Source organism: Musa acuminata, chromosome BXJ3-5 (assembly GCF_036884655.1).
Source record: "Musa acuminata AAA Group cultivar baxijiao chromosome BXJ3-5, Cavendish_Baxijiao_AAA, whole genome shotgun sequence".
Classification (NCBI taxonomy): Eukaryota; Viridiplantae; Streptophyta; class Magnoliopsida; order Zingiberales; family Musaceae; genus Musa; species Musa acuminata.
Window position 1 is genome coordinate 26965660 of NC_088353.1, and position 72089 is coordinate 27037748.

Below are 72089 nucleotides of genomic sequence, written 5' to 3' on the forward strand. Positions count from 1 at the left end.
ACTAATGGTAAAAATAATGATTTCTACATCTTTATCCTAACGAATTTTGTCATGCTTGATCTATGGAAAATGTTGAAGCTGCCAGAATTGCAATCCAAAGGATATTTGACATGATATATCATGTTGATTTTTCACAACAATGGCTGCCTTTCAGTATCATACTGTGATGATCAGATGATGCTTGAGGAACACCAGTTACTTGCAAAACAATTCAATAAAATGAGTGTCTTGGATCCTTGAAATGAGACTGGCATCAGAAACAAAAGGGAAACAGAGCATAAAATAAAACGATGGAGAAGAGATTACCACATTGCCAATTTAATGCAAAGCCTTAGTTAATAAGGATGTACAGAAGAATAAGTTTAAAAGAAGGCAAATGGAAATCTTTCAGCAAAGTGATTGATGCAATGAAGCAAAATCAATGAAAAATGGTTCTATATCAAAATAATAAACTTGAAAGGAGCAAGACTATAAGAATATGTATAAGTTTGATAGATATATAGTGTGGTAGGAAGTTTCAGATGGAATTCCTAAAGCCAGAATAGCACCAAGTCAACTTTCCCTTAAGTCCTAAAATGGATGCATAAGACATGCATATGCAAAAATGTCATAACTAGGAGGTCCAAAAGCCGACACCCCATATGTAGGGGAGGTTGCCCACAGCAACATTCCACATGATCTCCCAGTTGTTAAAGCACAAGACACAGGAAAAAGATTCTCATAGTAATTCTGCTCATATTGAATACAAAAGTACTTCTGCAACTAATTAGATTGATATATTTTAAAGGCTATGGATTTTATATAATATTTATTTTCCGGTGACTAAACATGACAAAAGAGAGAAAGAAAAGATTTCCACAAAGCATCTAAGAAGAATTTTTTTCTAACATGACCGCAAAATCACTGATTTTTCTGTCAGATATGGCTGAAAAAGAATAATATGAGAAGTATGAATGGGTAAAATAGAAACTGGTTCACCTTCTTTGTAACTTGTGAGAATCAGGATTGGCTAGAGGATTATAATCATCTTCCATTCCGTGTTGCTTGCTTGTAACAGAGGTGCTTGGATAATCCACAGTTAGATACTGCAGTGGGTTGCTAGGAACATTTTCCAGCAGCGCAGTCACTATTGAGCTCTCAGAGTCGGTCAATTTGCTCCTTTGTCTAGGGGAGTTAGGGCCAAAGACCCAGCTCCCAGCCTCAAACCCACCATCAACTTCGCTGGCTCCCGCAGCCTCCAGCGACTCATGGAGAAGACTGTCAGACAAAGCATCTTCCTCATTGGCCGGAGATATTGGGCCTTGGAAACTTGTAGCCACCTCCAGGAGTGATACTGGATCACTGGAGGATCTCCGCAGAGAGATCCCTCTATGACCACTTGCCGGTTCTGCCAAGAGATCATCTACCCATGATGGTGGTTCATCCATGAGGTTCTGTGCATACGATCCAGTGTCGTTCTGTGGGGTTTGAGGTGCAGAATCGGATGCTCGGCGAGGCACCCCCTTGCTCTGAAATGGGCAGCGAGGAGGAAGGGGGGCTGGCCAAGACATGGTGAGATAAACTACATAAATCCTTTCCTCTATTGCCTAACAATCACCCATCCAAATTGCTCCATGTTTTTTTCTTCTGGAAAGAAAACACGCACTATGAACATGCATGTTCATTCATAGGGCAAGAAACTTGATTAAAAAAAAAAAAAAGTTCCCAGAAGAACGCATTGAAAGGAACCTTCAAGAACGAGAAGTCAAACAGAGCAATGTGATTGATTCCATCACAGCAATCCTATTCGTCAAAAGAACACACCGAAGAACAAGTAAATCCGTTCAGATCAATAAAAAAGACGCTTCTGATCTCTCCATTTACTCATTAACAGCCATTGCCATTCCAAAGGGTGGAGATAAAAAACCCTGGCGATCGCCAACGAAACGCGCTGCAGAACAAGGCGAAGCTCCAAGAAGTACAACCCTAAAGGACAAGACTGGACGAGGCCAAAACACGGCCAATGAAACAGTGACCCTAAACTCGCATCAGCTGTGACCAAAACACCAAAATGGCGACCGTGCCAGCAAAACGAAACGAAGCAAAACACCACAATACGACGGAGAGATCGCGAAACAAAAGGCAACAGCTGAGAGGAAACAACATGAGAAAACCTGGAAACGGATTCGAACTCACGGCCGATCCATCGGCACCGAGTTGGGAGAGAGAAGTCGTCTTGTGTTTCGGGAGAGGTAGAGAGGATTCGGTTCTCGTCTCGGCGTTCACTGGCCATACCCATTAACTCTTTGGGGTTTTTTGTGGGTCCCAGCCCGCTTGTTGTATCCAGCATCAACTTGAAGCGCCGCTTTGGCTGGCCGCGTGAAGAAAGAAAAAGAAAAGGCAATATATATATATATATATATATATATATATATATATATATATATATATATATATATATATATGATCAATTATCCCCAAAAAACAAAAAAAAAATTTACTATTAGGCTTTTACCGAATAGTAACCTCTCCCTTCTTAACATTGATGCAGTCGGTTGGTCATTGTCAAATGCAGTTGTCATTCCATTGGTTTAATTTATTGTATGGCTTAGACAAATCAGCTGCTACGGGAAGTGATGGGCATAACATTGGTCTTATGTTGTAAACGCAGTGCAATCTCAAAATGGGTTTACTTCATGTATTGTTTTCGAAATCCACCGTAACCTCTTAGCCACTGACAATAAACAAAGTCAACCATGTAGGTATTAGTTTGGGCACCAGCAACATCCTCCTATATGGTTATATTTTATTTAGAACGGAGAGAAGGCATATATATATCATGTGCTTCTGCCGTTAAGTAGCTCTACATGCAAAAGTTAGATCATTTCTTTTCTGATTCGCTACCTCTTTCTACTTCTGAAACTTCTGTTTTGTTAATAATCAATCCTTCATGGTTGCTTGCTACTCATGGAAATCGCAATCAGTTCTCTTAGGTTAACCACATTCCGTATCTTATTTCTTCGATAAGACAGTTTAAATACACCCTTCCAGCACATTTCATCATAACCATCAGATAATTAAATCACAATTTTATTAGAGTGGAATATTGTGATTGCTAATCCATCTATTACACTGCTGACCGAATGAAAATGAACTTGGTGACTCTTGTTTTTTTTTCTTTTTATAATTTCATGGGGAGGCTTGATCTAAGGAAAATAATGGAAAGTTAGATAGCCAACCATTAAAAGACCACAACACAACAATTCGAATAGAAGCATCGATACATTGGGAGGATAGAGAAAGTTTCAAGACATTACTGTGGATCAGGATGGAGCATATACCTCTTTTTTTTTAACCTCATCAGATGTAGTTTAAATGTGTCGCTTGATGCTTAAGCCTATTTTAGTTGATCTCCTTTTCTAGTAATTATTTGTTTTTATGGAAAGTATTGTTTATTTGTTTGACTGGTTTCGTTATGATTTGTCCTTTTAGCAACACAACACTCAGCAACGTTACAGCTATGAGAAAGAAGACACTTGGTTATTAATTGCGTCTTTGATGTCCGAAACAAAACGTGCTAACATATCAATGTGTCCTCCTAAACTTTGATTCTTATACCAAAGACACCATTAGATGTGAAAAAATTTGATGCATGCCTAACAGATTCTTTTATAATCGATTCTTTTAGGTTCAGATAGAGTCGCTTGAAATTTTAATATCATTCAATATTATCGTTAAACATCTATTTATAATCGATTCTTTTATAATTATTAGGTAATTTAACAAATCCTCAAATACCATTCTAGTCTATCGATTTTAATCTTTTAAAATCTTTTTTTTCTATTGAAAAAAATTATTATAACGAAATAATTTTTTTTTATATATCAAAATGGTTCCTTATCAAAATATCAATTTGTTATCAAAAGTAAATATTAACCAAAGTAGTATAAATAGTAGAATAATAAATCAGTCACAAGGTGAGATACTAAAATTTTTAGGTAAAAAACCTAATGCGGAAAAAATTATGGGACTGTGATCCATTTCAAACTTCCACTATCACCAATAATGATAACATGTTTATAGTAAATCTTCTCTATAATAACCAAAGGATCACAATAATATCAAGAACACGGATCTTGGCTCAATATTAACATATCATCATCATCAAAGATGGATTTTATAAAAATAAAATTTTAGATCTCACAAAGTGGGTGTGGCTCAATGCTCAAATCATCTAGTATAAACCTATATATAAGCTGGACTCAACAATTCTCCCCATCCAGCTCATATGGTAGGTTGTACTAAGCTCGCTCTTCGCCTACATGCTTCAAGCTTTTCTTTAGGTAAAGATTTTATCAACATATCTGATTCATTCTCATTGGCATGCATATTTTTCTAGTGTAATTCTTTTATCTCAAGCACATCACGAATCTAATGATATCTAACATCAATATGCTTAGATCTAGAATAGTATGTTGAATTCTTGGAGAGATGAATAATACTCTGATTGTCACATTAAACAGTCCTTTCTGTTTCAAGCTCAATTCTTATAGAAATTTTTTCATCCACAAAGCTTCCTTGTAGCTTCAATAATTAATATATATTCTGTTTCTGTTGTTAATAGAGTAACACAATTCTGCAACTTAAACTGTCAAGAGACTTCTCCCCTTGTAAATGTCATCAAGAATCTCGAATTGGACTACTTAGAATCAATATCACCTATCATGTTTGCATCTGTGTATCTCTCTAGCACAAGTTTATCACTGCTAAAACATAAACACAACTTAGAAGTATCTCTTAGTTATCTTAATATTTATTTCATTGCTACCCAATATTCCTTATCAGGATTAGAGAGAAATCGACTAATAACTCCAATTGCATGAGCTATATTTGGCATAGTATAAACTATAGCATACATCAAACTACCTACTGCAAATGAGTAAGGCACTCTGGACATTTCTTCTTTTTCTTTCTCACTTGAAGATATTGTTTTAAACTAAGCTTGAAATGACCTGCAAGTGGAGAACAAACTGTTTTAGTTTTTCTCATGTTGAATCTTTCAAGAACTTTTTCAATGTAGGTCTCTTGAGATAGCCAAATTTTCTCTTTCTTTCTATCACGAAAAATCTTTATGTCAAGTATTTAATTTACCGATCACAAGTCTTTCATGGCAAAAGACTTAGCTCTCTTTTAAGCTTTCCAATTTTATCAGCATCATGGCCAACAATCAGTATATCATTAATATATAGTAGGAGAATAATGAAATCATCATCTAAAAATTTCTTTATAAATACACAATGATCAGATGTGGTTCTATTATACCCTTGGCTCATCATAAAGGAATTAAACTTCTTGTACCATTATCTAGGTGCTTGTTTAATTCCATATAAGTTTTTCCTAAGCTTACATACCAGATTTTTTTTTTCCCTTGACTTTGAAACTTTTTGGTTGCACCATGTAAATTTTTTACTAAGTCATAGATATGGTTCTCAACAAAGATTTTATTTCTTCTTGCATGGTTTTAACTCACTTATTCTTATGCTCATATAGAATAGCTTCTTAGTATATTTCTAGCTCTCCCCCGTCAGTAAGTATAGCATACTCATATGAAGGATATCTGGTAGATGATTATCGCTCTTTTGTGGATCTTCTCAATAGAATCTAAATTGGTGGTGGAGGTGCTTGTTCAGTTGGTTCAATATCATCAACTATAGGAGTATCATTATTGACATTCTCACCACAATCTTCTTGTTCATCTCCCTATGATCATTATGAACTATAGGTGAAGGAATTGGACCCAAACTCTAAGGAATATAAACAAAGATTTTGGCTTCTCAACATTATCAGTATCATCAAACAATTGGTCTTCAAGAAACACAACATCTCTATTTCTAATAATCTTCTTGTTTACTGGATCTCATAATCTGTGCCCAAACTCTTCATGACCATACCTCAAGAAGATATATACTTTTGCCTTATTATCAAGCTTAGACCTCTCATCTTTCGGAATATGAACAAATACTTTACACCTAAAGACTCTCAAGTGATTATAAGATATATTTTTTCCTTTCCATACTCTTTTTGGAACATCACCTTTTAGAGGAACTTATAGAGAAAGATTTATCAGGTCAATTGTAGTTCTCATAGCCTTCCCCTAAAGTGACTTAGGTAACTTGGCATGGGAAAGTATGCACCTAATCATTTCTTCAATGGTTTTGTTCATCCTTTCTACCATACCGTTCCGCTAATGAGTTTTATGAACTATTTTCTTAAGTCTAATACCATGGAACTTGCAATAATTTTCAAAATTACCCTTGTACTCGCCACCATTATCTACTCGAACACATTTTAGCTTTCTGCCAATTTCTCTTTTAACACTGACATGAAACTCTTTGAAAATATCGAGTACCTACTCTTTAGATTTCGAAACAAAAGCTCAAACGTTTCTAGAATGGTCATTAATGAAAGTAACAAAATAAAGAGTACATCTAGGAGTTCTAGTTTACATAATACATATATCAGTATGAATTAAATCAATAACATTTGATCTTCTAGATGATGGATATGTATAAAAGGCAACTCTATGTGATTTTTTAACTAAGCAATGATCACAAGATTTAAGAGATTACCTTCTAAGTCTGGTAATAACTACTTTCTAGCAAGAGTTTGAAGTCCCTTCTTGTTGATATGACTAAGCCTCTTGTACCAAAGATTGATACTTTCACCTTTCTAAATTACATTAATCTATCCTTTATGTAGCTTAACTTCCATGACATAAAAAGAGTTTAGTTTATTTCCTCTCACCATAATTAGAGAATATTTAGTGAGTTTCTATTTACTTTCACCAAAATAATGTGTAAATCTCTCATCATCAAGTCTACATATAGATATCAAGTTAAGACGAATATCTGAAACATGTTTAACATCTTTGAGTATCAATTTGCTCCTAATACTAGTCTCCAAGTAAATATCTCCAATACCCACAATCTTAGATATACCACTGTTTCCCATTTTGACATTACTAAAATCACTAGTAGTGTCAGATTTAAAAAATCACTATGAGAAGTAACATCAAATAAAGCACCAAAGTTAATTATTCAGTTATTGCCCTGAGCTACAAGACTAACATAATCATCATCCCAAACAATAATGATATCACCTTCAACAGTAACTGAATTGGTTTCTTTCTTATTTTTCTTTCTTTCATTCTATTCTCGCTTCTAAAACCTACACTCTTTCTTCATGTGACCTAGCCTATTATAGTAGAAACATTTTATATCTTTTCTAGACATGAATCTTCCTTTATAATCATCTGGATTTCTACTATGATGTCTTCTATGTCTTTCTTGTTTTTCAATAACAAATGCACTAGAAAAAGATTCTCCCTATTCCTTCCTTCTGGCATCTTTATTTAGCAAATTATCTTTAATCATATCTATAGTTAGAGTCCCCTTTAACGTTGAGTTACAAATTATCACCATATATGTTTCCCAACTTTTTGGTAAAGAGCTGAGAAGTAATAATCTTTGCATATCATCATCTATATTTATTTTTATAGCAACCAACTTATTTGCAAGACTCTAAAATAGACTTATGTGCTCGACAATATTACCATCATTTTTATACTTCAAATTTACAAGCCTTCTGAGGAGAGATATTTTAATTTTCACTATTTTTTCGCAAAGAGGTGTTCTATCTTTTTCCAAACAACTTCAGCTCTGGTTTCATCAGAAATATGCTCATGCAAATTTATATTCATCCATCTTCTAATATAGGTAATAGTTTTTCTACGTTGAACCTCTCATTCCTCATCTTCCGTAGTAGAAGGTTTATCTTTAACTTTAATGGGCTTATACAAATCTTTATAATAGAGCAAATCTTCTATCATATGCCTCCAAGTAGAATAATTTGACGAGTTCAATTTAATCATACCATTTGACTTTTCCATTTCAATCACACAAGAAAAAAAACTAGCACCAAAAAACCTGGCTTTAATATCACTTATTGGGAAAAACTATAATAGCAGAATAATTCTTTCCCCTCTTTGTGTATCAAAATGGGTTCCTCATCAAAATATCAACTTGTTATCAAAAATAAATATTAACCAAAGCAGCATAAATAGTAGAACAATAAATAGTCACAAAGTGAGATACTGAAATTTTTACATGAAAAACCTAATACGAGAAAAACCGCGGAACCGTAGTCCACATCAAACTTCCACTATCACAAATAATGATAATATGTTTATGATAAATCTTATTTAGAATAACAAGAGGATAAATCATCATTATCAAAGATGAATTTCATAAAATCAAAATTTTAAGTCTCACAAAGTGGGTATAGCAAGAAAATACCTTAGAGAGGATAAACTACATATCGATACCGTTAAGATTATAGAGCTTGTTGTAAAGATTCTTCACATAAAATTTGAGTCAAAACGAAATTTAGTTGCTCGATTATCTAGCAAAAGCCTCAAAAACCTTAACTTTTTCTCTCCCTTTCTCTCTCTCTCTTTCTCCGCCACTATTCGCTGCACACACCTTCTCTACCCTCCTCACGTCATGCAGCCACTTTTTTCTTATTTTCTTTTTTTAACAAATCAGATTTGGGCTCAATGCCTAAATCATCTAGTCCAAACCCACATATGGGTTGGACTCGACACTTTCAGCGTATTAAATCAAAATTTAAAATCATTACTTTTCATGTCTTATAAAACTGATAAGAGGTTCTTTTTATTTCTATATCATAATTTAATTCTTATAGATATATCATATAACAATTAGAAATGACACAACTTCTTTCTTTTAAGATATTTTCAAAATTATCAATTACAATTATTCTATAAGCTCATCAATAACGATATTAATATTATATGAGAGTTTATCAATTTTATCTTGTTATTCAGCTTTATCAATTCTTTGAGTGATGTGAGGAACAATAATCTCTTGAATATAATATAATAAAGAATATTAACCTATATTTTCTTAATATAAAAATTAAATTCTGAGATTTTCACTCACTAATTTGCTATTTTCTAGGAATCCTACATTATTAGATATAACTATCCTTATATTATAATTAGGGTAATAAAATATATATGTCTTTGAATTTTTTTAGATAAATAACAAAAACTCATAAATAATCCTTGAATCTAAATTCCTTTCATATGAATAGAAGACTCTTTCTTTAAAATAATTCTAAATATGTAAATGTCTCAAGTTAGGTTTCTTATCGGTCCATAACTCAAAAGAAATTTATAGAATTAACTTAGTAGGAACTTATTTAAGATAATTCAAGTATAAAATAATTTATCATGCTTCTAACCATATATATATACACATATATATATATATATATATATATATATATATATATATGTATATATATATATATGTATATATATATATATATATATATATATATATATATATATATATATATATATATATATATGTATGTATGTATATATATATATATATACATATATTTATATATATATATATATATATATATATATACATACATACATATATATATATATATATATATATATATATATATACATATATATATATATATATACATATATATATATATATATACATATATATATATATATATATATATATATATATATATACATACATATATATATATATATACATACATATATATATATATATATATATATACATACATATATATATATATATATATATGTATGTATATATACATATATATATATATATATATATATATATATATATATATATATATACATATATATATATATATGTATGTCTTCTATGATGTCTTCTATGTCTTTCTTGTTTTTCAATAACAAATGCACTAGAAAAAGATTCTCCCTATTCTTTCCTTCTGGCATCTTTATTTAGCAAATTATCTTTAATCATATCTATAGTTAGAGTCCCCTTTAACGTTGAGTTACAAATTATCACCATATATGTTTCCCAACTTTTTGGTAAAGAGCTGAGAAGTAATAATCTTTGCATATCATAATCTATATTTATTTTTATAGCAACCAACTTATTTGCAAGACTCTAAAATAGACTTATGTGCTCGATAATATTACCATCATTTTTATACTTCAAATTTACAAGCCTTCTGAGGAGTGATATTTTAATTTTCACTATTTTTTCGCAAAGAGGTTTTCTATCTTTTTCCAAACAACTTCAGCTCTGGTTTCATCAGAAATATGCTCATGCAAATTTATATTCATCCATCTTCTAATATAGGTAATAGTTTTTCTACGTTGAACCTCTCATTCCTCGTCTTCCGTAGTAGAAGGTTTATCTTTAACTTTAATGGGCTTATACAAATCTTTATAATAGAACAAATCTTCTATCATATGCCTCCAAGTAGAATAATTTGACGAGTTCAATTTAATCATACCATTTGACTTTTCCATTTCAATCACACAAGAAAAAAAACTAGCACCAAAAAACCTGGCTTTAATATCACTTATTGGGAAAAACTATAATAGCAGAATAATTCTTTCCCCTCTTTGTGTATCAAAATGGGTTCCTCATCAAAATATCAACTTGTTATCAAAAATAAATATTAACCAAAGCAGCATAAATAGTAGAACAATAAATAGTCACAAAGTGAGATACTGAATTTTTTACATGAAAAACCTAATACGAGAAAAACCGCGGAACCGTAGTCCACATCAAACTTCCACTATCACAAATAATGATAATATGTTTATGATAAATCTTATTTAGAATAACAAGAGGATAAATCATCATTATCAAAGATGAATTTCATGAAATCAAAATTTTAAGTCTCACAAAGTGGGTATAGCAAGAAAATACCTTAGAGAGGATAAACTACATATCGATACCGTTAAGATTATAGAGCTTGTTGTAAAGATTCTTCACATAAAATTTGAATCAAAACGAAATTTAGTTGCTCGATTATCTAGCAAAAGCCTCAAAAACCTTAACTTTTTCTCTCCCTTTCTCTCTCTCTCTATTTCTCCGCCACTATTCGCTGCACACACACCTTCTCTACCCTCCTCACGTCATGCAGCCACTTTTTTCTTATTTTCTTTTTTTAACAAATCAGATTTGGGCTCAATGCCTAAATCATCTAGTCCAAACCCACATATGGGTTGGACTCGACACTTTCAGCGTATTAAATCAAAATTTAAAATCATTACTTTTCATGTCTTATAAAACTGATAAGAGGTTCTTTTTATTTCTATATCATAATTTAATTCTTATAGATATATCATATAACAATTAGAAATGACACAACTTCTTTCTCTTTAAGATATTTTCAAAATTATCAATTACAATTATTCTATAAGCTCATCAATAACGATATTAATATTATATGAGAGTTTATCAATTTTATCTTGTTATTCAGCTTTATCAATTCTTTGAGTGATGTGAGGAACAATAATCTCTTGAATGTAATATAATAAAGAATATTAACCTATATTTTCTTAATATAAAAATTAAATTCTGAGATTTTCACTCACTAATTTGCTATTTTCTAGGAATCCTACATTATTAGATATAACTATCCTTATATTATAATTAGGGTAATAAAATATATATGTCTTTGAATTTTTTTAGATAAATAACAAAAACTCATAAATAATCCTTGAATCTAAATTCCTTTCATATGAATAGAAGACTCTTTCTTTAAAATAATTCTAAATATGTAAATGTCTCAAGTTAGGTTTCTTATCGGTCCATAACTCAAAAGAAATTTATAGAATTAACTTAGTAGGAACTTATTTAAGATAATTCAAGTATAAAATAATTTATCATGCTTCTAACCATATATATATACATATATATATATATATATATATATATATATATATATATGTATGTATGTATATATACATATATATACATATATATATATATATATATATATATATATATATACATATATATATATATATATATATATATATATATATACATATATATATATATATATATATATATATATATATACATATATATATATATATATATATATATACATATATATATATATATATATATATATACATATATATATATATATATATATATATATATACATACATATATATATATATATATATATATATATATATATATATACATACATATATATATATATATATATATATATATATATATATATATATACATACATACATATATATATATATATACATACATATATATATATATATATATGTATATATATATACATATGTATATATATATATATATATACATATATATATATATATATACATATTTATATATATATACATATATATATATATATACATATATACATATATACATATATATATATATATATACATATATATATATATATATAAGTATGATTTTATTTTTCAGTAATCTCATTATGTCATAACACATTTGGCAAAACATTCTAAGTATAAATACTTTGCTTTTCTATAAATCAAAGCAAAAGAATCAAAATTATGATCATGTTTATTATAACTATCATAAAATTTAGATATAATAATTTTGATTTTTCTATCTAAGTGTCTTTTGACTTCATTTATATACACCTAAATGTATTAACAAAATTAGACCTTACATGAATTAGATAGTCATACCTCAATATGTTTTCTATAAAGATGATAAAATATCTCTCTAATATTTATGTTTCACTCTAATATTTATTTACATGATCGTTGTAAACTCAAGATTAATATTAATTTTATATAAACTATCGTATAAAATTTAAAAATTAACTTTCATTGAATTATAAATATATTGAGTTTACAATCAGTACAAGAAAAATAATATCCTAACAATTCTAGGTAAATAAATTAAATTTCGAAATTTATAAAAATATAGCATACATCTTTAATATCCATCAAATAAATCTTCTCTAGACATAGACAATAAGTACTTATTGAATCTCGAATTTTAATGATGAAATTAATTGATAAATTATTGATCTAATCCATATGTTGAGATAAGTGTTACAAGATTAACTATGATAATGAATAAGGCATAAAGCAAATATTGGGCTGGAGTGAAAGATTGGATGATATGACAAAAATTCAAACAATGTGCCGGAAGCGTATCAAGAGTTCGTCGAGAGTTCCTCGAAAGCTCGTCAAGAAGTCATCGGGAGTTCACTAAGAATTTGTTGGGAGTTGGCCAAGAATTCGTCGAGAGTTTGCCAAAAGCTCGTTGAGAGTTCATCAGGAGCTCGGTGAGAGTTCATTAGGAGTTCACCAAAAGTGTGTCGAAAGTTCACTAAAAGTTCGTCGAGACTTCGCCGGAAGAATGATTGACATACTGGACAAAGATTACTTAGTTAATGCTTTAATCATCATAGTTAGAACTTAGATTGAGTTAGAATTGAGAAGTAATCCCACTAACTCAATTATGGGCCAACTGGGCCCAAAATAGGACTGAGTTGGGCCGGATGGAAGGCCCACTCGGCCACTTGGAGCCTTGCCAAGCGGTGGCACCGCCTAGGGTAGGCGGTGGAACCGCCTAAGGCTCAACCTTCCAGGTGGACTGGGCGGTGGTACTGCTAGAGCCCAGTCTCCGAGACTTTGTTAAGAAGTAGTACCGTCAGACTAGGTGGTGGTATTGCCCAATTTAGAGTATCAAGCGGTGGTACCGTCAGTACCATAGAAATCCAGGATGATACACTTTTTGGCTCCAATTCTGAAACCTTTGGGGTCACTCCTTTCTATATTAAAAGGGCAACAAAAGAGCAACAAAATATGAAAAAATCGTTAAGTGTTGAGGTATAAAAGTATTATAAAAGTGCTAAGAGTCCTCCTCCTCTTTCTTCAGCTTTGTAATCATTCGAGAAGAGGTGTAAGGCTTATAAGAGTTGTCTCCTAAACCCGTGAAAAGGAAAAAGCTTTGTAAGAAGGTAGTTAGTCTTTGCCTATTGAATGAAGACCATTAGTGGACGCTGGTAACCTTAATGGAGAAGGAATCGGGAGTGGATATAGGTCACAATGACCGAACTACTATAAATCCAATATGTTCTTTCCTTACTGCTTTCTTTCATTACTTAGCTACACTTTACACTTTACATTTACTATAAGTCATTACTTTCATCACTTTTCGATACGGGCTTTACTATAATTCACCTCTCCTCATAGTGTTGTGTTGATCTTAATAATTGGTATCAAAGCAAGGTTACTCTTGATTTGGTTTAAAACCCAAGAGAGATAGTTTTTGTTGGTAATCATGAGGGTCATTCTTTCATACGTCCTCCTATATTCAATAGAATGGACTACACTTACTGAAAAATTAGAATAAGAATTTTCTTGATTTCTATAGATTTTAAGTTATGAAATATCATTGAAAATAGATTTTAAAAGTCTTCTCTTCCAATGAATGATTAGAATGATTTGGAGAAGAAGATTTTCTCTTTGAACACCAAAGCTATGAATGTTTTATTTTGTACTTTGGATAAAAATGAATTCAATCAAATTTCTATTTGCGAAAAGGCTTATGACATTTCGCATACACTTGAAATCACATGCGAAGGTACGAGTAGAGTTGAGGAGTCAAAAATCAATCTTTTAGTTCATAGTTATGAATTATTTTGCATGAAGCCAAGTGAGACCTATGGAGACATATACACCTGATTTACGGATGTTGTCAATAGTCTAAAAGCACTTGGTAAATTTTTTTCTAATTTTGAACTTGTTAATAAGATATTAAGATCCCTTCCAAAGAGTTGGGATCCTAAAGTAATCGTAATTTAAGAAGCCAAGGACTTGAATAACTTTCCACTCGAAGAACTTATCGGGTCTTTGATAACCTATAAAATGGCATGCAATGCACATGAAGAACTTGAGAACAACCTTCCAAAGAACAGGAATGATTTGACACTTAGAACTTAAGAAGACCACTTGAGAGAAAACCAAGTGATGATGATGATGATGATAACTTGACACTTCTAACAAGAAAAATTAAAAAAATCATAAAAAGGAACAAAACTAAACATGACATTAAATATAAAAATGAACCTAGAAAGAACCAAGTGATTTGCTATGAATGCAAGAAGCTGGGGCACTTTAAAAGTGAATGTCTCCAAGTGAAGAAGAAGCGACCGAAAAAAAAGAAAGTACTAAAAGCTACTTGGGACGATTTAAGCACATTCGAATACGAGGAGCCACACAACAAGGAAGTTGCTAACTACGCTTTAATGGCACTTAGCAACGAGGTAAGTAACTTGATCGAAGCCCATTTATCCTTTACTGAATTGTTGAATATTTTTTTATGATTTATTTGATGAATGTAAAATAGTTAGTAAAAAGTATAAATTATTAAAAAATAAGCATATAACTCTTGTTAGTGAATTCAATAGTTTAAATATTAAGCATGATAATGAAATATTGCCTCCTCGTATAACATGTGAAGAATTAGAGATACTTAAAAAGAAAATTTTGCTACTATATAAAACCTTAGAAAAATTTGAAATAGGAAGTAAATCCTTAAATATGATTCTAGCAAAAAAGGATCATGTTCATAGAAGAGATGGAATCGATTTTATGAGTAACACTCATCAAAAGCCAACTATCTTTGTTAAAGGCCCAACTTTGCATGTTTCACCCTAAAACAAATGTAACTTTTGTTACAAAATTGGATATTATGCTCATAAATATATATCCATTTAAGAGGTATAGTCCACATAAGTTAATTTGGGTCCCTATAGTAATCATAAATGACTTAATACAAAATGATTAAGACACCTAAGGTTAAATGAGAACCTAAAAGAAAACCACATTTCTTGTAGTTATGTCTATAATCGCAAGCTAAGAGCAAGAGATGGTACCTTGATGATCAAGGCACATAATCAAAAATCCAATTCATCTTTCAAGCTCACTAGCTAAAACAACAATAATAAGGAAAGATTATTTGAACCAAAATGATTTAAACTTGAGGATTCTTGATAAACCTTTTGATTAAAGATGGTCTATATAGTGTTTTTCGATCTTTAATAATGATGCATTATTTTTTGTATGAAATACTAGAATATATTAAAGCAAAAGAACCTTAGCTATATTTAATCTTATAGGAAACTATCTACATTACTTTCATTTGATTTCTCAAAAAGTGATGATAACTTTGGATTTTATTAGATGATATGTCGGTATTTATGACTTGAATTAATTTTCTTGACTCTCGATGATATTTATCTAAACAAATCTTGATCCTTTCACCTCATTTATCTTTAAGTTTTTCGTTAACTATTCTCCTACGATTCTCTCTACATTGACTAAGGAAAGGAGTTATCTAAATAAACTATGATATATAACTAGATTCCTTGATGTCTATGACTTGAATTGAATTATAAAGTTTCTTGTATTTATGATTTATGTGTCTTATATTATGTACATGGATAGAAAATTATTGGCCTGCATATTTCAAAAGTACTATGAAGCTTGCACTTTCATTAAGCACAAAGTGATGACTTGAATGCTAAATATAGGATTAGTATCATTCGCTTAAACATTAGCTTGAATATCATTGAATATTGACTTAAATATTAAATAGCACTAATAGAATGCTAAATATGGTTGCTAGGTTGAAAGTTGAAGCTTAAATAGTTGAAAGATAGAATTGTAGCTTGAAAATAGGCTGAAGGGAGTGCACCAGCGGTAGCATCACTAGACTGGTGGTGGCACCATTAGAGCACACTGCCCATAGGTGGTAGCACTGCTCAACTAGTGGTACCACCACACGAAACTTGCCCTATAAAAGGGCTTTTAGGGCTGATGGTAGAACTGCCTCAAAACCATCCTCCACCTCTCCTCCACACCTCTAAACCCTTCTCCACTTCTCATTCTCCTTGCTCTTCCTCTAAAAACCCAAGAAAATCCTTCTCTTTTACAAATCTAAGGATCAATCTCAACTCTCCAATAGATCACTATAAGAGTAATCCTCAAAACCTTTCTCTCAATTCATTAATATATCTTGCTTCTTATGTGTAGTTTTCTCATTGATAATATATGTAGTCTCATGGCATTTAGAAGATTCTCAAGAGATAAAGGAAAGAGGAGATTAGATGAAACATATGATTCCATACTGTTTGATTCCCCTTAACATGCTCTTAAATTCTCAACATTTGAATATAGAAGTGTATATAAGGAAAAATATGTAGATCTAGAATAATTGAGTAATTTAGAATAAATTTAATGATTTACTAACTTAGATGTCCTTCCAATCCTTCAAATAAGTAAACCCATTTATTCTAGATTTGTTCATTTGTTTTACAACAACTTGCATGTGGATGAAAACGATAGGGTGTCCATTTATCTCTTAGGGCATCACATCTCATTTTGGATAGTGTAATTTACAATCTTATAGGAATTCCTGAAAAAAGAAGATGTTGCTACTGGATAATGAAACATTGAATCACTTGGGGTATATTCTGAGTCATTAGACACTATCTTTGGTAATCCAAATTTGTCTATCGTTCCAAAAAGTTATGAATATTTGCTACCCTTCAGTACAAAATTACTTCTTCATATCATGATAAGTATCATACTTTCAAAACAATACTATTATGATGAAGTTAGTCAAATAGAATTAGGAACAATATATTGGATTATGGTAGGACACGATAACTGTATTGGATATCTGATACAACAAAATATGATTGAACTCTCAACAAAAGATATGATGCTTCCATATGACAATTTAATTATTAGACTAATACATGCACATAACATAGTTATTCCACCCTATGAACAAATCTTAAAACTAGATCGATTCAATGTCATCAATAGAAGCTTATTAAAGAGATTAAGATGCATCGTAAGAAATAAAATTTTGACTAGATTACTCAGGAGGACTGAACCTCCCCCACCTAAACTAGAACCAGAAATACCAATATATAGGGAAAGTCAATCTCCTCATACTAGTCTCTTTAAGCATCATTTTCAATAGAGCTAGCACCCTCCTCATCCGATGATTCCATAATGACTTGACTAGATTGAATTGAACTACGTCAATATCAAATCTTAACCGAGATGTAGCAAATTCATCGATAACTTGACATTCTGTTTAGGTATTTTAATTTACCACCAACTGAATAGCTTGTATATTTCTCCTCTCTTTTTGATTAATGAAAGAGAAAACTTAATAGTACCTTTTGATGTTATGTGCTTTTCAATATTATGATGCACTTCTTGATGATGTTATAATGCATGCAACGCTCTAAGAATTAAGCATGTTAAATCTTTTGAATGCATGAATTCATTGATACATTTTTTAGATTTTTCAGTTTTTGATAACTTGAAATTTTCTTTTAAATCAAGATCGTCTCATATGAATCATTCCTCTTCCAATTTGTAAGATAAGAGCCTTAATTTATGGATTTTTTATCATTCATTTAATGATCTTTCCCTATGAATTCTTCTTCACTCTACTCACGAAAGAATAATTTTTATCCATGGACTTTTAGTATGTGATGATCATTTGCAAGAATAAGGATTTGATTTTTTTTTTTTTTGGTATGGACATCTTGATCCTTTATGATGAATCCTCTCTCTTTGCTATAGTAGAAACTTGATTCAATGAAACTTAACTTTCATGAATTTGGTTTTTGATTTTTCATGGAGAATGAATTCCTCCCTTACTCTTTTTCCCATTATTTTTATTTTTATGACAAAGAAGAAAGAAACTTACACATCTCGAGAAGAACCAAAAAGTTCTTGCACATCTAAAGCAAAAATACTACCTTGCCCATTTCAAAAAGCAAAAGCAGTTATCAAGCAAAGTTTTTGCTTAACTTCTCATTTTTACTAGCTTGGATAAATTGATGTAAAACTTACTTGAATAGTTTAAAACGCTTGCATTGTTGAATGATTCTCCTTTTTGTTGATAACAAAGGGTGAGAAATGATGAATGTTTGGTATCATAATCAAAATATTGATTTAATGCATGAAGTAATAAATGCTTAAAAATTTTAATGTCTTAGTATCATGAATGTTATACCCAAAATGATGTATCATGAATGCTTTAGTAACATATATGATATGCCCACAGTGATGATTAATTTATTTTTTGTATCATGCATGAAGTGAGAATGAAATATAAGGTTTTAAAATTGTGTATGTTTTAATTTGAAACTATACTGATACACAAACATATGAAATTTTGATTTGATATATTACATTCGATCCTTGTGATCAAAATTGTTTCACTTGAATTCAAAGATCATGATTCCTATTGAATTCAAGTTTGCTTATCTTAATATGGCATATAGATAGGGGGAGTTAAGGTTAACTCCGTTATCAATTGGTTGTCATCATCAAAAAGTGAGAAATTATTGAATCTCAGATTTTGATGATGAAATCAATTAATAAATTATTAATATAATCCATATATTGAGATAAGTGTTATAAGATTAACTATGATAATGAATAAGGTATAAAGCAGATGTTGGGTCGGAATCAAAGATCGGATGATGTGATAAAGATTCGAACGATATGCCGGAAGCTCATCGAGAGTTTGTCGGGAGCTCGCTGAGAAGTCATCAAGAGTTTGCCAAGAATTCATTAGGAGTTCACCAAGAATTCATCGGGAGTTCGCCAAAAGCTCGCCGAGAGTTCATCGGGAGTTCATCAAGAGTTCGTTAGGAGTTCGCTAAGAGTTCATCAGGAGTTCGTCAAAAGCGATTGAAAGTTCATTGAAAGTTCGTCGAGACTTTGCCGGAACAACGATTGACATACCAAACAAAGATTGCTTAGTTAATACCTTAATTATCATAGTTAGAACTTAGATTGAGTTATGATTGAGAGATAATCCCACTAACTCAGTTAAGGGCCAATCAGGCGGTGGCACCGCCCAGAGTGGGAGGTGGAACTACTTGAGGCTCAGCCTTCTAAGTGGTCTGGGTGGTGGTACCGCCCTATCAAGCAGTGGTACCATCAGAACTTGGTCTCCAAGGCTCTGTTAGGCAATAGTATCACTAGACTAGGTGGTGGTACCCCCAAGTATCAGAGTGTTAAGCTGTGGTACCGCCTAGTACTAGTGGTGGTACCATCAGTACCTTGAAAATCCAAGATGAGATAATTTTTAGCCCCAATTAAACCTTTGGGGCCTATAAATACCCCACTTCTTTTTTGCATGAAAAGGGCAATAAAAGAGCAACAAAGTATGAAAAAATCATTAAATGTTGAGGTGTAAAAGTATTATAAAAGTGCTAAGAGTCCTCCTCTTTCTTTAGCTTTGTAATAATTCGAGAAGAGGTGTGAGGCTTGTAAGGGTTGTCTCCTAAACCCATGAAAAATAGAAAGCTTTGTAAGAAGTGGTTGGTCTTCGCCTATTGAAGGAAAACCATTAGTGGACGCCGGTGACCTTGATAGAGGAGGAATCGGGAGTAGACATAGGTCACAATGACCAAACCACTATAAATTTAGTATGTTCTTTCCTTACTATTTTCTTTCATTATTTAGTTGCACTCTATACTTTAAATTTACTCTAAGTCATTACTTTTATCACTTTCTGATACGGGCTTTGTCGAAACGATTTTGTTGAACGAAATCTTCCAAATCAAAATAATGTTTATCGCTACACTAATTCAAACCCCTCCCTCTTAGTGTCGTATTGATCTTAACAATATTAACTATTATTACTTTCACTTCAAAATTATTCCTTGGATGATGAATGTTTCATGCTAGAAAAGAACTTCTATAATATTTGATTTAAAATATATATAAGTCAAATTTATATATTTCTCTTCAAACCAAACTATAGAGTCTTTCTCTATATGACTTTTCTTATCGTAGAAGTAGTACTTTATTGCAAAGATTTTTTCTTTTATGAGTTTATATAGTATTTATAAACTTAAGTAATTTACACTTCAATATTTTTTTATTCTTACTCGCTCCTATAGTAATACCCAAAATATTTTGAGTCTTCTGTACTTTAATCTTAGTTCTTCCTAAACATATATACTAATTAACTTATTTAAGTTTTATTTATCCTTAATTTTATTATAATAAAATTTAAATAAGTCAAATTAAGAAGAAATATAATTAAGATTAAATTATACGAGAGATGACTCAACTGCATTCATACCTAATGTTTTTAAACTTATAACATCGTTAGCCATATTGAATTTCAATTAATTGTTTCATTAAAATGTCAACTAATGACTTGTCAACAAATTTGAATTAATCTCTAAATGTTCCAATATGCTAGTTGTAGGTTATAATGAAGTCTAAATATTATTAGTAATTATCATAAAATTGAATCTTTTAGATATTTTTTAATTATTTATATTAATTATTTGTTCCATGGAATTTTTAACATTCATGTCTATGATTCTTTTAACTAGTCTAATCAAAGTCTAACACACTCAATATAAATTACATATGCTCAAATTATTTATAATAATTTAATCTAAAAATATGAATATTTATAAAAATATAATGAAGTACTATTATAATAAAATAAAGTGATATTAATATTTTAAATTTTAATAAATATTAAACTACTAGTGTCATCTCTATTTCACCTCTAGATGAAATATTAACATATCTATTATTCAAATAAAATTATTTATAAAGGATTGATACTATTCGTATAGAATTGTATTGTTTTCTTTGAGTATATAACTATAAATGAAAAGGATATATAAAATATTATCATCCTACTCTATCATATAATTATTAAAAGTGGATTCTCCTTTGAAATTATCTAAATCTCATAATTATGTATATGATTATGAATATTATTTTATTAATATCATTTAAAACTAATTCTTTAATAAAATTTTATAAGTTATTAGTCTAGCCTATCTTGATCGCTAGAAGACAAATACAATAATATAAAATATAATTTAAAATATCTTATAAATGATAAAATATTTATTATAATTTACATTCGAAATGTTTATCATCCAAAACCACTTTAACAGCTACCAATCATATAAAACTTAGGAATATAAACTATGAATAATATTCACTAATTTTTTGAGTCCAATTTATGTCGAAGTACTTCAATAATAAAATAAAATTCATAATAATTATCAAATATTAATCAGTATAAAGAAAAACTCATATGAATACTATAATCAAGATAAAATATAAATTATACTTTTATTTAAAAAATAAATATTATTTCATAATTTTAAATATATTATATTAATAACTATATAGATATCCAAAAAACACTAATTTGAATATAATTATCATATGTAAAATTTTATTAATATGTCATATCAAAAAACTATAAAAGAAAATTATAATTTATATATTTTTTAATTTTTTTTATAGACCCTAAATTAAACTAGTCAATCCTATTTAATTAGGCAAGCCCAAAATTAGGCTAAACATTAGCCTAATTAAAATAGTTAAAAATTAAAGTTGATCAAAATTAAAATTTGATCAAAACTTATTTAATCGAATTTAAATCTAATCAAGTAGTTAAAATACAATCATGATAAGTCCGATCAAAATATTTGATTAAAATAAATCAAATTAGTTAATTTTATTATTTAAGGCACAAGTCAAAAAATTTTAATTTCTAAAGGGTAAAACTATAATTTTACTTAGGATATATGATGGAAATATATGTTAAGATCATGAATGACACTATGAGGGGGGGGGGTGTGTGAATTAGTGCTATCGAAAACTTTGACTTAAAATAAGTGTAAAGTGGAGTGAGTAACAAGATCAATAAGCAATAAAGGAAAAGCACACTAGATTTATAGTGGTTCGGTCGTTGTGACCTACATCTACTCTCGATTACTCTTTGTTGAGGCTATCGGTTTTCACTGACAATCTTCTTTTAATATATGAAGATTAACTACCCTTTTACAACTCTTTCTCCTTTCCATAGGTTTAGGAGAGAATCTCTACAAGTCTCGTACTTAGACAAAATTCTAAGCTTTTAAAAAAGATGAGGGGAACTCTCAAAAGATTACAATAGAGTTTTCTCACTTAGAGTCACAAGCTTTTGTTCACAATTCTTCTATAAACCGAGCAGGGGTGAGTGGGGTATATATAGGCCCCAAAAAAGGTTTCATCTTGGGTTTTGGGGTACTAGTGGTATTACCACCAGGATTAGGTAGGACTACCGATTGGCACCCCTACACTAGCGGTACTATCGCCAGTCTGAGTGGTCTGATCACCTAATACAACCTAGAAGACTATGTTTGGGTCGTACCACCACCAAATCAATGCTTGGGAGATCGAGCATTTAGTGATGCCACTGCCTGACCCAACTATAGGTCACTAAATGTGCCAACTAAAAAGCTCAATTCAATCCTAATTCAGACCAAATTAGCCTATAATTGAGTTAGTAGGTTTACACTCAAACCTAACTCAATTTAAGATTTACTACGATAATTAAGACCTAAACAATTACAAGACAAGAATCTAAGTTGTTTGGCATTTAATTGGTTTATCGAAACTCCCGACAAACTTCTGGCATATCATCCAAACCTTTGGCGTATTACCCGATCCATCTGTATGTTAACTCCCACAACATCAGATCTTAGCACAACGTCCAATTCTTTTGGCCCGATACTTGATCTTTGACTCCGACCCAACATTTGATTCTTCTTGCTTTAAATGTTTTGCAATTTTCTTTTCAAAGTTAGTTCTACATCACTTTTCTTAAAATATATATTAGATCGTAAATTCATCAATTGATTTTATCATCAAAATCTAGGATTTAACAATCTCTTCATTTTTTATGATGACAACCAATTAATGGTAAAGTTTAAACTAAACTCTCCCGATCTCTATGTCATATTGAGATAAGCTTGAATTTAAATAAATGATAACTTTCTAATCCAAGTTGAAACAATTTTAATTATGATCATATGTAACATATTATATCACATAAACATTACTTACATCATTATCATAAATTAAAGTGTTACATACATAATTCCAAATCATTATACATAATTTTAAAATATTAAATCATCATTACTCTAGGCATAATATGCATGATACCAAAATATTAACATTTTCAAACCATCATTACTTCAAATTATCACGTATAATTTTAAAATATAAAATCATCAAGATACCAAAACTTTTAACATTTTAAAAACATCATTACATTATTACTTCTCCTCCTTTGTCATCAACAAAGAAGAAAAAAGTACAACTAACAAATTTTTAAAAAGGAATGCAAGCTAGTAAATTAGCAAGTTTTTACAGTATTTTATAACATGCAAGCTAGCATGTTTTACATCACTTTAAAAAATACAAGCTAGCAAGTTTTTTTTTTAAATGTGCAAGCTAATACTTTTGGTCCTCTTGAGATATGCAAACTAGCACTTTTGCTTTTTCTCCCTATTGTCATTATACAAAAAAAGAAAGAAGAAGAGAAGAAGAATTCAATGTTGTAAAAATTTCAATCATCACATGAATGAATGAAAGATCAACTCATAAATCCAAAATATTATAAATCATTTTGACAAGTCTTCTTTTGTAAATAGTGAGAAAAGAGAATCATATGAAATAATCTTAATTAAAAAAGAAGACTCAAGTCAAGAATACCGAAAGATCATGAGTCATTTCTTAATTCAAAAAGAAAACTTGAAAGTCGATAAATCAAGATAATAATCCAAAAAATTTATAAGAATAATTCATGCATCTAAAAAATTTAACATGTCTAATTCTCTTCTAATAAAATCAAATTGTTTCTTATTCAATAGTTTTATAAAAATATCTATTAATTGATATTTTATATCAATAAAATCTAAAGATATATCATGATTATTAATATGATCTCTAATAAAATGATGTCTAATATCAATATGTTTAGTTTTAGAGTATTGAATAAGATTCTTTGTTAAACATATTACACCAGTATTATCGTATTTTATAGGGATGTTTTTAAGTAAATTTTATAATCTTCTAAAGTATTTTTCATCCAAATAACTTGTGCACAATATGCACTTACTGTTACATATTCAACCTCGGTTATAGATAATGCAATAGAATTTTGTTTCTTAGAAGACCAAGAAACAAGTGAATGACCTAAAAGTTGATATGTTCCAGATGTGCTTTTTCTATCTATTCTACATCTAGTAAAATTAGCATCAGCATAAGTAATTAATTTAAAATTTTTAAATTTTGGATACTATAATCCTTGATTAAGAGTTCCTTTTAGGTATCTAAAAATCTTTTTAACAGTTTTAAAGTGAGATTACTTAGGATTAGATTAAAATCTAGCACAAAGTCCAATACTAAATATAATATCAGTTCTAGTTGCCGTAAGGTATAGCAAATTACCTATCATACCCCTATAAGTTTTTTGATCAAAACATTCTCCATCAATGTCCATATCTAATTTTATAGAGGTGCTCATTAGTGTATTAATAGCCTTAGCACTATCCATATTAAATTATTTTAATAGATCTAAAGTATACTTAGTTTGACTAACAAAAGTTCCATCGCTAAGTTTAATTTATAATCATAAGAAAAAAAAGTTAATTCACTCATTAAACTTATTTCAAATTCTTGTCTCATACTTTTGGTAAAAGTTTTACCTTAAGACTCATTTAAAGAACCGAAAAGATATCATCGACATAAATTTGAATAATAAAAAAATTATTTTTAAAATATTTAATAAATAATGTGGAATCAATCTTGTCTTTCAAAAAATCATTCTTAATAAGAAATGAACTAAGTCTCCCATACCAAGCCCTAAAGAACCTTAGATAATTTAAAAACATGATTAGGAAAAACATTATTCTCAAATCTGGATGATTGTTTAACATAAACTTCTTCAAAAATAAAGCCATTAAGAAAAATACTTTTAACATCTATTTAAAATAACTTAAAATTATTACAACATACATAGGCAAGGAGAATCCTTATGGCTTCAAATCTTGCCATAGGAGCGAAGATTTCTTCATAATCGATACATTTTTCTTGATTGAAACCTTTAGCTACTAATTTAGCCTTATTTTGAACCACGATACCAAGTTCATCTTACTTGTTTCTAAATACCCATTTAGTGTCAATTATAAAACGATCACTAGGTTTAGGAACAAGCTTCCATACCTCATTTCTCTCAAATTGATTTAACTCCTCATGCATTACAAAATCTCATGAATCATCTTTTAGAGCATCATCAATATATTTTAGTTCAATTTGAAATAAAAAAAGTAGCATTAGCACAAGAATTTTTAAATAAAGAACAAGTTTGAAGACTTTTTAATGTATCTCTAATAATTGGTTCCTTAGAATGAGTATCTACGTACTTTCATTCCTTAGGTAAGGATTCTTTGGAAGTAGATACATCCAAGTTACTCGGGAGAGATGAATTTTTATTCAAATTTAAAGTATCAAAATCAAAATCATCATCAAAATTATTTTTTAAAAATTTGGGAATCTCATTAAAAACAACATGAATAGATTCCTCTACAACCAAAGTTCTTTTATTAAAGAAATAAAAAGTTTTAGAAATAGAAGGATATCTAAGAAAAATACTTTCATCAAATTTTATATTAATTTTTTCTAAGGCATTCTTTTTATTTAAAATAAAATATTTATAATCAAAAACTTTAAAATATGAAATGTTGGGTTTTTTATTGTTCCACAATTCATAAGGAGTTTTAGAAAGTAATGGTGTTATGAGAATCTTATTTATGACATAGCATGCCATGTTAATGGATTTGGCCCAAAAATATTTGGGTGGGTTATGTTCATTAAGCATTGTTCTTGTCATTTCTTGTAAAGTCCTATTTTTTCTCTCAACAACTTTATTTTATTTTGGGTTTCTTGAAATAGAGAAATTATGGTCATATCCATTTAACTCAAAAAAATCTTGAAAATTATAGTTTATAAATTCACCACAATGATCACTATGAATAGAAGAAATCATAAAACCCTTTTTATTTTGAACTAGTTTATAAAATTTTAAAAAATATTTAAAGCGATTACTTTTATGTATCAAGAAGTATGTCCAAGTATATCTATTATAATCATCAACTATTATAAAAGTATATTTACTACCTCCTAGACTTGTGATATCAATTGGTCTAAAGAAATCTATCGAGATTAATTGTAGTGGTCTAGAGGTATTAGTTGATTTTTAGATTTAAAGCTAATTTTTATTTATTTACCTAGTTAGCATGCATCATAAACTTTATTTTTGACAAATTTAATGCTAGGTATTCTTCTTATGAGTTCCTTAGTTATAATTTATAAAATTAGTTTCATACTAGTATGACCTAGTGTGTTGTGCCAAAACTATGTATTATTGTTTAAAGCCAAAAAATAAATTTCATCACAAAAATCATCAATATTAATAGTATGCATATTTTTTTATTATTTCTTAAGGTAATCATAGATCTATTTTTTGTGTTATATTTCTACGATAAAAGCATTAGATTCAAATTTGATGTTATAACTTTTATCACATAATTGACTAATACTTAGCAAGTTATATTTTAAACCATCTACTAATAAAATTTTTTTAATCAAAAGGTTTGATTTGTTGCCTATATTTTCTTTACCAATAATGTTTCCTTTATTGTTGTTTCCGAAGGTGATATATTCTTCACCTTAGCTAGTGAACTTAAAGAATCGTGTTGGATCTCCGGTCATATGCCTTGAGCATCCACTATCAAGGTATTATCTCTTATTCCTAGCTTTTGATTATAGACATATCTACAAGAAATGAGGTTTACTCTCAAGCACTCATTTAACTTTGAGTCCCTCATGATTAGATGTATCTATCTTAGCTTCTATCATAAAGTCATTTATGGTTCCTTTAGAAACCTAAATTAATTTATGTGAACTATATTTTTTAAATAAATATTTATAAATATAATGTCCACATCTACCATAAAAATTACATTTATTTCAGAGGAAATATGTAATGTGGGTCCTATAACAAATATAGTCGGTTTTTGTTGAGTGTTACTACTCACAAAATCGATTCTTACTTTTTTATGTATATGACCTTTGTTAATAAGGATCATGTTTAAAGATTTATTACTAATTTTAATTTTTTTTAATATTTATTTTAGTAATATATTTTTCTTCTTAAGTGAGTCTAACTCTTTACACTTAGTGCAAGGAGTTCACATATAATTATCATGCTTATATTTAATTTTTTTAAATTTACTAAAAAGAGAATCATGATCCTTTTTTAATAATTTATGTTTTTTACTAACTAATTTAAATTTATCAAACAATTCATGGAATGCATTAAATAATTCATTGTAAGATAAAAAAGATTCTTTTTTAGTTATATACCTCATTGCCAAATGTTATTAATGGGTAGTTTGCCAATTCATCTTTATTGGTTTGCACCTTATCTTCGGATGTACTTGATTCGTCCTAAGTCGCCTTGAGTACTTTCTTTTTCTTTGATAGCTTCTTTTCACTTTGGGACATTAACTTTTAAAGTACCCCAGCTTTTTGCATTCATCGCATATAATTATGTCCTTTTTAAATTCATTTTTATTCTTAGTATCTTATTTTACAAGATTTTCTTTGTTCCTTTTTATAAATTTTTTAATTTTTTTTACGAGGAGTGCAAAGTCGTCATCATCATCATCACCACTTGAGTTTTCACATAAATGGTCTTCTTTGGTTCTAAGTGTTATACTCTTTTTGTTTTTTGAAAGGTTGTTCTCATGTTCATCATGTGTCACACAAGTCATTTCATAGGTCATTAAAGACCCGATATATTTTTCAAGAGGAAAATTGTTCAAGTCCTTTACTTCTTGTATTACCATCACTTTTAGATCCCAACTTTTTGGAAGGGATCTTAGAATTTTGTTAATAAGTTTAAAATTAGTAAAATATTTACTAAGAGCTTTTAAACCATTGATGATATCCGTAAAACGGGTGTATATGTCACCAATAGTTTTACTTGATTTCATTCTAAATAATTTATAACTATGTAACAAAAGATTAATTTTAGACTCTTTAACTCTAATTGTGCCAATTTCGAGTGTATGCCAAACATCATATGCAATTTCATATATAGAAATATATTTAAACTCGTTCTTATCTAAAATATAAAATAAAGCGTTCATCGCCTTAGCATTCAAGCAAAAAGTTTTCTTCTCTAAATCATTCTATTTGTTCATTAGTTTAGAAGACTTTTGAAAATCACTTTCAATGACATTCTATAAATCAAAATTAATGGAAATCAAGAAAATCTAGATACGTGTTTTCCAATAAGTGTAGTATGTCCCATTGAACATATGAAGATGAGTGATAAAGTGACCCTTTTGATTATCGGGAAAAGTCATTTAGTCTCTCTTGGGTGTTAAACTAATAGAGAAAAACTTGGCTCTGATACCAACTATTAGGATCGTGAATGACAATAAGAGAGAGGGAGTGAATTAGTGCTATTGGAAACTTTCAATAATTTTAAAAATTTCATTCGATGAAAACCGATATCGAAAGTGAGTTTGACTTAAAGTAAGTGTAAAGTGGAGTGAGCAACAAAATTAGTAAGCAATAAATGTAAATAGCAAAGGTAAAGAGCACATTTGATTTATAGTGGTTCGGTCATCGTGACCTATGTCCACTCCCGATTCCTCCTCCGTTGAGGCCACTAATTTTTACTAATGATCTTTTTTCAATAGGTAAAGATTAACTACCATTTTACATCTCTTTCTCCTTTTCACAAGTTTAGGAGAGAACCTCTATAAGTCTCACACCTCTCTTAGACAGAATTCTAAGCTTTTAAAGAAGAGGAGGGGAACTCTCAAAAGATTATAATAGAGTTTTCTCACCTAGAGTCATAACCTTTTGTTCACAGTTCTTTTGTAAACCAAGCAAGGATGAGTGGGATATTTACATGCCACAAATAGCTTCAAAAATGGAGCCAAAAAATATCTCATCCCAGGTTTTCGAGGTACTAGCGGTACTACCTCTAGTATTGGGTGGTACTACCTCCTAACACCCCTGCACTAGCAGTTCTACAACTAGTCTAAGCAATACAACCGTCTGATATAGCCTAGAAGACTATATTTGGGTGGCACTACTACCTAGCACTAGGCAGTACTACTGATAGTCTGTATCGCCCAATCAATGCTTGGGAGATTGAGTCTCTAATGGTGCCATGGCCTGACCCAGCTATAGGTCATTGAATGAGCCAACCATTAGACTCAATTCAACCCTAATTTAGGCCCAATTGATCTTTAATTGAGTTAATAGAGTTATACCCAAATCTAACTCAATTTAAGACCTAATTATGATAATTAAGATATAAACAATTACAAGATAAGAATCTAAGTTGTCCGACATGTCATTGGTTTATCTGAACTCCCAGTAAACTTTCAGCACGTCGTTCGAACCTTCGGCGTATCGCCCGATCTATCAGCATATTGACTCTTGTAATGTCCAATCTTGGCATAACGTCCGATTCTTCTAGCCTGATGCCCTATCTCTAACTCCGGCCTAACGTTTGATTCTTCTTGCTTTAATCATTTTTCTTTTTTTGATCGAAGTTAGTCTTGTATTAGATCTTAAACTCATCAATTGATTTCATTATCAAAATCTAAGATTCAATAACATATAGTTTCTAAAGGGCAAAACTATCGAAAGAACATAAATTAAAATTAAAAGAATTTATAAGTACAAAATTATAATTTCAATAAATGAAACCCTAAACCTCCCTTGCAATCGCCCTCGTAACTATCGTTGTGTTCGCACGTAGGTCGATAATGTAACTACCCTCTGTCCACTTATGTGTCGCCCATGGTGGCGCAACTCTTCTTATATGGCCGACCGATGACCTCACTAGTTGTCATGCCATGTCATTATGTTTCTCATCGATAGAACACCTATGCAATGTGCCATTGACTTAACACTATCGATGGATCATCCTATTGCATGACATGAACACACACCAATCAACAACCCCCATGGTCATTGTGATGCATGGTTGTGCCTAAACATCCACTACATAATCACTAGGAATCATAGCCTTTGGTATCCAATTAACACCAACCATAGCCATCAAATGCCACAATTGCAGCTACAACACATATCATCACTACTACAATCGTTGCAGTTGTTGTAGCTAACAACATTGTTGTAGTAACTGCATGACACTGCTACAACCATCGCATGTAGCCCATCACGGATAATGACACTACTGTAGGTGCATACGACCAAGGCATGCTGACCATCGCAAGGCTGTTGTACATACACGATCGTGCATGCAACCATCGTCAATTATCATATCCTATGGTACTTTCATTATATACGTGGTCACTGCCTATGATTGGGCTAGTGACCACGAAAGGTCATCACTCTCAATAATACTGTTGCTGATAATAAACTGTCAACGTCAGTCCATCAATTGAACATGAGGAACCACTCATCATTTGCAAGCAGGTGACATAATAAGTTAGACAGAAAACATATCAATAACATAGATGGATTGCTTAAGCAACGTAAATCTAAACCGAATAACACCTTTTTATAAGCGAAGGATGCTAATAAATAGATATAAATATAAAATAATTTTAAAATATTTTTATGATCTAAAGTATTTGATTTTAAAATGTGGCTTTAATACTAATTATAAGTATAAAAATCATGATTATACTATTATTATGTAAAAAACTTTAATATCATAAAATAAAATCAAATAACAATAGAATAAATATGTGATGCATATCTTTCGATGTCATTTAAAAAGCCTTTATTTGATCTGTAAATATACCATAATCATATTCAAAACCTACAACAATACTAATTTGTAAAGAGAACTAGATTCATCTTTTTCTCTTTTCTTATCTTTCGTAGGAGGACTTATATAAACATAGGATTAAGGAAAAAGAAAATATGAGAAAAGATTTGTTTCTACAATATCCAATTTTTTTATAGGAGAGAGCAGAGAGTCTATGATAAATAATTAAAAGAGTATCTTGTTAGGATCAAGAGCACTAAGAGGGGGGGGGGGGGGAGGTGAATTAGTGTAGTAGAAAATTTTCGACGATTTAAAACGACGTTTGTATGATAAAAACACTTTCGATGAAAAATCATTTTAGAAAGTTCTTCAACTTAAGATTAAGTGAAGTATAGTTGAAGAAAAGCACTGGAGGCAGTTTGCAGTTAAGATAGAGAGCAGAATGTAAATGCAAATTGAGATTTAGAGTGGTTCGATCAATCTTGACCTACATCCACTTTTGGCTTCCTCCTCCGATGAGGTCACCGACGTCCACTAGAGATCTTCCTTCAATAGGTGAAGGCCAACCACCCTTTTACAGCTTTACTCCTTTTGACGGGCTTAGGAGACAATCTTTACAGATTTTCACTCCTCTATTAAATGATCAAAACTTAGATGAAAAGAGGGAGAAGAATTTTTGGCCTTTTACAACACTTTTGAGCTCTCAAATTCTCATAATAAGATCAAAATTTCGGTGCCCTTTCATGCAGGAAAGGGTGGGGTTTATATAGGCCCCAATTGGTTCGAATTTGGAGCTAAAAAATGTCATCTCCCAGATTTTCGGGGTCCTAGCGGTACTACCGCCATAACTGGGCGGTACTACCACCTGGCATTGCTCGAAGATCGAGCTCAGGTTGTACCACTGCCTGGCATTCCTAGGAGATTGAGCTCCTAGGCGGTGCCACCGTCGGTCAGGAATTCTAGATCTGAATGGGCTGATCCATTCAGCCCATTTTGGGTTTGTCAAGGGCCCAATTGCCCCCATATTAAGTTAATGGGATCACCTCACATTCCTAACTTAATCTACATGCTAACTATGATATTTAAGACATTAATACTGTAACTTGCTCTGGTGCGTTAATCGCTTCTTTCGGCGAGCTTCCGACGAACTTCCGGTGAACATCCGACGAACTCTCGGTGATGCTCCGGCGGACTTCCGGCAAACTCCTGGACTTGCAACGATCTACTTGGCGAGTTCCGATGAGCTTCTTTGGCAAGCTCCTGGACTTCTCGGATTTGTTCTCGTAGAACCTCCAACGACCGTCAGGACTTCTATCGAACTCTCGAACCCCCAACGTGATTATGGTCTTGACTCTGGCGCAACTCCTACTGCATGTCTTACTTCCATCGTAGTTAATCGTGCACACTTATCTCAACATATGGATTATACAACAAATGACAATTGACTTCATCATCAAAATCCGAGATTCAACAATCTCCTCCTTTTTTATGATGACAATCAATTAATAACGGAGTTAATCTTAACTCCCCCTATCTATATGCCATACTTAGAGAAGTCATTCTTGAATTTAAAGCCTTTGAATTCAAGAGACATATTGATAAGTTAAGATCATTTAACCTTATCAATACTCCCATCATGATTCCTTTAATGATGTATCTCTCTGAAAATAATGTCAAGGCTTGATATCCATTTTCAGGTTTTACATTTCAAATGTAAAAGATAGCAATCGTAGCAATTCATCATATGGTAAGATATCAACATATAAAATTATGATGTAAGTTCTTGATATCTTAACATAATGCAAACATTTCAAGTGTTTAGCAATCATAGCATTTCATCACATGACAAGATATCAATTTGTAGAATTGCGATGTAAGTTCTTGATATCTTAACATAATGCAAACAATTCAAGTGTTTAGTAATCATAGCATTTCATCACATGACAAGATATCAATTTGTAGAATTGTGATGTAAGTTCTTCATATCTTAACATAATGCAAACATTTCAAGTGTTTAGCAATCATAGCATTTCATCACATGACAAGATATCAATTTATAGAATTAGGATGTAAGCTCTAGATATCTTAAATATGACATAGTGCAAATATGGCAATCATAGCAATTCTATCACCAATTTATCATATATTTTGATGCAAGCTTTTAACATCTTAACATAATTCAAATATGACACTTATAGTAATTCTATCATCAATTTACCATGTATTTCCCCTGTTAGGATCAAGAGCACTAAGAGGGGGGGTGAATTAGTGCAGCGGAAAACCTTCTACGAAAAATAAAAACTGCGTTCGTTCGATAAAAGCGATTTCGGTGTGAAAGCCAATTCTAAGATTACTTTAACTTAAGATCAAGCGAGATAAGGTTAAAGTAAATCTATGAAGGTAGTTTGCAGTTATGATGGAAATTAGAATATAAGCGCAAACTGAAATACGATGTTCGTACGATACAACTGATTTGTGTCTAAACGCCGATTCGGAAAGCATTGAACTTTTGAAACACGTTCGTAAAAGCACAGAAGGGAGTAAGCTATTGAAGAGGTTTGCAGTAAAGATAAGATGCTCAAAGTAAATGCAAATCGAGATTTAGAGTGGTTCGGTCAATCTTGACCTACTCCACTTTTGGCTTCCTCCACCGACGAGGTCACCAACGTCAACTAGAGGCCTTCCTTCAATAGGCGAAGGCCAACCACCCTTTTACAGTTTCACTCCTTTTGACGGGCTTAGGAGACAACCCTTACAGAATTTTCTCTCCTCTCTTTAAAGCTCAAAACTTGGAAGAAAAGAGGGAGAAGAACTTTTGGCCTTCACAACAATTTTGAACTCTAAAAATCACAGAACAAGATCAGGATTTCGGTGTATATTCTGTGCCCTTTCAGTGCTGAATGGGTGGGGTATTTATAGGCCCCAACCCAGTTTGAATTTGGAGCTCAAAACTGTCAATTCCTGAAATTCCGGGATCTGGCGGTTGCACCTCCTGACTGGAGCGGTTGCACCGCCTTACAGAGCTCGAAGACTGAGCCTCTAGGCAATGCCACCTCCTATTAGGGGCGGTTGCACCTCCTACCAAAGCTCGAAGACTGAGCTCAGGCGGTGCCACCTCCTGACTGAGGCTGTTGCACCGCTCAGCCAGAGCTCGGAGACCGAGCCCAGGCGGTGCCACCTCTGTCAGGGGAGGTTGCACTGCCCAATATCGCTCGGAGACTGAGCCCAAGCGGTGCCACCTCCTGGCTGGGGCGGTTGCACCGCCCAGTCTTGCTCGGAGACTTAGCCCAGGCGGTGCCACCTCCTGGCTTGGGCGGTTCAACCGCCTGGCAGAAATTAGGGTCCGAATGGGTTGATCCATTCGGCCCAATTTGGGTTTTTCAGGGGCTCAATTGCCCCAAGATTAAGTTAATGGGATCACCTCCCATTCCCAACTTAATCATTGTCCTAACTACGATTTTTCCTAAGATATTTACTGCAACTTGCTCCAGTGCGTCAATCGCTTCTTCCAGCGAGCTTCCGGCGAACTTCCGTCGATCATCCGATGAACCATCGGTGATGCTCCTGCAGACTTCCGGAAAACTCCTAGACTTGCGATGATCCACTTGGTGAGTTCCGACGAGCTTCTTTTGGCAAGCTCATGAACTTCTCGGATTCGTTCCCGCAGAACCTCTGACGACTATCCGAACTTCCGTTGAACTCTCGAACTCCCAACGTGATCATTGTCTTGACTCCGGCGTAACTCCTGCTGCATATCTTACTTTCATCGTAGTTAATCCTACACATGTAAAATAAAAATTCGATCGAGATAATTAATCCTAAGCAATTAACCAAGTTGTCCGGCATGTCATTGGTCCCTCGACGCTTCGTCCGATTCTTCGGCGCATCGTCCTCTCCTGCGGCCTATTGCCCAATCGCCCAGTTGACTCCGCAACTCCGATATCCTTGGCACAATACCTGCTCTTCTTGGCTCGATGCTCGATTCCACGACCCAAAGCCTTCTGTCAATACGTCGACCGATCCACCGGCCCGATGTCCAATCTTCTGACATGTTCCTCCGGCACAACATGATTTTTCCTGTTTTAATTGTCTCATCCTGATCAAAGCAGCCTGCATCACTCAAAACACAGATTAAATCATAAATATATATCAAGTGGTTTCATCATCAAAATACGAGATTCAACATCCCCCCTTTGTCATAAAAAAAAAGGAGAACTATTTAAGCAAACTTTAAGCATAAGTGCGGTAATGATTCATGTCATTTTTTAACAATGACTAATAGGATACCAATTATACAAACATCTTAAGGAAAACATGACATGGAGATAGCTTTCATTACTTCTTCCTTTTTATTTGTCATTATCCTTTTGCATGAAGGAGGAAAGCCATTTCTAAGCTTACTTGAATGAAGTTAAAATCGATAAGAGATTAAATCATGCTTTATTTTTGCAAGGATCAAGATATGTATGTGAATCAAATCCTTGCCAGTGTTAAAAAAGATATTCTTTTTTCAAGAAGGAATTTATAAGAAGGAATCATTTTATCAAATTCATTTCTCGAAAAAATATTTTTCACACGATAAGTCTATGAGAGATGTATTTATTAATTGATTCCACATGTCAATGATATGACATATGCTTATGAAAGCTACATTAAGTCCGAAAGAGAAATACTAAATCATGTTAGGATCAAGAAAATTCGAAAATGAAATTTAACACTTTCATGCATTCGGACATGGTTTTGCTATAGATTTTCAAACACAATCATAAAGATAAAACATGCTCATGATCATGGAAATTTTTGTATCCAAAACACATAATTTTCAACATGTTATTAAGGCATGTATTAGTTTAAAATTCTCAATCAAGTGAATGAATTAAGAATGTCCGAAAAATGATTTTAATAAGTTCATGCATTCGGACATATTTTTGCCATATGTTTTTCAAATACACTCATGAAAATAACACATGCTCATCATCATGAAAATTTTTGTATCCAAAACACATAATTTCCAACATGTTATTCAGACATGTAGTCGTGTAAACTTCTCATCATAGCATTAAGTGATTGATCATTGAATCAAGAAAGTCCAAAAAATAATTTTAATAAGTTCATGCATTCGGAAACAATAACATTCCTAATTCTCTTTTAATGAAATCAAATTATTCTTCACTTAGAAGCTTTGTAAAAATATCAACTAGTTGATGTTTAGTATTAATGAACTCTATAATTACATCATGATTAGTGACATGATCTCGTATAAAGTGATGTCTTATATCAAAATGTTTTGTTCTTGAGTATTGAATGAGATTCTTTGTTAAACATATTACACTTATGTTATCACATTTAATGAAAATATTTTTAAGATGAACTTTATAATCTTCTAAGATGTTTTTCATCCATACGACTTGTGCACAGCATGCACTAGCTGCAATATACTCAGCTTCGATTGTTGATAGTGCAACCGAGTTTTGTTTCTTAGATGATCAGGAGATAAGGGCATGTCCCAAAAATTGACATGTTCCTTATGTGCTTTTTCTATCTAGTCTACACCTAGCAAAATCTGCATCAGCATAAGCAATTAACTCAAAATTCTCGATTTTTGGATACCATAATCCTATATTTGTGGTACCTTTAAGATATCTAAATATTATTTTAACTGCTTTGAGATGAGATATCTTAGGGTTCGATTGAAACCTAGCATAAAGTCCTACACTGAACATAATATCTAGTCTAGTTGGAGTGAGGTAAAGTAAACTTCCTATCATACCCCTATAAGTTTTTTTATCGAAGCTTTCTCTACTTTCATCAACTTCTAACTTAGTGGACATAGAAGTGTTGATAGCTTTTGAGCTATCCATATTAAATCTTTTTAGCAAATCTAAAGTATATTTAGTTTGACTAATAAAGATGTCATTGCTTAGTTGCTTAATTTGTAAGCCTAAGAAGAAGGTTAATTCTCCCATCAAACTCATTTCAAATTCGAGATTCATAGTTTTAGCAAAAGATTCACAAAGAGATTCATTCGTAGAACCGAAGATAATATCATCAACATAAATCTGAATAATGAGAAAATTATTTTTAAAATTCTTGATAAACAATGTAGTATCAACCTTGCCTTTTGTGAAATTATTTTCAATAAGAAAAGAACTAAGTCTCTCATACCAAGCCCTTGGGGCTTGTTTTAAACCATAGAGAGCTTTAGTTAATTTAAACACATGATTAGCGAGGCTATTATTTTCAAATCCGGGAGGTTGTTCAACATAAACTTCTTCGGAAATAAAGCTATTAAGAAAAACGCTTTTAACATCCATTTAAAACAACTTAAAATTGTTATTACTAGCATAGGCAATGAGCATCCTTATGGCTTCTAATCGAGTCACAAGAGCGAAGGTTTCTTCGTAATCAATACCTTCTTCTTGGTTAAAACCTTTGGCTGCTAATATAGTCTTGTTTCTAACCACGATACCATATTCATCTTGCTTATTTCCTAAGACTCATTTAGTACCAATAACTAAATGGTCCTTTGGTCTATGAACAAGTTTCCACACCTCATTTCTCTCAAATTGATTTAACTCATCTTGCATTGTGATAATCCATGAATCATCTTTCATGGCTTCGTCAATACATTTAGGTTCAATTTAGGAGAGAAAAGCGGCGTTGGCACAAAAATATTTAAGAGAAGAACGTGTTTGTACTCCCTTAGAAGTGTCTCCTAGGATTAGCTCCTTATGATGAATATCTACATACTTCCAATCCTTGGGTAAGGATGTTTCGGAAGTGGATGCATCCAAGTTGCTAGTTGGAGAAGGGGTTTCATTTAAATTCAAAGAATCGAAATTAACATCATCATCAAAATCATTTTTCTTGATTTCGAAAATCTCATTGAAAATAACATGAATGGATTCTTCTATAATTAAAGTTCTTTTATTGAAGATACGAAATGCTTTAGAAATCGAGGAATAACTAAGAAAAATTTCTTCATCGGATTTAGCATCAAATTTTCCTAAGGCATCTTTTTCATTCAAGATAAAACACTTACACCAAAAAACTTTAAAATATGAAACATTAGATTTTTTATTGTTCCACAACTCACAGGGAGTTTTGGTGAGTAAGGGACTTACTAGAACTCTATTCAAAATATAGCATGTAGTGTTTACTACTTCGACCCAAAAATATTTGGGTAGGCTATGTTCATTCAACATGGTTCTCGTCATTTCTTGTAAATTTCTATTTTTTATTTCTACTACTCCATTTTATTGAGGATTTCTTGGAGTAGAGAAGTTGTGATTATATCCATTAGATTCATAAAATTCTTAGAAATCACGGTTTTGAAATTCACCACCATGATCACTTCTAATTGATGAAATCATAGAACCCTTTTCATTTTGAACAAGTTTACAAAACTTAGTAAAATATCTAAAGCATTCATTTTTGTGATTCAAAAAATAAGTCCATGTGTATCTACTATAGTCATCTATAATAACAAAGACGTATTTGCTATCTCCTAGGCTTGATGTAGAGATTGGTCCGAACAAGTCCATATGGATCAATTGCAAGGGCCTAGAGGTGCTTATTTGATTCTTAGATTTGAAACTACCCTTAATTTATTTTCATAATTGATAAGCATCACCCACATTATCTTTGATGAACTTGATACGAGGAATTCCTTGGATGATATTTGAGTGATTAGTTTCATACTAACATGACCTAATCTCCTATGCCAAAGCCAAGCATCCTCATTCAAAACCGAGAAACACATTTCATTACAAAGATCATTGATGTCAATGGTGTATACGTTATTTTGTTTTAATACAATCATATATATATTTTTATGTGATTTTTCAATGATGTAAGCATTAGATTCGAATTTGATAATATATCCTTTATCACATAGTTGACTAATGCTCAAGAGGTTATGTTTTAAACCATCAACTAACAAAACATCTTCAATAAAGAAGTTGGATTTGTTATATATGGTTTCTTTGCCAATGATTTTACCCTTGTTGTTGTCTCCGAAGGTGACATAGCCTTCGTCTATGCTAGTGAGTTTAGAAAATTGAGATGGATCTCTAGTTATATGCCTTAAGCATCCACTATCGAGGTACCATCTCTTGCTTCTAACTTGTGATGGTGTATGTTTCTACAAGAAAGGATGACTTTTAGGTACCCATTTACTTTTGGGTGCCTCAAAAACTGATCTAAATTGTTTATCATATTGTATAGAATTTATCATGGTTCCTTTAGAAACCCAAATCAGTTTGTTCGGACTAACTTTCCTGAATGGACAATGATAAGTTGTATGTCAAAAGTTGTATTTGCTTTGGTTTCCAACATGTAAGATAGGGCCTTTAATGAAGGTGGTTGGATTTTGGTGAGGACTTCTCACAAATCCGATTCCACTTCTTTTAAGAAAGTGACCCTTATTTGTACGGATCATATTCAAAGACTTGCTACTAATCTCGAATTTCTTCAAGGTGTCCGTAAGTAGCAAGTTCTCCTTTTGGAGAGTTTCTAGACCATGGCATTTTATACATGGAGCTAAACTATCATGATATTCAGTTTTTAGTTTATCAAAATTACTAATAAGACTATCATGCTCCTTTTTTAATAATTTATATTTTCTACTAATTATTTTGCATTCACTAAATAAGTCATGGAAAGCATTTAATAATTCATCAAATGATAAATCTGCATTAATTAAATTCGTTACCTCCTCTCCGATGGCTATTAGGGCATAGTGAGCAACTTGCTCGGTGTTGGACTCCTCTTTTTCGGACGCGCTTGAGTCATCTCATGTTGCTTTGAGTGCCTTCTTCTTTGGTGTTCTCTTCTTGGCTTGGGGATAATCACTTTTATAGTGTCCCGACTTTTTGCATTCGTAGCAAATAATTTGGTTCTTCTTGGGTTCAATTTTATTTTTTATATCATTTTTAAACTTATTTCTTTTAATGAATTTTTTTAATTTCCTTATTAAAAGTGCCAAGTCATCGTTATGGTCCTCATCACTTAGAGTTTTCTTTCAAGTGGTCTTCTAAAGTTCTAAGTGTCATATCCTTCCTATCTTTGGAAGAATGTCTTCTTGCTCTTCATGAGCTTTGCAAGTCATTTCATAGGTCATTAATGACCCGATTAATTCTTCAAGAGGGAAGTTGTTTAAATTTTTAGCCTCTTGAATAATAGTGACTTTAGGGTCCCAACTCTTTGGAAGGGATCTTAGAATCTTATTCACGAGCTTAAAATCCGAAAAACTTTTACCGAGTCCTTTTAGACCATTGACGACATTAGTGAAACGGGTGTACATGTCGCCTATGATCTCGGTCGATTTCATTCGAAAAAGTTCAAAAGAATGTATTAAAAGATTGATTTTTGACTCTTTCACTCTACTCGTGCCTTCGTAAGTCACTTCAAATATATGTCAAATATCAAATGCAGTTTCACAAACCGAAACACGATTGAACTCATTTTTATCAAGCGCACAAAATAAGGCATTCATAGCCTTTGCATTAAGAGCGAAAGTCTTCTTCTCCAATTCATTCCAATCGATCGTTGGAAGAGAAGACTTTGAAAATCAATTTTCAACAAGATTCTAAAGTTCAAAATCCATGGAAATAAGGAAGATCCTCATTTAGGTCTTCCAATAGGTGTAGTCTATCTCATTGAACATGGGTGGACGTGTAATAGAGTGGCCCTCTTAGTTTCCGGCGTATGTTATCTCTCTTAGGTTTTAATCCGATTGAGAGTTAACCCTACTCTGATACCAATTGTTAGGATCAAGAGCACTAAGAGAGGGGGAGGGGGGGGGGGGGAGGGGCGTGAATTAGTGCAGCGGAAAACTTTCAACGATTTAAAACGACATTCGTACGATAAAAACACTTTCGATGAAAAATCGTTTTGGAAAGTTCTTCAAATTAAGATTAAGCGAAGTACAGTTGAAGAAAAATAATGGAGATAGTTTGTAGTTAATAGAGAGCAGAATGTAAATGCAAACCGAGATTTAGAGTGATTCGATCAATCTTGACCTACATCCACTTTTGACTTCCTACTCCAATGAGGTTACCGATGTCCACTAGAGGCCTTCCTTCAATAGACAAAGGCCAACCACCCTTTTACAACTTTACTCCATTTGATAGGCTTAGGAGACAACCCTTACAGATTTTTCACTCCTCTCTTGAATGATCAAAACTTAGATAAAAAGAGGGAGAAGAACTTTTGACCTTTTACCACACTTTTGAGCTCTCAAATTCTCAGAATAAGATCAAGATTTCGGTGTCCTTTTATACAAAAAAGGGTGGGGTTTATATAGGCCCCAATTGGTTTGAATTTGGAGCTCAAAAATGTCATCTCCCGGATTTTCGGGGTCTTGACGGTACTACCGCCATAACTAGGTGGTACTACCACCTGGCATTGCTCGGAGACTGAGCTCAAGTGGTACCACCGCCTGACAGGGGCGATACCACCACCTAGCATTCTTGGGAGACTGAGCTCCTAGGCGGTGCCACTGCCGGCCAAGAATTCTGGGTCCGAATAGGTTGATCCATTCGGTTAATTTTGAGTCTGTCAAAGGCCCAATTGCCCTTAGATTTAGTTAATGGGATCGCCTCTCATTCCTAACTTAATCTACATGCTAACTATGATATTTAAAAAATTAATACTGCAACTTGCTCCTGTGCGTCAATCGCTTCTTCCGGCGAGCTTCCGGCAAACATCCGACGAACCCTCGGTGATGCTCCGGCGGACTTTCGGTAAACTCCTGGACTTGAGACGATCCATTTGGTGAGTTCCGACGAGCTTTTTTGGCAAGCTCCTGGACTTCTCGGATTTGTTCCCGTAGAACTTCCAACGACCGTCCGAACTTTCGTCGAACTCTCGAACCCCTAACATGATCATGGTCTTGACTCCGGCGTAACTCCTGCTGCATGTCTTACTTCCATCGTAGTTAATCTTGTATACTTATCTTAACATATGGATTAGATAATAAATGACAATTAACTTCATCATCAAAATCCGAGATTCAACATCTCTCCTGTAAAAATTATCTCTTAAAAAAATTTACTATAATTAATTATTTTATTAATTAATAATCAAAATTTATTTATATTTATAATATATCTAATAGTGCATTAACATGTCAGCTTTCTCTGCACAAGATTTAACATGATGGCAGAGGCATAAGCAGAGTTCAGAGTCTTTTGATTCTGTGCTTTCAATCGAGTGCAGGTAACGCAAGCAGCGTTGCCTTACCTTTTGGCTTTTATCTGCTGGAAACCAAGTCAGGGATGGTGAGTGATGCAATGGCCCAATGTCAGGCCATTGCACTCTGTTGCTGCAGTAGGGGGACCAAAGCATGCATGACTCGTACTGAACAGCATCTGAATGTGATCCACCAAGGTTCATGGGAGATCACAGCCATGGTAGTGAGTGGAGACCTCACTCATCCATCACCTTGGCTCATTGTTGGAAGCCACCATCCTTTGAAAATTGCTTCTCACTGCCAGTAGTAAGGAGGAATGTAATGTTTATTTTGAAGATATGGAATCAGATGGAAAATTTGCAAGGAGAAAGTTTTCTCTGACTTGAAAAATGTGTAAGCTGTTTAAACTCTTTTGTGTCTAATGTGAATGGATTCTGTATCCCAAAGTTGAAGGTAAAGGAGCTACTTCAAAGCAAAGTATGTGTTATGCAGGGACAATATGGTCCAATCATGAACAGAAAAAGTCTTTATTAGTATTCTGAGACCACCTTAACTTGTGTTTATGAAGAAAGTCTAGAGACAGAGAAGTAAAACTCATTAGAAGTTCATAAAGGATTTGGTTCTTTCTCATTGTTTAGTATCAAAATTGATCATTGATTTATTTATGTCTATCTAGCCTCGAGAACTAGAGGGTCATTTTCTCAAGACAAATTTCTCGCATTATGAATATGACCTGTAAAGCTAATATTAAGTGGATTACTTTGATACTCAAGTCAATATAAGATTTTAAAAAAAAATTCAAATCCTCTCTCTAATCAATCTAAAATTTGATTATATCAAAAGGTGAATCTAAAATTTTTCAGTAAATATAATTTATAAATTATCTTGTTAATTTAAGAATCATACTGGGAAATGCATTAAAATCAATCAGTTCTTTTGGAACCTCCTTGTTCTATTGTTGCTGATTTATCCTTATGAGTTCATATGCATGCATCAGAAAACCTTTCTAAAACACAATTATATCAAGACAGTGGAAATAGTTAGATGAGAAGATCCATACTCCATTCGCCACATCAAAACTTGAATAAATGCCCTCGTTGCCTATCTAAGCTTGCCCAAGAATAGTATCTAGTTATAAGAAATCTAGAGCAATCATCATAACTTGGCGTAGGCTAACAATTGCTTGTGAAGTATACGATCGGGCACATCTGGATACAATGTCCTCACTGCTTTGGCTTTAGTTTGGTCCTGCGGTCATGCACATATCAACAATATCCATTAATGCACGATAGTCATGTCATATTATTGGTGCTTGCTTGCTCTACACGTTGATTGTGATGCCACAGCCCATCAAGGTGTCAAAAGTGTTGCATCCCTATTATCTTAAGTATCAATAGTGAATCAAAGAACTCCTCGGTATCTTCGAGGGTGATGTGGTCTCTTGCAAACCTAAGGTATGTATGTGATCCATCTCTATGCGTCGACCTACACATGAATACATCACCCCGTGGGGCGAATCGGTACACCCACCTAAGCGGCTTTTTTCCAACCCACGATGGCATGAGGACAAGACGCCACAGCACAGTCCTCCATCGCATGAGGTTAACCTCAAGGGTCATCCTTGCGTGGGCCCACTAACAGCTCCATCCAATCCTTCCTTCTTTAGGGCTGCTGCTTGTGTGCTCAGTCAGTGACTGAGGCTGAACTCCGTCCACTGGTGGCAGCCACAATGGTCCCTGATGCAGACCACAAATCAAGATGTTCTTTTGTACAGAGAGGGTTTCGGGATGATCTTTTTGTCTTTCTCTTTCCTTCAAACTCATCAAAGATTGTAGTGAAGCTAAGAAGGATCCTCCCTCGCTTTGCCAAGACTGCTACTTGGTCCAAGAAGAGGAGGGCCATGTTGCCAACCAAGTAAGAGAGTGTTTTTGTTTGCACAATACCAGAGAGGTTGCTCCAATAGCATCAAAATATTCCCCATCCAAAAGAGTTTCCCCATGTCAATCCAAGCTTCGCAGATCCATCTACCCATCAATCACATGCAGCTTCCAACTCCATGCCTCAAGTTTCCCTGTAGGACGTTTGTTGTGGCTTGTCCCAGAGGATCGGGATAAGCCACAAGGGCTTTGCTATTTGGAAGGTGGGGGGGGGGGGGGGTGGGGGGGGAGGGGAGAAGAAAAGACAAAAGGAACTGCAAGTTTCCATGCACGAAGAAACAGGGGTTGGGTGGTGACCTTCTTGTTCGTACGTGCTGATCCAAATCAGCATGGATGAGTTGTGAGGAAGCGAACAATGCACATCTGCCAAATGATTGAAACATAGAAAATTGACGACTTAGGGTGAGATCTAAGACCTGAATTTTAGACATTTGTTGGTGAAGAAAGTACCTCAAGAAGATGAATCTACTTCAAGCATTTGTTGTCTTATTTTGCTTTGATTGCTGGCTTTTAGCCATATTGAGGTGTTTTTATAATTTAAAAAGGTATTTTGTTTGAGAAAAAAAAAAGTAGTAAAAATGAAGAACTGTCTCACTTCCCCTCGTAGTTGTTATCTGTTCATCTTTCTTTGATCTTATTTCCTGAACATTTTGTTTACAGTTCAGGATCCAGAAGGAGTAGAGATTACAAATTGATGAGATGCCAAATTTATTTCCTGGTCCTTTTTTTTTTTTGTTTCAGTGCACTTAGATCAGGTCCAAACAAAACAAAAGGCACATCAAAATCTCCATCATCAATCACAGAAACTTTTTGGCTGAGTCCTCCCTGATCCAACTACAAAGAAGTGGGGGATCCATACTGGTGTGACCCTAATCCTATCTGCCTGCCATTCTTGTGACTTGTAACACCCCTCCCATTACCGGTGGGCCTTAGATCGAGTGTCAAACAACAAAGGACTAGTAGCTTCAAATCAAAACTTTTGCTTTTGTGGGGGAAGGGTGTATAATTGTACAAGCCAAGGTCAAGATTCTCATACAGATATGTCTTTTAGTGGGCTCTTATCTTTTCCTACTTTTTCTCTCTGTCCTCTCGGTAAAGAAGCACTCAGCACTTGGCCATCATAAATGCTGAATCTTTAGTGGGTTAACCCAGCTGATTGCCATCAAGTGTTCTATCCTTCCAAGCCCAATGTTTGAGCTCATATTTATTCATGTCACACTGCTCACCTTCTCTTCGTAAGACAGATAACTTAGAGATCTGCCTATTGGTTAGTGTAGTGGTTGTTTGAAGAGTTACTTTCCTATCAAAGCAGACCTCTTAGAATCTGAGATAGCCGAGTCAAGATTTTATGTTCTAAACCTTATATTTAGAGCAAATAATTAGACAGAGGAATAAAAATCTAAATGGATCATGACGTGGCACATCTCCATCCAAACATGCTGTTGAGTGTTTGGAATGTGACCAAATTGACAGCAATGGAGCACAAAAAGAATCCAACCATGAATCCAGTACGACTTCGGTGTTCCATACAGTCTCCTGCCCATCTCCAATGAACTTAAAAACATGCTTCTTCACTGCATTTCTTTGCTTCATTCCCACATAGATGGACTGCATGAATGATAGAAGTTCCTGAAGTGGTATCATTCATCAAAGTCCACAGAGGAACGGATACCCTTCCAGTTAGTCTTTCAACAAACACTCATGTAGAACCAAAGAACAGAAGCAACATGGATTCTCCCCTCATCTCCGGCTAACAAAATCATAGTCATTAAACAAGCTCATTAATTTTACATCATCAGGGTGTGGCTCCAACAAAGATTAGTGAAGAACAGAACAAAAGCCATCACATCCTTCCTCAAAAGGAGAAAGGCAAATGTTTGCAGCTGAGAGCTTTTTAGTAGTTTAAGCAAAAGGAGAAGACAAGCCACTGGGAGTGTGTCAGCCCTCCTTGTACTCCTCCTCTCAGCGCCTTACACCCCACTACAGCCATCACTTTGAAAGATCAACCCCACCATTAAAAGACTACATGATGACCCATTATACAAACCAGGAAAGGACACCCCATTTGAAAGCCCCCATTCAGTGGCAACCCTCGTAAATTTGCACAACAAGCGTGGCCTAAAACACGCCTCCCTTCTGTCGCCCGAGCTCCCGGAAGCTGCGCACGATATAAGTAAGAGTAAATATACGAACATGTGCACGAATTTTCTATGCGGGATAACAACTTCCCGTTGATTGACCGCCAAAATCATCTCAAGCGTTCATCACTGGCGTCCAATTCCTATGCGGGAGACAATGGCGATTTCGTTAATTTCCTGCAGTTCAGGAATTAATTATTAGACTGGATCCGACGGTCTGGATTCAATGGTTTAGAGGGGGGAGTTGATACCGCTTGCGATTCGTTACCTACTTCGATACCCGTGTTGTTATTGGAAGACATGTGGGTCCCAGTTCTAGGTTTGGATTTTCTCGTCAATTGTTTCATCCCTCCCGTCTGGGTATATATATTGACCTGGACTTACGGTTCTACCCCCGCAATCGGAGGAACGATGCGGCCTTGCCTGTGAAGAGGACCACCCCTCGCAAGGAGGCCATCTTCTCTCTCTCTCTAAACGTGCTCTCTTCGCGCTCCGCGGAGGCCCTCTCGAAGCTCCCCCAGGTGGTCAAGCTCGTCGATGGGTGGCCGGCGACCGACAGCGGAGGAGGAGGGGAGGGCCGCGCGTGGTAGGAAGAGGGGTGGTGGACTGCGGACCATGCAGGCGGGGCGGGGCTCTTGCCGCGGCAGCTAGACCCGTTCTTATCCCCGGAGCCGCGCGGTGTCGACATTTGCTGTCTCTCGGAGCCCTTCCGTTGTCTCTCTCCTTCTCTCCCTTCCTTTTCGGCTTCCAGTTGCTTTCTTCCTCCGAATTTGGCGGCAAAGTCGGGTCTTTTTTGGTCGATCGACCGTGGTGGTGGGGCTTGTCGCCATGGGGCTGCCGCTGAGAGAGGCGCTGAGGCAACTGTGCCTCGAGTTCGGGTGGTCGTACGCGGTTTTCTGGAGCGCGACCGGCTTTGGGAGTGGGATGTAAGTTTCCTCTCTCGAATTTTATGTCTTTCTGTTTCGCCGGGTAAAGTTTAGCAGAGGTAGGGTATACTAAACTCGCATTTGATGAGCTTGGTAACATGATAAGTAAGGAAAAAGGTGTCTACGTCCGGTTCGTCTTGAGCTGATGGAAGCTTATATCTGAGCTTCTCATGTTGTTACGTACGAAGAAATATGCTTGTTTGGTTATCTTTGGAAAAACCGAGACGCTTTTTATGGTTTATTCTGTGTCTCTTTCATTTGCTTTCCATTTTTGAGTGGCAAGGCAAACAAAAATATCCCTGTGGTTTCTAAACATTTGTGATGGATAGCAAGCAGAAAAATTTGTTATTGACACTAGGTCTTGCATGGATTGTGCGGCTGTAGCTTTGAGCTCTTGTATGATGCTTGTGACGTTGTTTCACTGTGATCTTAAAAACGAGTGAAAAATTTTGGAGTTTTGGTCGACTATTTGTTTAAACCTTTGGATTACATGTTTTGACATTTGTTTTGAGGACTCTATTGTGAAATTTGGCAGGCATTTGACCTGGGAGGATGGGTATTGTGACCGGAAGCTGGGCGTGTCAAAGTTGCAGGTTTCAGATTTGCTGCTCAAGGAACATGCTGTTGTTGAAAGTACCGAGGACAACTGCTTCTCGGAGCGAGGCTGTCAAGCAGATGACAGAATAGTTGATCTGGTTGACAAGATTATGGCATCACAGGTCCATATTGTCGGAGATGGGTGTGTGGACTAATCTGGTCATTCTTGGTTTTGGCATTTCTGTGAAATGTTTTCTTCTTATTCGTCTTCTTTATGCTTGCCGTTGGCTTCTCTTTCCTTGTTTAGCTTACTTAATGGACTTCTTATTTCAGGTTAACTGGACAGGCAGCTTCAGTGGGAAAACATCTGTGGATCCATAACCATACCCTTGATGGATTTGGTTCCACATCTAAGGTATAGCTTTTGATGTTCTTATTGTCTAGTTAAAAATTAAACATATGATGCTATAACCTAAAATGCTCTCTGAGGTGGGCACTTTATGTGTGACAACATTGTTGTTATTTGTGTACCTAGGTCATCTTGTCAATGGCTTAACGTATGAAACTTGGAAATTTTGGTAGGTATAGCTCAGGGGATTGTTTCTCTTTATAACATTACTAAGGAAAATATATACTAAGACTGACAAATAAATGCACATTGGAATACTCTTGGTGTAAATGATTTTCTTTTGACTATCTTCGGTTGTTTTCGGGAATTAATTGCTTCTGTAACTCATAAAATAACTGAATTAGAGAAGAAGATGAGGCCTAGACTTGTGTTATTTCATCAGTTATTTGAAGAAGTGAGCCTAAATTTTCAAAAACATCTAGAAATTCTAGATGTAATTAAGTGTAAAGCACCTTAGGCTGGAATTGGGCTATGCAAAGGCTTATTGACCCAAAACGGAAACTTTTGGGTTTTGTAAAGGCCCTTTGTCACTACCTCTGGTCAGAGTATAATTGACTCATTAATTTCGTTGAGACTAAACGACAAGCCCAAATTACTTAAGACCCTTATAAGTCAATCGGATGTGTAAGTAAATCAGGTATTACATTCTCTCTCACTTAAGATGTCTTGTCCAACATAGCTCAAAATCAGACCCTAACATGATGCATGTGCGACATGCTTTAGTGGTAGCTCCAAACCATGATGTATCCTTTTGCTCCGTTCCGTGGACGTCCTCTAGCTCCCTATACAGATAGTCCTTTTATACTCAAGCCTCTCACCATGCCTCATGTCGTCTCGGTTCTGATACCAATTGTCACAACTTGTCCTGATGAGATAATTATGCTACTAACATCGTTGGGGGTAAATCACTAGTCCAAAATGCTTAATCCTAAATTAAGGATAGTACACTCATCATACTTTTATAAATCAAACCAAGAATTTGCCCATTTCCATTGCAGGACTGAACTGAGATGTTATACTCTTCTTTCAGGCAGATTGGCTCTCTATTATCATTATGATGATGGCGGTGGTTCTGCAAAGTCTGTACTGCATCTTAGGATAATTTTTAATCAATTTCTTCCTCTTGACTAATGTTCAAAGCTACATCTTCTCTTGATTTTGAATATGGTGTCATGTGATTGGGCCAACATTTCATGCTGTTTGAGTTTTAAGCAATCTTGGTGTCCCTTATTTCCAGGGAGATTAGCTTTAATAAGTAGATTTATCACTAGTCTGTGGTTAGGAATTATCTTACTGTGTTCGTTGGTGATAGTTTATTATATCAGTTTGACATGAGTTTCTTTGATTAGATCTATGTGTATCACACTTAATAATGTTATGGTATAGAACGTTCATAATTGGAGATGTACTGTGCAAGCCGATTTCATTGTGGATGAGTGAGTAGCGAGTGTGCCCGTCAATTTTTGTGTTGGGTTTTTTCCATTCTTTTGCTTGTGGAATCCTATATTAAACATCTATTCTAAAATGTTACTGTGGCCAAGTACTTCAAAAGCATATTCTACTTCCTGATTTGGAGTAAAAGCCCTGATTACCATCTTGCCATCCCTAATGAATGTTTATTGTGTACTTGTAGGGCTTTGCTGACATAAATTGCCAGATTGTAGCAGGCATTCAGGTCATGCAGTATTCTCTTAACATTTCTTGTTATTCTCACTTCTTCTTCTTCTCTTGTTTGTGTTTATTGATATATCATTCTATTTTCTTTCTTTTTCTTAACCAAATTTTTGATAAATTTCTTGCATTGCAGACAATTGTAGTTATTCCTGTGCTTCCAGTTGGAGTCATACAACTAGGTTCCACCCAGATGGTATGTCGACTTCCACTATATTGAAAACTACAAGTAGATCCTGATTTTAGCTTTGTTGAAGTGGCCTCATCTTGTGTTTCCAATTTCACTATATGTTTTAATGTTTCAGACAGCAATGAACACAACTCGGAGTGTGGAAAAATAACATGGATGGGTGCACTTACTTGCAAATTGGGAATCATAAACTTGCATATTGTCACTATATATTTGGGGAGTAGTTGAAACTATGCTGCAAGATCATTTTTGATGAAAATTCTTCACAAACACACATCATTATGAAGAATTAACAAGCAAAGCTTAGAATTTTTTTTACATTTATGGGCATGATGATGATGTACTGCTGGAAAGCCTGATCCTATCTATGATCAAAGAAATTTACTGCAAGACATGCTGAAGGAATGAAGCTTATTTATATTTTTTATTATCCTCTTTTCTGATCTGTGTATCCATATCTTGCAGGTTTTGGAAAACATTGATTTCATTAATCATGTGAAAAATTTAGTTTTGAAGCTAAATTGTGGATTGGGAGCTCATCCATCTGATAACACCCAGAAAACACTGAGGCAAAAAAGTCAAATGTATTCTTCACTTGGCCCGCTTTTTGATTGCCGATCTACAACTGCTTGTACTACTGTGGACAATATACTGCCTATTACTGCTAACGGATTCAGCCATGAGCTCATCAGGTTCCTACCTCCAGAATCTTTTGCTGCATCGTTTTCTGCATTACCATCACAAATGAATAAGAAAATGCAACCCAGTGCTTCTGAAATAATGTCAGGCAAACAAAATGTGAACACTACAACACATACTATAGGTGAACTTTTCATGCATGGTACTCAGGACATATCTCCGAAGCCAGATATAGAGTGTACACAGCAAGTAATGCCAGTTAATACAGGCTCCAAATGTCAAAACGAGCCTTCTGTTTCAAACTTATTTCTATTGTCCAACAGTTTAAAGGTCCTGGAAGAAGAGCTTATGTTCACATCAGCTATTGGAACATTAGAATCTGTGAACAATTTATCTACATCACTGCAAGATACCAAGGGTTTTCCACTAAGTGTTAAGAGTGAATCATCCAACAATGCAGATAAACTTGGCAACTCCAGTTCCATTCAGCATGGAGTCACTGAACATTCAAATTTGTGTGCCAAGTTTTCTGTAAGTGGGGCACCCCAAATTTTAGACCAAAGAAGCTGCTCACTTGGAAAACCTGGCATTTCAGAGGTTTCTAACAAGGACCAGCCTTTCTGCATCAATGAAGTTTCTAATCCTGTATCAGATGCAGGAGCACTAAAAGAAAACAGTGATTTAGTTCAAGCTTCTTGTTTCTTTTCATCCAAACCTGATGTTCGAGTTTCTTGCCCTGAGATGCCAGCTGACATTTTTGAGTATGAATTTTGCTATTCAAATGCTGTTCAGAGAGATCAAAGATGTAAAAGAGTTAATTATAAGGTAAATGGTATTTGTCCAGGCGAGAGCAGGCAATGTGTGCAAGATTTGGATGAATGCAAACTTCTATATACATCAAAAGACGCATCACCATTTCCTGTGGATTTTACTTCAAGCAGTGATCTTTTTGGTTTGTTTGATATTGACAATAAGACGAATTGCTCAAATGGCAGTTTAGATGATGTTTTAGTGCATGAGAATAGTGCAAGTGCTTTTAATGTGGGTACAGAGATACCTGTCTTAGATTCATCAAGCAATCAGATTTTGTATTCTGGGCTATTTTCCATAGATGACAGTGATCAATTATTGGATGCAGTAATCTCAAAGATCAATTCAGGTGCCAAGCATAGCTCAGAAGACAGTACTTCTTGTAAGACTTCATTATCAAATGTTCATAGTTCTCATTATGCTGGAAATCCCAGTCATGGCGAAGGGCTTCTGTCGAAGCACAGGAAAGATGACTTTATTGGTTTTTCACCAGTACTTGCGAAAAAAGAGCCTTCATACTCAGGTTATGGCAAGTCTTCATGCAACCTTGAGAAAGATGGAGACTACTCTCAGAAAATTGGGCTTCATAAATCTTTGATCAGCTCATGGGTTGAGAATTGTCAGAATGTTAAATATGACTGTGTATCAGATTCAAATAGTAAAAAAGTTGCTGAAGTAGGTAAGCTAAGTAGGAAGAGGCCGAGACCTGATGAGAGTCCTAGACCAAGGCCGAAAGATCGACAGATGATACAAGACCGTATCAAGGAACTCCGAGAAATAGTACCAAATGGGGCAAAGGTGACCTTATGACCTGAAGCTTCAAGCATGCATAAGTTTTATGAGTTATGATTGTTGATGCTTAAGGGCAATACTAATGATTTTGTTGCTACTTGTTGACAATGGAACAGTGTAGCATTGATGCCTTGTTGGAAAAAACCATCAAGCACATGCTTTTCTTGCAAAGTGTAACCAAGCATGCTGACAAGCTTAAGGTTGCTGGAGAACCCAAAGTATGTGGATTTATCCTACAATCACTATTTGCTATATGTCTAAGCTTGCTTAAACTTCTTAAGAATCATTGGTTACACCTTTTTAGCAATCTGAAAACTAAATAAGCAACACCGACATTGAAAACCATGTTTGTTATTTGTGGCATAAATTTTTGCATGATGCAATAAAGGTTTATGCTAGTGAAGACTTCCAATGATTGTTAGAGATTTCTTCTAACTGAAAACCCTCATGAAGCTATCTCATGCAAATCATGTTTTGGGATTACTGTAATTTTATTAAATACTTAATTGGACTAGTTAAAGAATTTTATTTTATATGGCCATTTGTCTTTCTTTGTGAACATGTCGTAATCAGCTCCATCCTTGTCTGCATAGCCTTAAGCTGTTACATTCTATTTTGTCATTCCTTCCATCAGATTCTCAGATCAGATGTGTAGGACTTCATTGATTTATAACCCTAAGTGTCATTTTTTACTTGCTGCATATACAGATCAGTGGTGAGGAGGGCGGGTTGCTCTTGAAAGACAACTTCGACGGTGGTGCAACATGGGCATTTGAGGTAGGAACTCAACCAATGATCTGTCCGATCATAGTGGAGGATCTGAACCCACCTCGACAGCTGCTCGTAGAGGTAAATGGTTCCTCTTGTTACTTGCTTTTCATCAATTCTCATCAATGAAGAGAAAGCCTCAAGATGATTTATTTGTAGATGCTTTGCGAGGAGCGGGGTTTCTTTCTGGAGATTGCTGATTTCATCAGAGGATTGGGATTGACAATATTGAAAGGGGTGATGGAAGCACGAAAAAGGAAAGTTTGGGCACGTTTTGCCGTAGAGGTACTAAGATGCCTCTGGCATATAAGTTCCTTGCTATTGATCTGTGCCTTCAGTTTAGTAGCATGCAGACAAACTTTAGTGTCATACTGTACCTGTTGGAAAATTATCATTGAAGGATGATAGTTTTCATTAATTCATAGAAAAACACAGTAGCGGATAAGTAAAGAGGATGAAACTAAAATATTTTATTCATCACAATCAATCACTCTATCTTTCTCTCATGTTACAAGGTCATAGGCAGACCATACCGCAGCCTAATTTGATGGAACTCTTCATTTAATTATGGCTCTTAAGCTAACTCCTTATCTAAATATAATTTTTAATTTAATATTCCATCAGCATTATGCACATGCCTCACACACTTACATAGGTCATATATTCTCCTTTCACTTGTTCCTTATCCTAACATCCCATGTGGTGCATTTATAGCCCATAGTTACATACAAAAATTTATAGCCCATGGTAACTATGTTACATCCATAAATTCAGTCATTGTTTGGGGAAGGAAATCATTGGGGATTGGTTGGCTAGGTTTGCTTTGTCAACTAAAAATTCCTTTTTTTCAAGAGGCTACTGGCATGATCCTCTCCTTCCTCTTTTGAGTGCTGATTCTTTAAGCATCGGTCATACACGATCTTTCTAGCAATGTAATTTCTTTTGTGTTTGAAAAAAAAAGAAAATGTTACGATTGCTAAAACAAAGGTTGCATATATTGTGCACAGGCCAACAGAGATGTGACTAGGATGGAGATATTCGTTTCGCTCATGCAATTGTTACAACCCACGGCTGGAAGCAGCACAGGACCACCAAGTGTCGGCAACATCAACATGCCGCATGCCGTACTCCACCAAACTTCTATTCCTGCACAGGTTCTCTGATCATCTGTTAGCAAGTAATTGGCATGGCGCCGGTGTTGGACCTGGAAAAGCGAAGAGCAGGTTTAACTTCTCCTGCCATGACTAGCATTCCAGAACCTATTTGGAAGACAAATTAGACTATAGACATTTTTGTCTAGTCTGTTCCAGCTTAATCTGGAAGCATGTGAGCTGTGTACTTGGGATGTTTATTGTCAATGCTAATAGCATACCCTTTGCCTTTGGTAAATTCTTTATAAAGAAAGCAGCCTTCTTGGCAACTGTTACCCTTCTTCTAATTTGTTTGGAATGCCAGTAAGATGTGAATGCTATGGCATGACATTGAGATCAAGGTTTTGTATGCTTCTTGTTTTGAATTTGCTGTACTTGTTTGGAAAGCAAAAGAAGTAAAAAAACTTGGGATTTGAATGCATGAAATTGGAGATACCATGTTTTTATTGTCAGTATAATTGTCTCACTGGCTACAGTATTATGTTTCTCCTTTTACCCCAAAAGCAGTGGAAATCCCATATCATTGTGACATACTATTTGCACGCAAACAAATCACCAGCCATACAACATACATATACATAAAATTCTTCCATATCAGTGTTGCATAATATTGTCACACACTGCACAATTCTAAATTTTGTGAAGTGTTTCTTCTTTAGTAATATTTCAATCTTATCTTATACATAAATATTTTGCTAAGAATTATATAATTTATTATTTAACCCTTTTCATTACCTCTCATTGAAGGGTCATCTTAGAAAAACTGATGTAATCAATTTTATACAAGTAATTTCTTTTATTATCTTACAAATATATCTGAAAACATATTAATATAGATCATATCATACGGATGTACATGAGTGGAGGATGCTATAATCCTGGATTAAGAAGGGAACAAGATTTTTGAGGGTTAAAATGAGGAACTAATTATGTTTATGAGGAATCAATGTAGATTTATTTAGCATATGCAAACATAAAGACTTTTTATTCTTTGGTATGTAAACCTTGCAGGATTTACACTCGTTACTACTAGTATTTACGTAGCTCATCAGCCCCATTCTCCTCTCTCTCTCTCTCTCTCTCTCTCTCTCTCTCTCCTGGCGAGAGAGAACCATGGGAGCGTGCGCCACGAAGGCCAGAGCCGACGGGGACGCGTCCCCGCCGCTGGAGCAGCCGGCCGCCCCGCCGGATCACCAGGTGAAAGATGGTGGAGGAGGGCGGGAGGTTCAGCGGGGGCCGGGGCAACCGGAGGAGAACCGGCGGAGATCTCTCAGTGACTTGTTCCAGGTGCGTGTCGCTGCCTTACTCAGATTTAATCGTCAAAATCTCTGTTTCAGCTGCAGAAGGAAACAAGTTGCGATCTTTAGACCTGGTAGTGTGTTCTGAAGATTCTTGATGTTAGCTTTTGATCTCATTTGTTGCATCGAATGAGGGAATCCCCTCCTCATTTGGCTGCTTCTAAAACTCCACTAACATGGTAAAATACGGGTGTCAGGGGCATTGATTATGTTAGGCGAGGTTGTTGATGTTGATAAGAAGAGAGGATAGAGATATCAAATAGAGGAAGAGTACGACGAGCTTCAATCTCTTATATTTCTCTGAAAAAATATTTTTATAATTTCAGAAACTCTCTTACCCTCATGACCCAATATATAGGGTTTATATAGTCCCCAAAGATACATTATATTAATTGTATTCAAGATGAATCATTCTCATTCAAGAAATCTTTTCAAGAGCCAATAACCAATTTGACTTATCCTTTTATAGACTTTTAATCTATTTTTTCTTCTAGATGTAATGATTTTCCCACTTGATGTAATAAACCTCTTTATGACACTTGAACAAGTTTAATTCCAATAGAGGTCACATGCATATCGAATTTAATTATTCAATTCGCTTGCTACATTGGAAGCAACATTGGAAGCAGCTGTGTGGCGGAAAGTGTAATCCAGTAGAAGCTCCATGTTGACTTGATTGTGTAACCGACCTGATGGTTCTCCAATTTTGTCCCATGGATTTGAGAATAGAAAATTGCAATTTTCTAGTAGTTGATGTCATTGTTTCATTGCCTGCGTATAGTGTGGCTTATATTCTTCGTCTTTAGACCTAATGCATCATTCTCACCATTATTGTTTTCTTCTCTCTTTATGTTTTGCCTGCGCTACTTTACTTTACTTTTAACCATAGATTAAGAAGAATCTTTTAGAATCTTCTAAGACAAGTATCTCCTAAGACAATTCTTACGTTTCTGATTTCTGATTGACAATTGGTTGTTGTTTCCTATGTCTGTTCATGTAGGTTATCCAGTAAAATACATGAGCATTATTGACAATGAACGTGCAATCAATTAGAGGCTTTTTCTTTAGCTTTACAAAAGATACTTCACCCTTTCAATTTTCCTCAGGAGGACTGCCAGTTGTCTTTTTTCTTTTTTCAAGTGCCAGCACTTTTACTTTTCTCCTTTATCGATCATAGCACATCGAAAGGTCTCAAACCCTTTTTAAGTGCTTGTGCCAACCTTCATTATAGCATGTAAATTTTATGTCGTGGGCTAATTCTGCTGGAAATCTTATGTGTGGAGCACTCTGATATCATTCCTGTGGAAAACTCTGTTATACCCACCTTAGGTTTCTAATTAAGAAATTTAATGCTGATGATCACTTATTCTCTTAATCCATGTAGCCCTTTAGTTGTTTTAGATTTTTTCTACATTTCAAAGCTTGCTTGACCATAATTCATTGATAGTAGGGCTTAGCTAAAGCCGATAACAGTTTATTATGGATATGCTAGTGTCAAAATCGCGTATAGGAGGCTTAAAGACCTTTTATAAGATTTTTTTTTTTATCGATAGAAACAGGCATTGAATGATTTGTTCATGGCATTAGAAAAGTATCAAGTACGTAGAAATAGGGTATGTGACATACAAATCATCATGGCATAGAACACATTCAAAGATCAACAACTGCTATGATGTCAGTCTTAAGGCTTTCCACATAAATAGGACCTACTCCCAAGTAATGCTTGAGGTAATTCTGTAAGGTTAACGTTGAGTATGAAGTTAAATGAATGCAGTGAATTTTTTAATCTTATCACTCTTCTTGAGTTAATAAATATCAAGAATTTGAAATCCTAGAATTGTTCAATAGACACCAAGGACCATAATGTGTATTTTCGTTGATGTTCTTGCTTATATGTTTTCTCGGTAGGGAACTTTTCAGGTCATCTTCCGGATGGAAGTAAGCCTCAGAACCTGCCACCATAAAAAAATAAAAAAAAAATCACTAAATGTATGTACAAAGTTCACAAAAGCTAATTTGAAGTTGAACTTATACTAATTATATTTGCCGTCTCTGCAGAATGAAGAGCCGAGCAGTTCCTCTGAGACTGCTAAGAACATTCTATCGGAGACTGTGTTACCAAAGGAAGAAGTGATCGAGTGCAAGGCATCGAAAGAGGCAGTGGTGCAAGAAACAGATGAACAACCTACGCAGATTTCTAAAGCCGAAGCCGCTCAAGCTATCACGACTGCTACCCCACGGGAGACTTCTGTTCCTTCTACGGCGGCAGATTCCGTAGCAAGCGTAGCAAATGCAGTAGCATTGGGTTCAGAAACTAAAGCCCAAGTCGAAACTGCTAAGGTGTAGGCAACAGATTCCAGTGTCACAGAAGGTAGTCCAGATGCAGAGGAGAAGACGACAGATGCATGATTGCCTGTTTACTGATTGCCACAATTTACACCGACATGGTTTACAGGTAAACATGGCTGATCTGATGGAATTACTCTTCTGCGTCTGTTGTGTCACATCCTGATTTTTTTTTTTTTTTTTTTCATATATTTTCACACAGGTCAAATAAATAAACATCACTTTATTCATCATCTATAACCATTTATTACAATTCATTTATTCATCAAATTACAAATAGAAAAGTTAACTTCAAAAGTCATCCAAGTGGCTCTACCTAGCGGTAGAGGAATGTTCGCTCTCCACTGGAATCCGATTTAGTACTAGAGGGAGGCTGCTCTGAAAATCAAAAACAAAGAAAATTCAGCAACGCTGAGTAGGAACCCCAAAAGTCAAATCAAGATAAATACATGATCAAAATTCAATCAATCATCCCATTGGCGTATATCAAGTACCCGAAGGAGCACTCCCCCAACAGCGGATGGAGAGGCTTTATCCTACGGGATGAGTTTGTGTTCTCCCAACAGCGGATGGAGGCAAACTCATATCACACTCCCAACAGCGGATGGAGTGGTGTCCCACACCCGCCAAAGTGGGGACACGTTCCTCCCAACAACGGATGGAGGAACCGTCCAGCCGCCACGTCTGACGGCCCGCTAATCCCCGAAGGGAATCGCCCTACCTGCTCTTGGCAGGAATATAATCTCACACTGGTCATATCCATTTCGGGATGAAATAACATATTTAAAACGTCTCTTTCAAAAATCATCAATATCAAATAATATAAATTAACCCTCAATTGACTTGAACTCTAGTTTAATCGATTCAATTGAACTCGATTCACTAGAGCCTAACTGAACTGATCTCTAATCCTTATTTAACTGGTCTGGAACCACCCTAGACTAGTATAATTTAGACTAGATTAAGTTCAATTTAGGTTAAACTAACTTGAATAAGTCAATCAATTCGGAATCACCCTGAATTGATCTAGACTAATCAAGTATAGTTTAATTCAATCAATATTTGGGCTCAAGTTCAACAATAATATTGGGCTAGATTGAGCCAGTCCATCTATTGGTCATGTGCATTATACATGATTGAGCATGCATTACATAAAACTGATCCAGCCTTAGCCCATGGACTAGTCATAGCATATACCCATTAACAACATATATGAAAACATAATAATGCATTAAAAGATAGATGAAGAGAAAAGTTTTAATACAAAGAAATAACATTCTCAATTTGACTAGAAATCATAAGACATTAAAAGAGGGACTAGGAGATAAGTTTTTAACACAAGGAAATAGCTTTCTTAATTCAAATAAAAATCATGTTTTCAACACATAAAATTTCAACATATTCTAGTCATATTTTAAATCATTCAGAATAATATATTTTAAAATTCAGATCAAAGAATATCAAAAAGGGATTTTAGATAACATATTCTAGTCTAACAAGATTTTAATCCAGATAAGATTAAAGATAAACTGTAATACAGAAAATATATCATATAAAACATATACCTTTTTAACATATTTAATTCTACAATAAAAACCTTAATCATGGGTCAGAGAATATTTTGAAAACTTTAACTGATTACTTTAATACAAAAAAATTTGACATTTAAAGAATTGATACACATTTTTCAAACTATAAAACTTTCAACATTTAAAGAATCAAAATAAAAGCTAAAACTTTTAAGAAAGGTAGGGAAAACCTACCTCTTGTCAATAGGGTGTAACTCCTTGTTCTCTTGTCAACAGGGTGTAACTCCTCGTTCCTCCCGTTGTCAGGCTCGACTAGGTAAGGAACGAAAGAGAGAAATCCCTCCCCTTTAAATAGGAGGTGGTGAGCCTCTATTAAGGGAAATAAAATTTAATTTTCGTATTTATTTAATATAAATTATTTCCATTTAATATACTAACAAATATGATATCATCATATTTGGAATACTTAATAGTTATTTCCTTAATTCATATCAACAAACAAGGAAGTAGATTAAGATTTCCTAAATTATGATGGCAAGTAAGGAAAACAAAATTTAAATCTCAATCTCCAATATTTGATTTGATTACATTTCTCCCCTCCTATAGGAAATTTGGTCCCCAAATTTAGCTTACCTTAGTAGAATAGATGAGGATACTGCTCTCGCATATCTTCTTCTCTTTCCCATGTTGCCTCTCGGTCTGAATGGTGTTGCCAACAAATCTTTACCAAAGGTATAATTTTGTTCCTTAGAACATGTTCTTTCCTTTCCAAGATCTGGGTTGGTTGTTCTCTAAAAGTGGCATCATCTTGTAGTTGTAGAGGTTCGTAAGAAATGACATGTGATGGATCCCTGATATATCTTCGAAGCATTGACACGTGGAATACATCATGGATGCTAGCCAAAGCCGGGGGCAATGCCAATCTGTATGCTACAGGCCCAACCTTTTGTAAGATCTCAAATGGGCCAATAAATCTTGGGGCTAACTTTCCCCTTTGACCAAACCTCATAACTCCCTTGGTTGGCGACACCTTTAAGAAGACGTGCTCACCAATTTCGAACTCTAGATCTCTTCGCCTTCGATCTGCATAACTTTTCTGACGACTTTGAGCTGTTAATAATCTTTGGCGTATAATTCGAATATTATCAGCATCTTTTTGAATTAATTGAGGCCCCAAAAGCTTTCGTTCTCCCACCTCATCCCAATATACAGGTGATCTGCACTTTCTTCCATAAAGAGCTTCAAATGGAGCCATCTGTATGCTAGAGTGGTAACTATTATTATAAGAAAACTCAATTAGATGCAAGTGCATATCCCAACTCCCACCAAAGTCTAAAGTACATGCTCTTAAGAGATCTTCAAGAGTTTGTATTGTCCTTTCAGATTGGCCATCAGTTTGGGGGTGAAAAGCTGTACTAAATTTTAACTGTGTGCCCAAAGATTTTTGTAGACTTCCCCAAAATTTAGAGGTGAATCTTGGATCTCTATCTGAGATAATGCTAACTGGCACCCCATGATATCGAATGATTTCCTTAATATATAAGCTTGCTAGTTTATCCAATGAATACTTCTTGTTAATAGGAAGGAAGTGAGCAGATTTAGTAAGTCTGTCTACTATTACCCAAATTCCATCATATCCTTTCACAGTCTTGGGTAATCCTGTCACAAAATCCATAGTGACTTGCTCCCACTTCCATTCAGGAATCGAAATCCTTTGCAACTTTCCCGCAGGTACTCGATGTTCTATCTTCACCTGTTGACATATCAGACATTTAGAAACAAACTCTGCTATATCTCTCTTCATACCACGCCACCAATAGTTTTGGCGTAAATCTCGATACATCTTAGTAGTCCCGGGATGGATATTAAATTTTGATCTATGTGCCTCCTCTAATAATTGCATCTTTACTGGATGGCTTTCGGGAACACAAAGTCGATTGTGGAATGTAATAGAACCATCTTCGGCTTGGAGGAATTCAGATCTAGATCCTTGAGCTATGTCCTTAACTATCATTTGAAGATATGTATCTTCCTTCTGATTTTCTTTAACCTTTTCCACCAAATATGATTGTGCCATCAGACACGCAAGAAAACCTTTATTTGTCTCCGATAAAAGTTTAAGTTTTAAGTCTGCCAACTCCGTCATCATAGAATTCCTTTGAATATTCATATGGGCTACAAGACTGTAGGTATTTCTGCTTAAGGCATCAGCAACTACATTAGCTTTCCCAGGATGGTAGTTGATATTAAAATCATAATCCTTTAGAAAGTCCAACCACCTTCTTTGTCTCATATTTAAATCTTTCTGTGTGAAAATATATTTGAGAATCTTATGATTTGTGAAGATTTCGAAAGTCTGTCCATATAGATAATGCCTCTAAATTTTCAGTGCAAAAATGATAGCTGCTAGCTCTAAGTCATGAGTAGGATAGTTCTTTTCATGAGGCTTTAATTGCCTCGATGCATAAGCAACTACCCTCTCGTTTTGCATTAGAACGCAACCAAGCCCTTGTAGTGAGGCATCACTATACACTACAAAACCTTCTCCCCCTGAAGGAATCACCAAGATAGGAGCACTGGTTAATTTCTTCTTCAATTCTTGAAAACTTTGTTGACATTTATCATCCCATATGAATTTTATGTTCTTTTGTGTCAACTTGGTCAATGGTGCTGCTATTTTTGAAAACCCTTCTACGAATCTTCTATAGTATCCAGCAAAACCCAAGAAGCTTCTAATCTCTGAAACATTAGAAGGCTGCTTCCATTTTATCACAGCTTCAATCTTGTGAGGGTCAACAGATATGCCAATGCTCGAAATTACATGATCGAGAAACATAATTTCATTGAGCCAAAAGTTACATTTACTTAACTTGGCATATAGTTTCTCTCGCCTTAGGACTTCCAGAACTGTCTTAAGATGGTGTTCATGCTCTGCTATGCTTTTGGAGTAGATCAAGATATCATCAATAAACACAATTACAAATTTATCGAGATAAGGGTGGAACACTCTATTCATGAGATCCATGAAGGCAGCTGGTGCATTTGTGAGTCCAAAAGGCATTACTAAGAATTCATAATGACCATATCTTGTTCTAAAGGCAGTTTTCTGTATGTCTCCTTCCCTTATCTTTAGTTGATGATACCCGGATCTCAAATCAATCTTTGAGTATACCTGAGTACCTTGAAGTTGATCAAACAGGTCATCTATTCGAGGAAGAGGATATTTATTCTTTATGGTCACTTGGTTGAGTTGTCTATAATCAATGCATAGTCGCATAGATCCATCTTTCTTCTTCACAAATAGGACAGGGGCACCCCAAGGTGATACACTAGGTCGAATAAAACCCTTGTCCAAAAGCTCTTGGATCTGTTTCTTTAACTCCTCCAACTCAATTGGTGTCATTCTATATGGAGGTTTAGAAATAGGTGCAGTACCAGGTAGAAGATCAATTGTAAATTCAATCTGTCTATTTGGTGGCAGTGCAAGTAGATCTTCAGGAAAAACATCTGGAAAATCCCGTACAATGGGGATGTCCTTTAATACTGGCTTCTTAGCTTCTTCTTCAGAAATAAAGGCCAAGTATCCCTGACATCCCTTTAGTAATAGTTGGGTAGCACTCAAGGCTGAAATAATAGAAGGGAACTTTTCTTGAATCCCGATGAACTTGAAATGTGGTTGATCTAGAGGTGAGAAAGTAATAGTCTTCCGAAAACAATCGACACTTGCATGGTATGCGGAAAGCCAGTCCATACCCAAGATAGCGTCGAAATCTTGAAATTCTAGTAGAATAAGATCTACTAGCAAATCGTGACTTTCAATAGTAATAACACAGTTTCTATATATCTGATCAACTATCAAAGAGTTTCCAACCGGTGTTACTACCATTAATGCATTATTCATTGTCTCACGATTCTTATGCAGTTTCATAGCAAAACAAGGTGATATAAAAGAATGCGTAGAACCAGAATCAATAAGCACAGATGCTGGCATACCACAGAGTGTGATGATACCTTTAATAATAGATCCCGAGGCTTCAGCATCTTGATGAGTCAGTGCATAGACTCTTGCCTGTCCTTCCTCTCTGGGTCGTAGCTGTTGTTGTCCAGTTGTTTGGGGTGGAGCTCGGCGTTGATATTGCTTCCGTGGGCAATCCTTCGACATGTGCCCCGGTTGTTGACAATAAAAACATACGCGTTGTCCCATGGGGCATGAGGTGGAAACATGATCTGTCTTCCCACAGAAATAACATCTTATAACAACTTGATTGCTAGGAGCTCCTGCTTGTTGATGCCCGAACTATTTGCCATTTCCTTTCTTTGAGGGTCCAGAATGTGATCCCCCATATGTAAATGGTGCAGCACTAAAAGGTCGCTTTCGATCCTTTGCTTGTTGTAATTCATTATCCAATTTCTCTACTACCAAAGCTCGATTTAACACTTCAGCATATGTTGGTAAAATCAGTACTGCAACAGACTTTCTAATTGATGATCGAAGTCCCCTTCTCAAAATGGCGAGCTCTTTGACTTTCATTAAAAGCAATATGTGGAGAGAACTGAGCCAACTCAGTGAAATGATGATCATATTCCATTACAGTTCTATTTCCTTGGTGGATGCTAAGGAACTCTTGTTGTTTCTCAAAGCGAACTGAATTAGGAAAGAACTGCTCATAAAATGCATCTTTAAAATGTTCCCAAGTTACCACATTACCTCCAGCCTCTAATATCCTCCTTTTTGAGGTCCACCAAGTGTTTGCCTTCCCTTCCAAAATGAAAGAAGCGAAAGGCACTTTCTGATTTTCCCTACATTCGATAGCTTCGAATGTCTTTTCCACTTGACGAATCCAACGTTCAGCAAAGATTGGGTCTGGCTTGCCCTAAAAAATTGGTGGTCCCAATCTCTTAAAGTGATCTAAAGTATTATTCCTACCCCGTGGAATTTCATCTCGTTCCTCCTGACGCTCAAAGTATCCTCTAATAGCATTGAGGACTCCGTGTACGTCATCTTGAGCATTGACGGGTGCTGGGGCATGAGGGGCATTCTGCGAAGTCGGAGAAGCTGGCCCATAATTAGTGACAGGTGTACGGGAGGACTGGGTTTGCTCTACGATGCGTGGAACTTCCAAGTTATTATTTGTTTGAACACCTCTCCGAGTGCGTAGACCAATAGCATTGCGACCATGAGCTCCCCGAGTGACAGGACCACTAATCTTTGGAATTGGCTCCATTACTCCTATAATATGTTAAAGACAATCATCGGTTAGAGTCAATCAAGGGACCTAATACACCTACAGGCCCTAGACCATGCTCTGATACCATAAAAATTATCACATCCTGATTTTTTTTTTTTTTTTCATATATTTTCACACAGGCCAAATAAATAAACATCACTTTATTCATCATCTATAACCATTTATTACAATTCATTTATTCATCAAATTACAAATAGAAAAGTTAACTTCAAGAGTCATCCAAGTGGCTCTACCTAGCGGTAGAGGAATGTTCGCTCTCCACTGGAATCCGATTTAGTACTAGAGGGAGGCTGCTCTGAAAATCAAAAACAAAGAAAATTCAGCAACGCAGAGTAGGAACCCCAAAAGTCAAATCAAGATAAATACATGATCAAAATTCAATCAATCATCCCATTGGCGTATATCAAGTACCCGAAGGAGCACTCCCCCAACAGCGGATGGAGAGGCTTTATCCTACGGGATGAGTTTGTGTTCTCCCAACAGCGGATGGAGGCAAACTCATATCACACTCCCAACAGCGGATGGAGTGGTGTCCCACACCCGCCAAAGTGGGGACACGTTCCTCCCAACAACGGATGGAGGAACCGTCCAGCCGCCACGTCTGACGGCCCGCTAATCCCCGAAGGGAATCGCCCTACCTGCTCTTGGCAGGAATATAATCTCACACTGGTCATATCCATTTCGGGATGAAATAACATATTTAAAACGTCTCTTTCAAAAATCATCAATATCAAATAATATAAATTAACCCTCAATTGACTTGAACTCTAGTTTAATCGATTCAATTGAACTCGATTCACTAGAGCCTAACTGAACTGATCTCTAATCCTTATTTAACTGGTCTGGAACCACCCTAGACTAGTATAATTTAGACTAGATTAAGTTCAATTTAGGTTAAACTAACTTGAATAAGTCAATCAATTCGGAATCACCCTGAATTGATCTAGACTAATCAAGTATAGTTTAATTCAATCAATATTTGGGCTCAAGTTCAACAATAATATTGGGCTAGATTGAGCCAGTCCATCTATTGGTCATGTGCATTATACATGATTGAGCATGCATTACATAAAACTGATCCAGCCTTAGCCCATGGACTAGTCATAGCATATACCCATTAACAACATATATGAAAACATAATAATGCATTAAAAGATAGATGAAGAGAAAAGTTTTAATACAAAGAAATAACATTCTCAATTTGACTAGAAATCATAAGACATTAAAAGAGGGACTAGGAGATAAGTTTTTAACACAAGGAAATAGCTTTCTTAATTCAAATAAAAATCATGTTTTCAACACATAAAATTTCAACATATTCTAGTCATATTTTAAATCATTCAGAATAATATATTTTAAAATTCAGATCAAAGAATATCAAAAAGGGATTTTAGATAACATATTCTAGTCTAACAAGATTTTAATCCAGATAAGATTAAAGATAAACTGTAATACAGAAAATATATCATATAAAACATATACCTTTTTAACATATTTAATTCTACAATAAAAACCTTAATCATGGGTCAGAGAATATTTTGAAAACTTTAACTGATTACTTTAATACAAAAAAATTTGACATTTAAAGAATTGATACACATTTTTCAAACTATAAAACTTTCAACATTTAAAGAATCAAAATAAAAGCTAAAACTTTTAAGAAAGGTAGGGAAAACCTACCTCTTGTCAATAGGGTGTAACTCCTTGTTCTCTTGTCAACAGGGTGTAACTCCTCGTTCCTCCCGTTGTCAGGCTCGACTAGGTAAGGAACGAAAGAGAGAAATCCCTCCCCTTTAAATAGGAGGTGGTGAGCCTCTATTAAGGGAAATAAAATTTAATTTTCGTATTTATTTAATATAAATTATTTCCATTTAATATACTAACAAATATGATATCATCATATTTGGAATACTTAATAGTTATTTCCTTAATTCATATCAACAAACAAGGAAGTAGATTAAGATTTCCTAAATTATGATGGCAAGTAAGGAAAACAAAATTTAAATCTCAATCTCAAATATTTGATTTGATTACATTTCTCCCCTCCTATAGGAAATTTGGTCCCCAAATTTAGCTTACCTTAGTAGAATAGATGAGGATACTGCTCTCGCATATCTTCTTCTCTTTCCCATGTTGCCTCTCGGTCTGAATGGTGTTGCCAACAAATCTTTACCAAAGGTATAATTTTGTTCCTTAGAACATGTTCTTTCCTTTCCAAGATCTGGGTTGGTTGTTCTCTAAAAGTGGCATCATCTTGTAGTTGTAGAGGTTCGTAAGAAATGACATGTGATGGATCCCTGATATATCTTCGAAGCATTGACACGTGGAATACATCATGGATGCTAGCCAAAGCCGGGGGCAATGCCAATCTGTATGCTACAGGCCCAACCTTTTGTAAGATCTCAAATGGGCCAATAAATCTTGGGGCTAACTTTCCCCTTTGACCAAACCTCATAACTCCCTTGGTTGGCGACACCTTTAAGAAGATGTGCTCACCAATTTCGAACTCTAGATCTCTTCGCCTTCGATCTGCATAACTTTTCTGACGACTTTGAGCTGTTAATAATCTTTGGCGTATAATTCGAATATTATCAGCATCTTTTTGAATTAATTGAGGCCCCAAAAGCTTTCGTTCTCCCACCTCATCCCAATATACAGGTGATCTGCACTTTCTTCCATAAAGAGCTTCAAATGGAGCCATCTGTATGCTAGAGTGGTAACTATTATTATAAGAAAACTCAATTAGATGCAAGTGCATATCCCAACTCCCACCAAAGTCTAAAGTACATGCTCTTAAGAGATCTTCAAGAGTTTGTATTGTCCTTTCAGATTGGCCATCAGTTTGGGGGTGAAAAGCTGTACTAAATTTTAACTGTGTGCCCAAAGATTTTTGTAGACTTCCCCAAAATTTAGAGGTGAATCTTGGATCTCTATCTGAGATAATGCTAACTGGCACCCCATGATATCGAATGATTTCCTTAATATATAAGCTTGCTAGTTTATCCAATGAATACTTCTTGTTAATAGGAAGGAAGTGAGCAGATTTAGTAAGTCTGTCTACTATTACCCAAATTCCATCATATCCTTTCACAGTCTTGGGTAATCCTGTCACAAAATCCATAGTGACTTGCTCCCACTTCCATTCAGGAATCGAAATCCTTTGCAACTTTCCCGCAGGTACTCGATGTTCTATCTTCACCTGTTGACATATCAGACATTTAGAAACAAACTCTGCTATATCTCTCTTCATACCACGCCACCAATAGTTTTGGCGTAAATCTCGATACATCTTAGTAGTCCCGGGATGGATATTAAATTTTGATCTATGTGCCTCCTCTAATAATTGCATCTTTACTGGATGGCTTTCGGGAACACAAAGTCGATTGTGGAATGTAATAGAACCATCTTCGGCTTGGAGGAATTCAGATCTAGATCCTTGAGCTATGTCCTTAACTATCATTTGAAGATATGTATCTTCCTTCTGATTTTCTTTAACCTTTTCCACCAAATATGATTGTGCCATCAGACACGCAAGAAAACCTTTATTTGTCTCTGATAAAAGTTTAAGTTTTAAGTCTGCCAACTCCGTCATCATAGAATTCCTTTGAATATTCATATGGGCTACAAGACTGTAGGTATTTCTGCTTAAGGCATCAGCAACTACATTAGCTTTCCCAGGATGGTAGTTGATATTAAAATCATAATCCTTTAGAAAGTCCAACCACCTTCTTTGTCTCATATTTAAATCTTTCTGTGTGAAAATATATTTGAGAATCTTATGATTTGTGAAGATTTCGAAAGTCTGTCCATATAGATAATGCCTCTAAATTTTCAGTGCAAAAATGATAGCTGCTAGCTCTAAGTCATGAGTAGGATAGTTCTTTTCATGAGGCTTTAATTGCCTCGATGCATAAGCAACTACCCTCTCGTTTTGCATTAGAACGCAACCAAGCCCTTGTAGTGAGGCATCACTATACACTACAAAACCTTCTCCCCCTGAAGGAATCACCAAGATAGGAGCACTGGTTAATTTCTTCTTCAATTCTTGAAAACTTTGTTGACATTTATCATCCCATATGAATTTTATGTTCTTTTGTGTCAACTTGGTCAATGGTGCTGCTATTTTTGAAAACCCTTCTACGAATCTTCTATAGTATCCAGCAAAACCCAAGAAGCTTCTAATCTCTGAAACATTAGAAGGCTGCTTCCATTTTATCACAGCTTCAATCTTGTGAGGGTCAACAGATATGCCAATGCTCGAAATTACATGATCGAGAAACATAATTTCATTGAGCCAAAAGTTACATTTACTTAACTTGGCATATAGTTTCTCTCGCCTTAGGACTTCCAGAACTGTCTTAAGATGGTGTTCATGCTCTGCTATGCTTTTGGAGTAGATCAAGATATCATCAATAAACACAATTACAAATTTATCGAGATAAGGGTGGAACACTCTATTCATGAGATCCATGAAGGCAGCTGGTGCATTTGTGAGTCCAAAAGGCATTACTAAGAATTCATAATGACCATATCTTGTTCTAAAGGCAGTTTTCTGTATGTCTCCTTCCCTTATCTTTAGTTGATGATACCCGGATCTCAAATCAATCTTTGAGTATACCTGAGTACCTTGAAGTTGATCAAACAGGTCATCTATTCGAGGAAGAGGATATTTATTCTTTATGGTCACTTGGTTGAGTTGTCTATAATCAATGCATAGTCGCATAGATCCATCTTTCTTCTTCACAAATAGGACAGGGGCACCCCAAGGTGATACACTAGGTCGAATAAAACCCTTGTCCAAAAGCTCTTGGATCTGTTTCTTTAACTCCTCCAACTCAATTGGTGTCATTCTATATGAAGGTTTAGAAATAGGTGCAGTACCAGGTAGAAGATCAATTGTAAATTCAATCTGTCTATTTGGTGGCAGTGCAAGTAGATCTTCAGGAAAAACATCTGGAAAATCCCGTACAATGGGGATGTCCTTTAATACTGGCTTCTTAGCTTCTTCTTCAGAAATAAAGGCCAAGTATCCCTGACATCCCTTTAGTAATAGTTGGGTAGCACTCAAGGCTGAAATAATAGAAGGGAACTTTTCTTGAATCCCGATGAACTTGAAATGTGGTTGATCTAGAGGTGAGAAAGTAATAGTCTTCCGAAAACAATCGACACTTGCATGGTATGCGGAAAGCCAGTCCATACCCAAGATAGCGTCGAAATCTTGAAATTCTAGTAGAATAAGATCTACTAGCAAATCGTGACTTTCAATAGTAATAACACAGTTTCTATATATCTGATCAACTATCAAAGAGTTTCCAACCGGTGTTACTACCATTAATGCATTATTCATTGTCTCACGATTCTTATGCAGTTTCATAGCAAAACAAGGTGATATAAAAGAATGCGTAGAACCAGAATCAATAAGCACAGATGCTGGCATACCACAGAGTGTGATGATACCTTTAATAATAGATCCCGAGGCTTCAGCATCTTGATGAGTCAGTGCATAGACTCTTGCCTGTCCTTCCTCTCTGGGTCGTAGCTGTTGTTGTCCAGTTGTTTGGGGTGGAGCTCGGCGTTGATATTGCTTCCGTGGGCAATCCTTCGACATGTGCCCCGGTTGTTGACAATAAAAACATACGCGTTGTCCCATGGGGCATGAGGTGGAAACATGATCTGTCTTCCCACAGAAATAACATCTTATAACAACTTGATTGCTAGGAGCTCCTGCTTGTTGATGCCCGAACTATTTGCCATTTCCTTTCTTTGAGGGTCCAGAATGTGATCCCCCATACGTAAATGGTGCAGCACTAAAAGGTCGCTTTCGATCCTTTGCTTGTTGTAATTCATTATCCAATTTCTCTACTACCAAAGCTCGATTTAACACTTCAGCATATGTTGGTAAAATCAGTACTGCAACAGACTTTCTAATTGATGATCGAAGTCCCCTTCTCAAAATGGCGAGCTCTTTGACTTTCATTAAAAGCAATATGTGGAGAGAACTGAGCCAACTCAGTGAAATGATGATCATATTCCATTACAGTTCTATTTCCTTGGTGGATGCTAAGGAACTCTTGTTGTTTCTCAAAGCGAACTGAATTAGGAAAGAACTGCTCATAAAATGCATCTTTAAAATGTTCCCAAGTTACCACATTACCTCCAGCCTCTAATATCCTCCTTTTTGAGGTCCACCAAGTGTTTGCCTTCCCTTCCAAAATGAAAGAAGCGAAAGGCACTTTCTGATTTTCCCTACATTCGATAGCTTCGAATGTCTTTTCCACTTGACGAATCCAACGTTCAGCAAAGATTGGGTCTGGCTTGCCCTAAAAAATTGGTGGTCCCAATCTCTTAAAGTGATCTAAAGTATTATTCCTACCCCGTGGAATTTCATCTCGTTCCTCCTGACGCTCAAAGTATCCTCTAATAGCATTGAGGACTCCGTGTACGTCATCTTGAGCATTGACGGGTGCTGGGGCATGAGGGGCATTCTGCGAAGTCGGAGAAGCTGGCCCATAATTAGTGACAGGTGTACGGGAGGACTGGGTTTGCTCTACGATGCGTGGAACTTCCAAGTTATTATTTGTTTGAACACCTCTCCGAGTGCGTAGACCAATAGCATTGCGACCATGAGCTCCCCGAGTGACAGGACCACTAATCTTTGGAATTGGCTCCATTACTCCTATAATATGTTAAAGACAATCATCGGTTAGAGTCAATCAAGGGACCTAATACACCTACAGGCCCTAGACCATGCTCTGATACCATAAAAATTATCACATCCTGATTTTTTTTTTTTTTCATATATTTTCACACAGGCCAAATAAATAAACATCACTTTATTCATCATCTATAACCATTTATTACAATTCATTTATTCATCAAATTA

At 34.7% G+C, this 72089-nt stretch overlaps 3 protein-coding genes across 6 annotated transcripts in view; 2 read left to right on the plus strand and 1 right to left on the minus strand.

Moving 5' to 3' along the window:
• The window catches only part of LOC103985249 (basic leucine zipper 6), a 5351-nt gene extending 3053 nt beyond the window's left edge, over positions 1–2298 (minus strand). For 2 of the 4 annotated variants that reach the window (XM_009402895.3, XM_065151473.1), the window contains exons 1-2: positions 2154–2280; positions 979–1626 (exon numbers count right to left, since the gene is read on the minus strand). In XM_009402895.3, the coding sequence (XP_009401170.2) occupies positions 979–1550 (572 nt within the window). In that variant the 5' untranslated portion in view covers positions 1551–1626; positions 2154–2280. Of the gene's footprint in view, positions 1–978; positions 1627–1728; positions 2127–2153 lie in introns of those variants that run through there. The other 2 variants (XM_009402896.3, XM_018825982.2) reach the window with 2 other exon arrangements.
• A 44989-nt stretch (positions 2299–47287) lies between these two features.
• LOC135584012 (transcription factor LHW-like) lies at positions 47288–55124 on the plus strand. The gene is made up of 10 exons (XM_009402898.3): positions 47288–47817; positions 48353–48556; positions 48688–48769; positions 50397–50438; positions 50571–50630; positions 51090–52871; positions 52982–53083; positions 53574–53714; positions 53793–53918; positions 54641–55124. The coding sequence occupies exons 1-10, from the start codon at positions 47720–47722 to the stop codon at positions 54794–54796; spliced, it is 2793 nt and encodes a 930-aa protein (XP_009401173.2). The 5' UTR covers positions 47288–47719; the 3' UTR covers positions 54797–55124.
• A 727-nt stretch (positions 55125–55851) lies between these two features.
• Positions 55852–58564, plus strand: LOC135637982 (uncharacterized). The gene is made up of 2 exons (XM_065150890.1): positions 55852–56071; positions 58141–58564. Exons 1-2 carry the CDS (start codon positions 55898–55900, stop codon positions 58426–58428), a joined length of 462 nt encoding a protein of 153 aa, XP_065006962.1. The 5' UTR covers positions 55852–55897; the 3' UTR covers positions 58429–58564.
• The last annotated feature ends 13525 nt before the right edge of the window (positions 58565–72089 follow it).

Coding starts and splice junctions, on each gene's coding strand:
- LOC135637982 (XM_065150890.1), top strand. CDS start 55,898: ATGGGAGCGTGCGCCACGAAGGCCAGAGCCGACGGGGACGCGTCCCCG. Junction 56,072..58,140: donor CTCTCAGTGACTTGTTCCAG/GTGCGTGTCGCT, acceptor CCGTCTCTGCAG/AATGAAGAGCCGAGCAGTTC.
- LOC135584012 (XM_009402898.3), top strand. CDS start 47,720: ATGGGGCTGCCGCTGAGAGAGGCGCTGAGGCAACTGTGCCTCGAGTTC. Junction 48,557..48,687: donor GTCCATATTGTCGGAGATGG/GTGTGTGGACTA, acceptor TTCTTATTTCAG/GTTAACTGGACAGGCAGCTT. Junction 52,872..52,981: donor TAGTACCAAATGGGGCAAAG/GTGACCTTATGA, acceptor ACAATGGAACAG/TGTAGCATTGATGCCTTGTT.